The sequence below is a fragment of the Micromys minutus genome (assembly GCF_963924665.1).
Source record: "Micromys minutus genome assembly, chromosome: 11".
Classification (NCBI taxonomy): Eukaryota; Metazoa; Chordata; class Mammalia; order Rodentia; family Muridae; genus Micromys; species Micromys minutus.
Window position 1 is genome coordinate 33,878,444 of NC_137980.1, and position 72,089 is coordinate 33,950,532.

General features: G+C 38.9%; 1 protein-coding gene across 1 annotated transcript; it reads right to left on the reverse strand.

Annotated features, from left to right (window-relative positions):
- Positions 1-2,365: 2,365 nt before the first annotated feature.
- MRPL1 (mitochondrial ribosomal protein L1) lies at positions 2,366-54,199 on the reverse strand. Its single transcript, XM_080925070.1, has 9 exons — positions 54,147-54,199; positions 51,531-51,660; positions 39,873-40,134; positions 37,637-37,720; positions 36,444-36,515; positions 32,492-32,603; positions 26,242-26,348; positions 4,672-4,753; positions 2,366-2,559 (listed from the first exon to the last, which is right to left on the reverse strand). Exons 1-9 carry the CDS (start codon positions 54,175-54,177, stop codon positions 2,444-2,446), a joined length of 996 nt encoding a protein of 331 aa, XP_080781196.1. The 5' UTR covers positions 54,178-54,199; the 3' UTR covers positions 2,366-2,443.
- Positions 54,200-72,089: the final 17,890 nt, after the last annotated feature.

Genomic DNA, 72,089 nt, shown 5'->3' on the forward strand with positions numbered 1-72,089 from the left:
TTTATTACAATCAGAGTTGACATCATGAGTATCCACTAGTGTCCTCAAAGTTCTACAACATGGTAAGAAATGCTGGATTCCAAGATCAATCTCCTATTACTAGGTGATGACCAGCTACTTGTTCTATGTAAACCTTCTAAGTAGTTCCTATGTAAATCAGTGTTTGGGATTCATCGGTATTTACTATAAAACTTTAAACCCTTACTTAAATCAGTGGGAGGGGATCTTGAAACAATTTAAATGCCCAGCAATTGAGAGAATGCTGCAATAAAGCGGTAAAATGTTACTCATTTTCCATGAGGTTTGGATAAAAGAAGTGAGTGCGTTCAAACACATGCATGCAGGGCTAGAGACGGATTAGCAGTAGAGAACACTTGTTCTTTTTATTTTCTCCATCTCTTTCAAATGAACACGTCAAAGGAATATTCACTAAACAATTTTTTTTTCTGATTGTATCTGAGTATCGGGATTATGCGTGATTCCTTTTCCTATTTATGACTGTTCTAAATACTCCCATTCTAAGGTTAACATGTACTCCATTAATCAGGAGAAAATCTGACAAGTGGAATGATAGCTTTGGGCTCATAGCAGAGCCCTGGCCTAGCATGCACACGGCCTTACATCCAATCCCAAGATTAATGAAGATATAAAGTGGACTGGGAGAAGGCGCCATTGGTAAAGCTCCTGTTGCACAAGCACGAGGACATTGTCTTCATCCCAGCACCTACAGAGAAGGTGGCCAGCCAGGCTGACCGTCTGTAAACTAACTCCTGGTCGAGACCCTGTCTCAAAGACCAAGGTAGAGAGCTTCTGAAGAAGACGTGGTGCTGACCCCTGCCCGAGACACAAACACGGATACATGAGTTTAAAATATTTAAAAATCAAACCAACACAAACACATAAAAGCCCCAAATCTTGTCCTCTTTGTAAATTGAAGTTTCCAATAATGATGAATCTTTGTGTTTCAGAACCTGGCAAGTATGGGAAATGCCTTCTCCCACGCACTATTTCCACAACTTATTCTTTGTCTTTCTTTTAGCTTTCATATCAGTAGTGTCCCGGAATCAAGAAACTTAAGTACTGCCATTCAATACTTTAAAATTTTGAAATTATAGTGGTAAGTTTGGCTTTTCTTTGAACACATGAAAAGGCAGTGACTTAGCCAAATGGTTAAAACAATGGCTAAGAAAGCCCAAAGGCTGGGTGTGTGGCACACCCCTAGGTCTAGCTACTTGGAGCCTGAGCCGGAAAGATCTCCAGCTCAGCACACTGATCTCATTTGACACTTAATGGACCTCACACAAGTTTGGCCCCTTTTACAGGGAAGCTGAGCATCTAATTTCCAGTGTCTAGCAAGGGTGAAATGGGAAACATACCATACTCAATAAAAGACAACCACTGTTAGTCCTTGTCCTGCTGCTACTGTATTTGGTAAGTGGTATCTACACTTAAATTTTCCAGTGGGGAGAAAACTGTGAGTGTAGTAGTTGTTCCTGGTTATTTGAGCTTTCTAGGCCACTGAAATACTGAGGACTTAGAAGTTGGGGACAGATGGGTCTAGCCAAACTGGGGAACTACACATTTAGTGTCCAAAGTGGAGAGCAACTGAGAAAGATACCCAACTTCCAACTTTCCACATGCCCCTCAACCCCAGCGCCCCCCCCCCCCCCAAGAAGCCAACAGCCCTGCTGGTGATGTAGCCTGGTAGGAAAGAGGATGCTGCTGTTACTTCAATGGCCATGTCTCCCGAAACTAGAAACTGCTTCTAGACCTAGATTCTACCAGAATACAGAACACTGACACTAAGGAAGGACTGAGGGAACTGGAGGGGTCAAATATATCACAAGAAGACCTACAGTAAACTAACCTGCATCCATGGGGCTCACAGAGACTGAACCACCAACCGTATGGCTGCGATGTGGGTCCCCTAACAAGTAGAGTGGGGGTGACTCTGACTCTTATGCTTCCCTTTGAATCGGCCTCCCCTAACTGGGCTGCCTTATCTGGCCTCAGAGGGAGAAGTTATACCCAGTCCTGCTTCATCTTGTCTTGCCAGGGAGAATTGGTACCCATGGGGAGGCCTCCTCTTCTCAGAAGAGTCGCAACGGGGGAGTGTGAGGTGGGAGAAGCGGAAGGAAGGAGGGCTGTGATGGGAATGTACAGAGAATAAAGAAAAAAATAATAAAAAATAAAAATAAAAAGGGGATGTGGGGGAAATGTGACAGAATCCAAGTACAGAAAAATGTAAAAAACAATAAAAATTTAAAAAGGAAATGTAACAAGATTTTCAGTAACTGACATTTTTTTCTTATATGTTAAAAATTACTTCTAAATGTACTGATTAAGAAAACACGAGGAGCCAAACTAGAAACTATACAGTTTTATAGATGCCTTTGTTGTTTCTTGACACACACACACCCAATAGTTTCACAATATAACACTTCTAGGCAGCTTCTGCAGTTTCAGCTTCTTCGGTTTCAGCTTTGGTTAACGAGTCAGTCTTTAGTAGCAAACCTTCACTGGTTGAACTACGAAGGAAGGCACGTACCACAAACGGACCTACAACAAAGATAAGAGCCAGCTGTGACTGTCAGGAAAGCTGGCAGGACTCCAGTGTTGCTGTCCCGGACAGCTCACTGCCCTAAACAGTGCTCCTGGAAACACACACTCACTAGAGATCCTCTCCTCTCCTCTAGAAGACGATCAACACTGAAGGGAGTAGGTGGTGATGTTTATATCAGATGGAAATACTCTAAATATTTCTCTAAAGCAGTCAGTACAGACGATAATACTGAGTTACCAAACAGCTGAAACTCTCCACACATTAATACTCTTCCTAACAACAGTTAAGGGGCTGCATCTAAAATGGCAGAAAGAAAAAAAATAATTTTTAGAGAATTTATTGTTCACTAAATTACTCTTCTCTAGTTAACTCGGAAGATCAAAGTTCGCTGTGGAATAAAAGAATCTATATATACTCAATTTCTGTGGTGGTATTGTAGATGAAAGAATTAACAAATGGGATAGCCAATCACCAATGTGCTTAATTCTCCAGGATGGCTGCAATGGTTTGAATATGGTTGGCCATGGGGAGTGGCACTATTTGGAGCTGTGGCCTTATTGGAGTAGGTTAATCACTGTGGGAATGAATGGGCTTTAAGGTCCTATGCTCAAACTCTACCCAGTGTGGAAGACAGCCTCCTCATGGCTGCCTTCAGATCAAGATGTAGAACTCTCACCTCTACCAATACCATGTCTGCCTGGATGCTGCCATGTTTCCTACCATAATGATAATGAATTGAATTTCTGAAACTGTAAGCCAGCCCCAATTAAATGTTTGCCTTTAGCTCTGTGCCCCATATTTTAATTGGGTTATTTGGGTTGTTGGTGTTTAACTTCTTGAGCTCTTCATAAATTTTAGATATTAGTCCACTATCAGCTATAGGGTTGGTGAAGATCACTAGGCTGCCGTTTTGTCCTAATGATAGTGTCCTTTGCCTTACAGAAGCTATGCAGTTTTCATGGGGTCCCATTTATCAACTGTTGATCTTAGAGCCTGAGCCATTGGTCTGGCCTTATTGGGAGAGGATGCACCTAGCCTCATAGAGACTTAATGGTGGGGGAGGAGAGAAATACCCAGGGGTTCCCCACCCGTTCAGAGAAGGGGAGGGAAATGGGACAAAGGATGGTGGGAGGGAGTGAACAGGAGAAAGGGAGTTTGTGGGATGTAAAATAAGTAAGTAAAATAATAATAATAATAATAATAATAATAATAATAATAATAATGAAAAAAGAATAAATAAAAAGGAAAAAATTGTAAAAGAAAATAAAAAACGTCATACAATACATTAAAAAAAGTTTGCCTTTATAACAGTTGCCTTGGTCATGCTCTCTTCACAGCAATGAAACCCTAACTAAGACAACAGCAAACACGTGTTTTAATTAACTTATTAACTAAATCCTGTAAACTCCTAGCACCGCAACTATATGGGCAGTCAGTGCAGCCTGGCTGCTCCTATAGGGCACCCACAATTGTGGTTTGTGTGAGGAACACAGGCATGCTAAAGACATGGCCGTAGGCTGTGTTCTAGCTTCTACAGTACCCACGTTCTTCTCCCTATGGTAAGAGAATCAGCCAATTACAAGTCATAACTCTCCTCCCATGACAAAAATACCTCCTTTCTTTTATAAAATAAAGATTAAAAAGGCCAACTGGCTTCAAACTACCATTTATAAATGGTGTTCTTTCCTATTTTAACACCACTGTAACTTTAAAACAATTTGTTTTCTTTTAAACCTTAATACATTTAACAGTAGAAATATGAAGATGTACAAAGGTTTGGGAGTATATTCTTTGCTACTAATAAAGAAACCTTTATTTAAAACCTTATTTAAGGCTCTAAAACCTTATGATTCATGAATAAGATAATTAAAAATCGTTTGGAAAAAAATTGCATTTTGCATATCTATCTCTATCTATCTATCATCTATCTATCTATCATCTATCTATCATCTATCTATCTATCTATCTATCTATCTATCTATCTATCTATCTATCTATCTATCTATCTACCTATCATTGTGGTTCCCTGGAAGAACCGCAGCTATCGAGCTTGTATGTAAACTCTGTCTCAGTATTTCACAGTGTTGAAGTATCGCCCAGCTACTCACCCAGACTCAGCGGACTGTGCCTGCAGACCTCATTTATAACTGCCTGGAGATTGGCAGCTATCTGGTCACTTGGCATATCCAACTGAAAGAAACAAAGACATCGCAATCTGGTAACTGCAGCAGTATGCACTCTAGATGGTACGTTTTATGTCTTTACCTAATGCAATGACATATTTAAAAACTCCACCATAAAGGCAAACAAAAACTTTATTTACACATCTTTATATATATGTCAAGAGTTACTTTATAGAATATATCATAGTTTTTAAGTTTTTCTATTTGATGACCTGTAGTTTCCAAGTAATTTCCCGAAAGCATATCCCAAATACAAACACCATGCATTCATCCCCACATTAGGAACATTCTCTTTAACTTATGTGCTCATGTGTGGATAGAAGCCAGCCGTCAATGTTGGATGTCTCCCTTTATTGCGTTCCACCTTACTTTCTGATACAAGGTCTCTCGATGAACCTAAAGCTTACCAGTTTGTCTAGGCTGGCTGGTCAGTGAGCTCCAGGAGTCCTCCTGCCTCTGTGTTCCCAGTGCCAAAGTTAGACATGTGACACCAGGCTTGAGAAGTATACACTATATTTCATATTAGCAAAGTATACTCAAGAACATGTCTTAAACATTTTAGGTCACGAAAACTTGCTCAAGAAAAACGCCTACCAGCACACAAAAACAAAACCTCTGCTTTCAGGGTCTTCGGAGATTTCTGACTTAAAAGTGAAAAGAGGAGAAAGACTCCTGAAGAGACGGCACTCGTGGGCCAGTGTGAGAGCCGCTTGTGCTAATTTGTCTGAAGGTTTTGTGGGTCTATGGATTACAGTGGCAAAAATTATTTCTACCTTTGCAGAGATTAAAAATCAAAAAAGCAAGACACATATACACTCCTTCTGAAACAGCTAGCTTCCGTATTTTAAGTGTAATATGAGCAAACCAAAGACAGTCTGTTACTCAGTTTTGACATCTACACTGCTCTATAGGAACCACTCTCAGAGAGGACTTGTCTATTTCTAGTTTTTGATGTGGATCACTAGAAAATAGAAACTGACACCCCATTTTGCTCATCTGTTCAGTTTTCGATCTTTTTAAATTTGAGTATATAAAGCAAAGTCTCAGGGCTAAAAATAATCATAGACAAAAATTTAGCTGTTTCACTGCCACAAGACATGCATTATAAATAGTGTGTATCTTTATAAGAATAAAAACAAGTTTTCCAGAATTACAATTTTACACAAACACTTTTAAGTCAATGTATAGTATCACTCCTGATAAAGTGATTTATTTATATGTATCAAGTTTAGAGTAATATTTTTCTTTATGAAACACCTTAGAGGTTCACCCATTTTTAATGATTAGAGGTTGAATGAGTAGCTATAGTATAAATAAATTAAATACCTTAAATCCTGCAAAGATGAAAAAAATAACACATCAATCTGAAAAGCTCCCTAATACATTCTGATGCATTTCTGATCAACAGATATTGAGTAGTGTTTTTGTACTGTTGTCTAGAATTATTATTTCATGATATAACCATTAAAGTGAGGAATATGTAAATTCTACAGCAAAAGACGGTATAATTTTAAAACTAGTTTAATTTCCCATTTGAAAGTGTTACAATCAATTACTTATTGTTAGATTATTTCATAATATGTTATAGCCATATAGCCCTGTAGTTTCTTCCCCCCTCTTCTCTCACCCCTTCTCTCTCTCCCTCCCTTCCCCCCTCCTCCATGTATATTATAAATCTGGGTCAGTGAGGGGACTCAGCAGGTAGACACTTAATTCCCAGATATGATAACCTGAGTTCAGGCCTCAGAACCCACATGGTGGAAGAAGAGACTTTGACCTCCACAAGTGTGCTGTGGCATGTCTTATATGTACACATACACATAATGCATAAATAAATGTAATAAAATTTACAGATTTTTATTGCACTTTAAAAAAGGAAACATAGGTTTGACTACATGTTGAATTAAAAGTCGCTCAGCAGTGAAAGCACCAGCTGCTTTTCCGGAAGATCCAGGTCCAGCTCTCGGCGTCTATCTATCTATGACTCCGGTCCCAGGGGAGTCTGATGCCCTTCGGGCCCCAATGAGCACTGCACTCGTGTTCTATAGAGATGTACATACAAGCAAACCAAAAACCAAACAAAAACCCACCCACACATAAAGTACAAATAAATATTTTTACAGTGGCCAGCTTCTGCAACTAAATTTCTAATACAGTTCTGATAACATTCTATAATCTTCAGGTGACTGGTGACCTGTAACTGGGATCTGCAGAGGACTGTCACCTTGGGTAAGCACTTTATAACCATCTGACCTCCAAACCCCCTCCAAATGCAATATTCTAGAATTAAATCAAGTGTGGTGTAATAGAGCATTTCTTCCCATGACCCATAACAGTATAAACTGAGGAAAAGAAGGTTAACCACACGTCTCTACAGAACATTAAGTAAAGTTGTAAGAACAAGAATTGATTACATAATTCCATTTAATGGGATCTTGCTTTGGGTTAAGTGTTTAAGTATCTACACAGATTCACTCATTTCTCCAAGAACTCTATGAAGCAGACATTATTATTATCCCTCACTTAATATTAAAAGCTGAGAAGCAGAAAACAACACCAGTTTATTCAAGAGCATGTGCAAGTCAGGACTGGAGGCACATTATGTAATCCCACACTGAGGAGGCTGAGGCAACAGGATCATGAACTTGAGGCCAGCTTGTTCTACACAGCGAATTCCAGGCCACCGTAGACTACATAGTAAGGCACTGTTTCAACAATAAAGCAAAAGCAAACACCAAAAGCACAGGCATGTGAGAAGCAGCCCCGAAGCCACTGTCTAACCTACATGGCAGGTGAGTACAGAGGAACACGGCCTCCACTCCCACCACTGTTGGCTTGTGGTCCCAGTGGTTATAATGTGCAAGTGCTCGGTAAAGCATGTGAGAGGACAGGGAGGTGCAGTCTAGCCACGATGTGCCTCTCTAGTTTGATGAGTAAGTGCCAGGAGGGCAGAGAGGAAAAGGTGACTGACACAACTTCACCACAAACCTTAAAGGATGAAGTTTCCAAGGACAGAAGGGACACTCTAGGCAGAGGAACCAACAGGAGGTTGGATCAGGTGACAAGATGAGAGAACAGTGTGACTGAGGAGGGGGGCTGTGTGTGCTGACATTCATGCAGAGGTGGTAGACTGCCACTCTAAAGCGCTAACTAGCTCTTAACACACTGCCTCAGAACCAGTGCCAGTCCAAGCCTTCATTTGCCAACAAGGAGCAAACTGGACTTCCACATGATAGCTTTTCCAGCTTTAAAACACTAATTCCAGTTTAAAAAAAAAAAAAAATCAAACCACTATTTGGGCTCAACAAAATAAATCCAGGAACCAAAATTTTAAAATGCCTTTGCATTTTACCATGAAAAGGTTAGAAAATAGAGAATTTGATATTGATATAGTGCCTCGAGACTGGCTGCAATGAAAATTAAAACCAGAGACTTCAAGATTTATGTCACTAAGAGTGAGCGATGACTTAATGCCAAGCAGATGAACCACATATCTTATCTGCTTTAGAAACAATTCTGGAGAAAGTACATGAGAACAGGCCTTGGCACACTTTCTTTGTAAATGGTGACATAGTAAATATGAGTATGGCTTTGCAGGCCAAATGGGCTCTGTTACAACTGCTCAAGGCGACTACTGGGACAAAACAGAAGCTAAAACAATACATAAGTGAGTGCCCTATGCCCAACAAAACTTTCCTTACAGAACCAGACGGGCAGCTGGGCTTGCCCAGAGTCAAGCTTGCTGGTCTGAGGCACTGAATTACGAAGTAAATGAGCAAAAACAACCACTACTGTCTTCCAGAGCAAGAAACTGTTCTGTTTGTGCCATTTTACTTGCTATTTAAAAAAATTTTTTTAGAACACTAGGTTTTTTTTATCCAATAGACTTTTAGTTTGTTATTATGTGATATTATATATTATCTACTATGCAGATGAGGCAAAATATGTTTTGTTTGGCTCAGAATTGGATGGCAATTTAAAAATAAAGGCAGGAAAAATTCCTAGCAACAGTTTCAAACAGCGGTTGCAAATCTTATGTGTGCATTTAAAACAAGCTCTTTAGGGTTGATAACAGGGCTCAAATCTGGAAATAAAAATAGAAAAGTCCTATATCCTATATATAATAAGATACCAATAGTTGAGGTCACCTTACTTTCTTCTCTACCAATTCACGTAGAATCAAAAGTTAGGAGAGATGGTAAGGCTCCAGATACCTCACTTATAGAGATAGAGACTACCCCGCACCCCGCAAGTAGAATGTGATATGTGGAGTTCAAACCATCAGGAGATGGCTAGAAAACACCAACAATCCAAACACTGACTCTCAGATAAGCAGAAACATCCTGTGTCTCCCTCCAAACACTCTGCTAACCCTATGTATACCCGGAACCCGGAATGATCAGGCCTAAAAGAGATGCTGAAGGCAAAGGTAGCTTAGGTCCATGCACTCCAAAGTCTAGAGCAAGAAAAGGCTGAGAACCTAGTAACCTTCTCTATTTCAGGTCACTGAAGTCATACAAGCCACCTCTACATTGGACAAAGGATACGAGACTGGTATTAGAAACCAGACAAACTGCTCTTCAAATCACTAACAGCCATTACAGCCATGATATCTGCTAAACAGGCTTATGCCTAACAGACAGGGGAAGTTGTATTGGGTACAGCTGGAAGCAGTGAATGGGAAAAAAATTTCACGTTTTAATTTCAATAAATGCAGACTTCTTTTCAATAAACTACTCATTTATACACAGGCTTAAAATATATTCTGTGTGTACAAGAAATGAAAATTTATGTTAATTGAAGCAATTTAATAGCAGTGAGACATTAGCAGCAATCTAATGCCCAACAAAAAGAATAAGGGTGAATAAATCAATATATCTATCACAAGAGACTACAAAACAGCTATTAAAGTTCTTTGGAAGAATTTTTATGAGCTAGGAAGGCGTTTAAGATACTGTGTTAAGGATACCAAACTCAGTATGTAGCAGGAATATAGAAACCAGAAGAGCAGATGCTTGGAGAAAGGCAGAAAGGCAGTGTGGAGGTGATTGCAGTGGTTACAGGTCTTGAGTTATCGCAATTTTCTTACCTACACTATTTTTCAAGCACCCTTTGATGTACACATGTCCCCCAATAAAGTCTTTAAAATGACAGAGCACTTGTCTTTCAGAGGACCCTGGTTCTGTTCCAAGCATCCACATAGCAGCTTCCGTTCTCCCCGGCACTCATGCAGACACACTACCTCTGTTCTTCTCACTGCGTATGAAGAAGCAGAACTAAAATGAACATTCTATTTAGCTGCGCGGGGAAACAACATATTGTTTGATGGTGATAGAAGTTTTGCATGTTCTCACTAGCAATTTGTAAGAGCTCGTTTCTCCACATTTTCACCAACTTATTTTACACTTACACACACAACAGCTATCCTAAAAGGTATAAATTGGTGTCCCGCTGTGATTTTAACCAGTACTTTCCTGATGGCTTGCTGCTTATGTCTTCGCTTTAGGTCATTTGTATGTCTCCTTTGGAGGCAGATGTATTTGAAGGTTGGTTCACTTTAAAACAGTTATATTTTTATATATAACTAAGTTTTATATGCTGTATAGCATATAAAAAGGACACGAAGTATATAAAAAGTATAGAGGGCAAAATCCCCTCTACCCTTTTAAAAGACAAACACCGTGTACATGGAGACAGCAAATACTATCCCTTTGCACTAGACTGATAGTGTCGAGTTTTAATTGTTATGAAATTCAACTTGTCTTCTTTTTGTTGACTGTATTTTTCTATCTGTATGTAACCTTTTGAAGATTATCTTAATGTTTGTGTCTATCAAGAGCTTATAATTTTTATTGCTGAGTAGTGTCACAGTGTGTAAAAGTAGCAGAGATGGGTTAAGTCCATCTAAACAGGACATGCATGGGTTTATTTTTGCAGTTACTGGCTGAGCGCCACACAATGTAAAACGTGGAGCTGCACTTGCAGCGCAGTTGGTCCAGGGCTTGACTACCACACACAAGGCTGTGAATGTGACCGGAAGCCTAAGCCAGGCATGGCAGGCCACTCTGGCAGCCCTACACCCAGATGGTGGAGGCAGGAGAAAGAAACAGGAACTCATACACAATGTCAGATGAAATAGTCTTTTGAGGTCAATTTGGGCTACATAAAAAAAGACTCCGTCTCAAAACAGTAAATAAAATAAAAATAAATGCTGAAATGCCCCAAAATCTTTTTTCTTTTGAGACAGATGGACTCTCTTGGGGCAGGGACTCATCGTGGCCTAGGTTGTTCCTAGCCTCTCAAAGACTCTTTGACTGCACTGTCTCCTGAGTGCTAGGATCATAGGATGTACACAATGACACCCAACTAAAAAAGTCTGAAACTTTGGGCCATCAAAATGAAGATGCTTTAAATATTGCATTTGGAACTCTCTAGATTTTCAGGTTATGAAAACTCAGCTAGTAAAGTCTCCAAATAAACCAAACTTGTTTAAAAAAAACAAAACAAACAAAAATGGCTGGTCATCAAGTATTTCAGGTAAGGCCTACCTGACTGACATGTAAACATTTATGTTCAGTTTTCTGTGAATTTGAGATTTAATTTCATTTTAGGTTTGTTTCTGTAGGTAAACCCCTGGGTACAACAGCTGGCCAACACCATAGAGGCTAGTATATGGTTAGCTCTGTACCACAGTGGTGAGCTGTTTCCCACAGTGGCTGTCCTCTGCTGTGAACCTAGAAGACAGAAGTTCTTATCTCTCCACAATCCCATGTTAACTTCTATGCAAAGATTCCTCCTTTCCTTTGTCTTTCCTGGGGGGGAGGGTCTATTTTACAGACTGACTAATTTCTATGACCTATCCTCAAATTCTTTGACTCTTTGATCCCCATACTTATCTCAGGAGTTTCTCGGACATCCTGGGGCTGCACTCCTGTGCAGTGCCCGAATGCAGGCTCTTCGGAGACCTGGCCTGATACCAATGGCAGGAGACACGGAGGACACTCTGACAGCCTGGTGCTCCTTTTCACTCAGGTCTCCTCCAAACCGCTACTGCACACGCACCAACACTGTCCGGCTTTCCCTTGGCTACACTCTGGAAATGACAGAGTGTGCACTACAATTACCCCATCCCACCTGGAATGAGAACCTGCCGGACTTATGTGTGCATATCTAATATTTTAGGGTTGGCAAACATTTTCAGTAAAGAGCTGGATCATAATTTAGTATTCAGGCCTTCAGTTTTAAGGGTCATATATGTTATTGCTTTTGAATTTGTTAAAAGACCACTTTTAAATTTTTTATTTTTTTTTATTTTTTTTAATTATGTGTCAATTTGTGTGTTCATGTGGCTATATGCATGTGAGTATGGGTGCCCCTGGCAACCAGAGCCCCTGGAACTGGAATTACTGGAGGGTGCTGAGATCTTGGGTGAGCATGGTTTCTCCTCTGTCTTAGCACCTCACCCACACCCTTGAGGTTTCAGTTCTGCCAACAAGCTCTGTCACCTGTATACATCCTATGCTGAATTCTCTTATCTTTACAATCTCATTTATGACACATACACTATACTACACACACACACACACACACACACACACAATAATACAAGGAAAAGGGAATTATCTGGAAAGAATGAGGGGAAAGAAGATGTGGTGATGAGCCATGAACCGATGGCTGGCTCCCTTTCACAGAGACATTTGATGGTATCAGACAATGTTCCTTCCAATCCACTAATTTAATTTATGGACCTAGTTACTGTAAAACAAATTCCAAATTCCAAAACCTACAACACTCATTCACACCTTGTTTAAGCGATCTCCATCCAACATGTTCACTTTTCCTGTTATAACGTGTTCCTGTCCTGGGAGCTTCTGTTTCGACAGAAGACCTGACTGTGTTTATGTCCCTATCTTGCACTTGTTGATTTTGTTACATTACACTTCGGCTTTTATCAGATGCCAGGCTGAAAGCATTCTTGCCTCAGGACATCTCACTATTATATAAACAAGCAGAGTGATGCCCATGAACAGACCATGTCTACAACTTCAAACATGTCTTTTACTTTAAAAAGAAGGCAAAAATAGCACATCAAAGGTGCTACTGCTACACTACACAGTTCAAAGCTCCAAATATATGTGGAACCCAGACAAGACGTACTAGTTAAATTAAGGCTTGACATCCTGTGTGTAATTAGACTTCAGTTGTCTGCCCTCTTTCTTCTTTCACAGAAGAAAGCTTAGGTTTGATAATTTATAAATACATTAAAAGCATATTCTTTGTAATTTCACCCATTTCTATTAAAGTTTTTTGCAATTTATTTTTAAACATTCTGGAGTTTATGTATGAATTATGTATCAATAAATTAAATAAATCAAAAATTTTAAGCAAAAACACAATTGTATTCATATTTTGAAACTACACACTCTCTTTTTGTTTTTTTTTGTTTTTTAGACCAAGTTTCAATTCTGTAGCCTCGCCTGTGCAGAAACTTGTGACTCTCCTCCGTCAGCCACTAGGCTCTGGGATTACAGGCACGCACTAGCATGCCCAGCTCAGGTAATTTCTTAGTCATACTTACTTTTCTGTCACAGACTTGAGCATATGCAGGGGCATGTGTACATATGGGCCCTGCACGGAATGATGGGTGCTTCTTTTAATCATACTCCACCTCAGTTTTTTTGAAAGTCTCTTACTGAACCTGGAGCTCAACAATATGGTAAGAAAAGCAGCCACAGCCACAAGGATCCTCCAGTCTCCAGCTCTCTGACATGAGGACTGCAGGCAAGTACCACTATGTTGGGCTCTTTAAGGGGGAGTGGGGATCTGAACTCAGCTCTTCACCCTTGTACAGAAAACATTTACAAAATGAGTCATCTTCCAGACCCCTGACTTAAGTGGATTTTCTAGTCCACTGGTGGGACAATGTCTAGAGTTGTAAGAAAACTTTGGGAAAAGAGCAACTTGCTACAAGAGTAAACACACTTGTTTTACTTTTTATTGTAATCAAAGCTGATTAAACTGCATGTCAACAGAAGGCAAGATCTACTGCCAACTATAAAGTAATCCAAACTTTATACTAGTTCACATGCACTTCCCACAAATTCAATTCTCTTACATCTTTCTGACATGCTGTTGGACAACCAAAAAGGAGGAAACAGTAAGGGGGGGGGGGGAGTAGAGAAATAATAAGAAAACAAAAAATTCAAAAGGTTATTAAACTTAGAAAAAAACTGAGAGGAAGAAAACTAAATCTGAAAATAAATATAACAATTTATAAATTGTAACAATTATTTTGATGTCAAATAATTTTCAGAGCACCAGAGGTGAGTAACTATTTCTTCTCTGAACATGAAAAGAGGATAAAGTTACTACAAATGTTCAGAGTACAAAGAGAGCCAGTATAAAGCTGGTTTGGATGCTTTACTATACACTATTAACTTTGAAACCTCTGTCTCCTCAAAGCCAGAGGATGAGGCTTCCTTATCTATCCTGGGAACCAAAGACAAGGAACAGGGGTAGAGGGGAAAGGAAGAGACACCTCTCAGTGTCCCACATATGGGATATGCACTTGAGTGTTTTGGTGATGGTTCATATATTCCATATGCACAGAATATGCACATGAGGGCCACAGTCAGGGTTCATACATTACAAATGTATGGAGTATGAATGTGATGATTATGGATAGGATTCACACATTCCATAAAGACAGACATTTTAATCTATTTTGTTGATGAATTTACCTCTGTGTACACCTGATATACAGTAGGCATGCAATATGCAGTAAATTAATATGTCATGAATCTCTGAGTCACAACTAATACACAACCACTTAGTCAAGAGAAAAGTACAAATGTATACACAAATGCCCTGCATGCCATGTAAATTCCACTGTTGGTCCCAAAAGGGTTTCCTCTGAGGTCAGAAGCATATGGACAAAAGGCTGTCCTATTAAGAATGAAGGCCTTTTCAATGTATAAACTATTTGGTGACACATTCTAAAGATATTCACAGTCCTATGCACTGCTACATCAAAATAGCTCCTGACTTTGTATTTTAACATCTCAGAATGTTTGAGCACATCCTCCTTTATCCTGTCTTTTAACTTTTTCTAACATCCAGAAGAAACACTGTTTCTGTAACATCCCAAGCCTTTTCTTCCTTAGAGCTTTCACACCTCCTGGTCCCTCTCCCAAGAACACCTTCTTTTCTCATACCTTCATAAACTGATTTGTTTTAAATCAGGTGCCTTCCCTAACCAAACCCATGTAAATGGCACACCATGCACGTACCCATTTCACCACTACCACACTCTCCTCCTTTGCTGCTGCTGTTAGACACATACATGCATATATTCTTTGCAGTATGTACAGTCTCAGACACTTGCAGGCAAGCACTTTTGGGTTTATTCTCAGTACTGTACTCCAGTTAGGAAGTTGTTAAAACTTGGGAGATGTCAAGGATAGGTGTGTGTGCTTTGTGATGGAGAGAATAGTGAGGAAGAAGTGAACACTGAGGTGGCAGTGAATCATACGATGCCAGCCTATGACAGGGCATTAGGGAGATCTGTGGATGTGTACTAGTGTTGCTGCGTAACCTAAGTCACTCACCACGAGATGAATAGGACGATGCAAGACACAACAGAGGGAGAGAGACCAAGAACAGGGAGAAAACAGAGCTTAGTTTGGGCATGCCATAATACCTGCTAGTAAAAGAAGCCACACATTTCATGTTTACAGATCAACTTCTTGCTCAAAGCAACCCTAGGTAAAGAATTCTCTCTGCTCAGTATTCTCCTTTTGAGGAGTTAAAACATAAACTAATTTTAAGGTTTTATAAAGCAACAGAGTCCAAAAAATGTACAGAGTTTTGTTCTACCTTGTCATCTGAAATGCTGTGAGTAGGAATTAATTTCTAAGAATACAAGGAATACCCCAGTAGTATAAGATAAATGAAAAACATGAGTATTTCTGGTCTTAACTGTTAGAAATCAGTATAGTGAAAAAAACAATAAAAATTCCATTTGGGTGGAAATTCACATTTGTAAATAATTTAGAGGCTGATTGTAATAAAGACAATATGGCCTTGGCATATAAACAGTAATAATACAAAATTGAAGATCAAACCATGAGTATATATCTTCTGCCATTTAATACTCTACAAAGATGCCAAATACATAGACTGAAGAAAAGAAAGTATCTTCAACAAGTGGTGCTGGGGGAACTGGATATCCACATACAGAGGAATTAAATTAGACCTGTATCTACCACCTTATACAAAACTAACTCTACATGAATCACAGATCTGAAGCCCGAGACACTGAAATCACTGGAAGGAAATATAGGCAATCCCCTACATAATATAGGTACAGGAAAGGACTTTCTGAAGAGGACCATTTGTCAAAGAGCTAAGGCCTAACGAGTGACAAGCTGGACTTCATGAAACAAAACAGCTCCTGAAACAGCTTCTGAACAGCTTGAGAAACAACCAACCAGGAAAGAGAAAGCCAACAAAATAGGAGAGGATTTCTGCCAGTTATACATCTAATGAAGGATTACTATTCAGACTATATAAAACAAACAAAACAAAAAATCAAAAAACAAAATCAAATTACAGATTTTAAAAGGGGGCAGGAGTTTCTGGAGGCTGAACAGAGAGTTCTCAAATGAAGGGGAAAATGGCTAAGAAATCTCATTTAGAAATATCTCATTTTCCTTAGAAATCAGGAAAATGCAAATAAAAAGCCTTCAAGATTTCATGTTACCCTAATCTAAATAGCAAAAATCAACAGAACAGCCAGCAGTGGTGAAGGGATGTAGGGAAAAAAGACTCTCATTCAGTATTGGTGAAACTGCAAACTGGTAGTGACTCTGAGTGAGTGTGTAAAGTCCTCAAAAAGCTAAGCACAAATCTACTTACTGTATGATCCAGGTACACCACTCCTTCGCACAAACCCAAAGGACTCGCCATCCTGCTCTACAGCCACTTGCTCAGTCATGTTTATTGTTTCTCTATTCACAACAGCTATAAAATGGACACAACCTAAATACATTTCAACCCAACAAACAGCAAAAATATAGTATACATGCACCATAAAATCCTATATTCAGCTGTGACCTTTGCGCTGAGTATGGAACTAGAAAAGATCATACTGAGGGAGGGAACCCAGACCCAAAAAGGCAAAATGCCTCCAAATTTTCTTATGTGAGTACACACTCAGATGTGATTAACTCCAGAAAGGGCCGTTGTGGCGGGGAGAACAACTGAGAAGGGAAATGCTGTGCACAAGCAAGCTGGGTGGGGACATGGGGAGAAGGAAGGGAGGTAAGCACAGAAGACAGCTAATAACAGGAAGAGTGACTGAAGATATTTTAATGAGGCATAGTATTGACTATCTACCTAAATTCCCTATACTACATGTAAGTCAGCATATATGTATGTATGTTATATATATAAAATGTAAATGAAAACATTCCAGCAGGGCTGATAATCAAGAACCAAAGAACATTTAACAAAGCCCTTACACCAGGCATGAGTCTTCTTTTGAGTTGTTGGTCAAAATCGTGCAAGAGACTCCAAAAGCAATCTTTGCCCCCTGCCCAGATATGAAAGGTAAGTCACTATGGCTGAAGACCACACACTTTGCACACAGGGCCAAGGGATTGAAATGATCTGGATGGCTACTCCCTGAGAACTGGTTTTCACGGTATCACAAAGCACTTCCCAGGGAGGGGGGATACAACCAGTAGCCTCACCAAAGCTATTCCATCTCTGAGCTGCCACAACCCGAAGGGTGCAATAGTGGCACACATACCTTGGCAGTAACCAACAGCTCTCTAACTAACTGGTCCATTCAGCAAGAGGGAAATCGAGCTGGGTAATGGAAACCTAGCCAAGTATCCAGTGCTGGCAAAGTCATGGATCTTGGAAGAGAACATACAGACCAATTTACTAAACCAGCACATTCTCTAACGATATTCTAAATATTTGTTCTCACCCACAGACAAGCAGAATCTTCACCCCTTATCAAGGAAACTTCTCTTTGCAACAAGAGACCATTACAGAAAACCACAGCTGACCAAAAAATAAAGTTGCTATTTTTGTTGTTGCTGTTGCTGCAGCCCCTGCTGTTGTTTTAGAAACAAAGTCTTGCTACACAGCCCAGACTGGCCTCAAATCTACAATCCTGCTACCTCAGTTTCTCACTGCTAAGATTATAGTAAGGTTCACTATGTGAGATTCAACTGGATTAAAAAAAAACTTTATTAGTAGTCGTATGGTGGGGGCAGGGTGAGGGAGCTGTGTGCACACCACAGCTTACCTGTGGGCTCAGAGGACAACTTTGTAGTCAGTTCTCTCCTTCCACTTCCGGGGTTTTAATGACTAAACTCAGGTCACCAGGCTTGCATGTCAAGCGCCATTACCTAGAATCATCTTACTAAGTCCAAATAGATTTTTTAAGCTATTAAAAGTACACATGGGACTCTGAGTTATTTAAAAGGAAAATAAAAAAGAACAACGCATGAAGGTCAGAGGAGATGGTCTGGAGTGAGAAGGGGACGGATATTATTAACATGTCAAAAAATAAAGCACATTTTAAAAGTACATGTAAATATTTTACTTCTGTAACTGAATCTGGTATCTTCTAAGAAAGTAAAGAACTAGTTCCTGTTAATGATAAACCATCTACCCATTATGAATGCAAGGCTTAACAAGTAAGTAATGCATGGTACATTCATTCAAGTGTCTCTTTCCTTGTTACTTGTGGGAATATTGAATGCCTGGTCTATTTTCTACAATGATGTATAATAACTCTCTAAATAAATTTGAACTTTAATTGTATAGCAAATTAACATTTAAGTATGATTGAACTTAGTAGCTTTCTGACTGGGGAAGCAATAGCATGTAAATTTATTAAAAACATCTTTTATACAAGCTCTAGTTTTTTATAGGAAATACAGTTTTATTTATTCTAGAGAGGCTAGAAACCCATTTTTTGCCCTTGAGTTTGTGGGTGGGAGTTGTGATTTTATTTTTATTTTTTGAGATATATGATGTCATTCCTTGCATTCTTAAGAGAAAGGCACACATGAATTAATACCTACATCAATCATGCATAACTTAGCAAACTGAGAAAAATGTTTAAGTTTGTTAATATCTAAAGGCAGTGAGACTAAGAACTGTAAATTCATTCCTGTGTGGGTTGTAGATGAGTGTGCTCCTTCCAGAATGACTACTGTCTGGAATGATTAACATTTGCATGCACACTTGCTATACGTCAAGAAACTTACCTAAAGGTATGCCTGGGAAATGTTGACAACATTTGTTTGCAAGGATTTCATCATGGTGCCAGCCATATAGCAAAACCTGGATATACATACAAGCCTACTAACAGGCACTGGTTATGGTGTGTACTAGAATATAGCAATACTGGCATTGGAAGGTATATGGTAAGGGTGGTTCCAGCACCACTAAGAATGTGGCAAGTGTTATTTTCATCCACACCAAGAAAATTTACAGGGCAGTGTTGTCTGGCACAGTAGCATATATAAGTTAATTTTAAAGGGGTATTTATGTTTTATACCTAAATATTTCTAGAAGTGAAAAGATACATACATGTGTCTATGGTGTGGGTCAAATATTCCTGTTGTTTCCCCTTCAGCACACTCTCTAATGTTATGCTTTAAGACCTGCCCCTGAAATCTGATACTTGAATTTCCAACCAATTAGACTTCATGCCAAGACAGAAACAGATGATCACAGGATAGCAATGTGCATGATTAAAACACAATATTCCAACAATAGCTTGTTTTATCTCCATTACATTCAATAAATAAGTTGAGTGATATGTTTGCTGATATGAGGACTTGAGTTGATCCTATATACACACAACTGAATACAGGAATATATATGTTTTAGGTACAAATGATAGGAAAGATTCAGAAAGAAAACTGGCTAACTACAACACCATTCACATAGTTCAGGGAATAAAGGTTGAGTTTATTACACTAACCTATAAGAAAATAAAGACACAGAATTCAGCTGGTTATATTTATCACTTTGATACAGAAGAAAAACTAGTTTAAACTACTCAAACTACGCTCCATACTAAAGTACTAAACCTAGTACTTGGTTCATCAAACTAGCCAGCACAGAACTGAAGAGATGGGTGAGTAGCTGAGATCAGTTACTATTCTTGCAGAGGACCTATGTGAAAATGGTTCCCACACAGTGGGTCATAATTGCCTGTAACTCTAGTTCCAGGGCATATGGCATCTTCTTCGGATCCCTGCAAGTACTTTCACATAGTAAGTACACACACATACACTCAGGCACAAGCGTATACACATACAACAAGGTTCTTTAAAGATCTATTTATCTACATGGATGTGGGTGGATGTGTGTAGATACCCAAGGAGGCCAGAAGGGGCGCAATTCAGGGAGGAGGAGGCAAGTTGTGAGACTTCCTGAGTAGACTCTGGGCCTCAGACTTCAGCCTCAGAAAGGGCAGCAGGTGGCCTTAGTCACGGAGCCACCTCTCCAGCCTCATGACACATGTTCTTAAGTATACAATATAGTTTTGACATATTTACACTCATGGAACCACCACTAGTCAGGAAGATTAATCACATCTAAAATTCATTATGTTGCTTTATAATTCCTACTTCCTACTCCTCTTTGCCTTTGTCTTGCCCAAGATAACCACTATTTGTCTTTCTATCAATATAAATTAGCTAACATTTGCTAGAATTTAATATAAATACAATAGTACAATATATACCCACTTCCTGGCTTCTTTCACTCAGCACACATTAGCATGCTTATTTATTATTTTGTTTGTATGGGTACTGTGATGGATATTTAGAATGTTTCCAACTAGGGATTATTATAAATATCAAAACCTTTGTTTGAACATATGTTTTCATTTCTCCTGAATACATGGCTAAAACTGGAATAGCAGAACTGGGCAGAGAGAGGAAGTTCGGCTTCTTTACAAATTACCAAATTGCTTGTCAAGGATATTGCATCATTTAAAAAACTGAATTTTCCCACAGTGTGTGCATGTTCCAGTCCCCTACATCCTCACCAATCATTCCATAACCCAACTCTTTCTTCTAAGCAATTTTAGAATTCATATTTAAGGGTTTGCATATAGCTTTTTACACACATTGAGGTGTTATATGTGCCTTGACATGAGTGTTGGTGTTGATTTCTTGCAGATAAATATTGCATGTTTCTGGTGACTTTTCTTGGAGAAAGTGTGGTTTATCTGTGTTCTTAATTGACTAGAAGGCAGTTCTTCACATCTATCTTTTATAGCTCTCTATTCTTTCCATTGTTTTATCCTAATGTCAAGAGACCTTTATAAATATATTTTTGTTTATTACTTGAGACATTTTCATTCTGCAGTCTGCTGGTCTGAAATTCGCAGAGATCCATTAGCCTCTACCTCCTTAGCACTGGAATTAAGACACCATCATGACCAGCAAGTTTTATAAATCTTCAACTTTGCTCTTATTCCAAATTGTTCTATTTTAGGTCCTTTGTATTTCTGCATGTGCATGTGTGCCACGTGTGATATGTATGCACATGTGATACAAGCAGAATTCATGCACATGGAGCGCAGAGGTGAATGTTGGGTGGCTTCCTCAATCACTCTCCATCTGACATTTTGATTCAAGAGCTTTCACTGAAGCTAGAGCTCACCCATCTTCCTGTGCTTCCAAAGCACTGGGAGAACAGACGCATGCCCCCGCGCCCAACTTTCTGTGTGGATGCCAGGGATCCAAACTCAGGTCCTGTGCTATGCAGAAAGCACTCTCCCACCAGAGCCACCTCCCAATCTTAGTCTTTTGTATATCTACATGAGTTTTATAATTAGTTAACTAGCTTTTTCAAAAGCTGAGAGGGATTTTGAGAGTGCAACTAGTCAAGCAAGCTTCTCTTCAGTAGAACTGGTATTGCTAATTCATTCTACAATTTCAGAAAGTACACCGCAACATTTATTTCATCCTCAATTTCTCTCAACTATGTTTTGACATTTTCAGTATACTGGACTACTCACATCTTTAGATTTATTCCTAAGTATTTCTTTTGAAATTGTAAGTCAAATTCTACATTACATTTTTAAAAATTTAGAATGTTATTGTTATAAAGAAATACAGTTGAGTTTTATACCTTGAACTAGCATCACCAATAGTATATTAAGTACTTTCTTTTTTTACTAGCTAGGTTGTATCATCTGTAAATGAGTGACACTCTCTATTCTAGATGACTTTAACTCAGTTCCTCGCCTTACTGTACTGCCTACAATTGTTCAGCACTGGTGAATGTTGAACAAAAGCAGATCTCAGGAGGAAAGTAGGAGTCAGTTGCTTATTACAAAGCATGACATCAGCTTTTGGTTTTTCTGTGTATCCTTTGTGGAGTTAAGGAGACTAGGCTCAGCATTAGGACCTAAGTTTTGTTCTCAGCATCCACACTGGGCAGTTTACAACTGTCGGTAACACCAACTCCAGGGGGATCTGACGCCTCTACCTTCTGGAAGCACCTGAATTCATGTGCATATACCCCTTCACATATATACATATAATTAAGAATAAAAGCAAAATCATTTTAAAAACTTAAAGAAAATTAAGGGCACTGACATTTTAGTGGGGAGGTTGTGGGATTGAACACAGGATCTTCTAGATGGTAAGCATGTATTCTACCACTAACCAGCACACTGTACTCAGGGGGGGGGATTTCTATCCCCAGTGGGCTGAGACTGTTTAACCAGCATTTTCATTTTAGAGTCTATAAAAATGACTTTCGGGTTCCAACTCATTAATATAGTAATATAATAACTATTAAAAACTAATCCAACCTTGAATTCCTAAAATAACTAGACCAAACAGTTTAAACAGGGTTATTCCCTTCCAAAACTCACACTGAAATTTGATTGCCCCTGTGGCAGTGTTGGATGCTGGGTCCCATAAAGGTACTAGATTAAGAGAGGTAATTACAGGAGTGGATTCATTCCCCAGACAAGGCCCCTTCTCACGGCTTGCCTCTTCAGCACAGCTTGCATACCCTTCTATTCTTCTGATGGGACATGATATAGCACAAAGTTCTCGCCATAGACCAACACCATGCACTTGGACCTCCAGAAGAACCACATGCTGACAAAATAAATCTCTCCTTTTTATATATCACTCATCTCAAGCATTCTCAGCAATAAGTAGCCAAAATATTTGTTAGAAGTGTTGGGATTCTGTAAACCCACCCCTCAGTTACCTAGCAAAGGCCAGGTATACTCTGCCCCCGTGACCTGACACTATAAAAGGGGCTGCTTGCCCCCTGTTCTCTCTCTTGTTTTCTTGGTCTACCCCCCCCACCCTTCTTCTTCCCCTTCCCTCCCCCCCTCTCCACATGCTCATGGCCAGCCTCTACTCCTTTATTATTCCTCCTCTCTCTCTCTCTCTCTCTCTCTCTCTCTCTCTCTCTCTCCCTCTCTCTCTCTCTCTCTACCACCCTCTTAACCGCCCCCCATGACCTGAATAAACTCTACTTTGTACTATACCGTCGTGTGGCTGGTCCCTTAGGGGGAAGAAATTTCCAACATGGATCCCCCAGAGGCAGCTCCCTGGACTCCAGGCCGCACCACACCTCCATGGGCCATATCCACTCCCCCTGCCCCCCGCCTCACCCATCCTTTTCCTAACACTGGTGCCGAAACCCAGGACATCATCTTTTAACAACAGGTAGGTTAGATTTTTTTTACATCTATAGTCATAGATGACATTACACTATAGTTTTCTTTGTCTACATAGTTTTTTGTGTGGGTTTGATTTCTAGGTACTTTTCACTGTTTCAGATGGAAAAGAAAATCATATTTTTGTTACTCTATCTCAGCCAAAGTACCTGCCACAGAGCTACTGTCACTATCGACCCCTCCTACCCAAACAGCACCTACCATTGCTACCATTGCAGAGACTCTAGACAAACAGTTAACGGGGAGCAGAAGCCCAGGATGCAATAAGACTCAGTTCTTACTGTTTAGAAAGCATGAAATTAAATTTGAACCATGACAATAGGCAACTAAAATCTACTTCACTAATCTTCCACTGTAGGCAAGCATTTCAGTAGTGTTTAGCAGGTTTTCTTTAAACACATAAACATCTTTTTAAAAACATGACAAAAAGTCTACAGAAGAGCCGTACAGTATGATTGGGGTCTGTAATTAACTGTTAAAAAAAAGACACTGTGCTTTCTTACACTTTAGGACCCATTAACTGTCAACTACAGAACACACTGAAAATATACCTTAAGAAAAAGAAAATTTAATCCAGCTAGGAAGAGTATCATAAGGATATTTTATGATCCTCAAAGACAAAATAGTAACAGTGAAAACATTTTAAATTGTATCTTGTACACTATGTGTACACTATGAAATAGGCATTCCTGTTCTACACAGACACTGGGATTTAGACCACAACACCAATCCCTGCCTAAAGTCTGTGTCCCCTTGCACAAAATGGCAGGTATCAGACAAGCCTCTGAAGCTCTAGAGGAAGCACTGCAGTTTTGCATTTGGGCTTTTGTTTGTTTGGATTACAACACTGTCAACCTTAAGAAGCAAGAAACTCTGCCTACTCTGTTTGGAAGCAAAGGAAATTTCAACATCCGAGTCTAGCAGAGCTCAGGCCAAGAAAATGCAAGCTTATCCTTGATGATAATGTGACACGTGGGACTTACCAATGAGATCTGCTCTGCTTCCTTTCTAAGGCAAGGGTTCGCATCGATAAACTAGCACAGTATTTTGTCCAGATTTCTAATGATCTACAGTGGATGTGGTTCAGTAAGCTTGGGCTACTAACTATTGGCAATGGTGTGAAACTCCTCTTGAGAGTAAAATGAGAGGAAAGAAAAAAATCCTTACTGATATTCCAACCATTTAACTTTGTGAGAAGAGTAACTGAGCTTACCTAGTTAAGACATTGCTAATGATCAAATACCTACCCATTCCCCTCATTTTAGCTATGGGACCTTGAATGTTTGTAACCTTGTGAACTTTGACCTATAAAATGGAGGAGCTGGTTTCACCTCTTCAGTGCTTGAGTTCTACCTGATACATAGACAACACAATTCCTGTGCCTGAGGCTCAGGAATCATTGTGGAAGTTGGGATGGAAAGGTTATAAGAGGCAGAGGAGCAGGAAGTTTGCTGTGGAATCATGTCTCTTAGAAATGTCAGAGAAGCCACACCCAAAGTATCAGCAACAGAGCTGCCTAAATCTGACCTAAGGATGACATCAATAGACATGCTAGTGTGGACCAGGAAAAGATCATGAGGCTTCAACACTATAGAGAACTATAGACAACTTATGATAAGGGGGAGAGAAATAGTCTCCCCCAGAGAAGAGCATTCCAACCACTTAGTCAGTAACCAAATATTCAGCCCTAAACACATATACGTACTAGTAACTTTATATGAAGAGAAGATTGTATTTATGTATTTAGAAATATATATATACACTCATGTGAATGTGAACATGTAACACACACACACACAGACACATACACAGACACAAACACACAGACACACACACTCCAATTAAGGAAAAAGAGGCCATAAACTTAGAAAAGACCAGGGGAGCAATAGGGGCTTGAGGAAGGAAAATAATATAATTATAAAATAATCTTTAAAAATTGAAAAATTACTAGAAATAAAACACAACAAAGAGATTTAACAACAAAATCATTTACAATAGCACCAGACACTTGGACAACTTTAAGTTTTGTTCGCAATAAGTTACTACTATTCCTATAATTTATAAGTAGGGAAAATTACATAAATGTTTTTGGAGATTCTTCAGTACAAGGAATAATTACTACGCTTAATGTTCTCCAATGCTTATTTAGTTAAAAACATGGCTCTATACTTCTAACACACCTATACTAATGTCCTAAAAATTGTATTAGAAACTGACACCAAGCATCTTCTGTAAGTATGCAAATAACTGTAACACACCAACAAAAACAATGAGACACAATTTACTGAAATAAAGTAAATTAATCCATCATATAATACTAAGTATATACTATGTACTCAGTATATACAATGTTCTTTTCAAGATCCAAGCCTTATAACTCTTTAAAAACTTAAAATATTATATGATTAAAAATGCAAGTATATGCATATATATATATATATATATATATAAAACAGGAAGAAATTCTAAATGTTTTTTACATTTCTTGTGTATGTTTATGTATATAAACACGAACACATCTGTGCATGCATGCATCTGTGTTATAGCATGCTCTGGAGGTCAGAGGTGCTTACAGGTGATTCTCCCTGGAAGGAAGGAATTCTCAAATACCACTAAACTCCGTAAATTCCACTGACGGAGTAAGATTCTTTGTATGTATATTTGATGCTGGTTTCAAAGCAAAGTTCAAATGTCTGGTATGACACTTACGGGGCATCTGCACAAGAGATGCAGCCATAACTTACTGTTGCTATTTTGGTGCTGAGGAAGTTCTGCCTTTCTTCATCTGCCGTAATTTCATGTGCAATTTTAAATAAGTCAAGCATTTTGGGGATGTCACGGCCAATGGAATCTGGTTAGAAAAATCAGAAAAATCTAAACTTATTACATTATTGAAACAAGTAGCAAAAATTAATGACTGAAATAAACATGAATCCTGTGTGAAGAAACAGCGATAATAAATAAGCCATGGCAAATAGACATTAGAATGGTCACTATGGCCCCCAGTTCTAGTTCATGGCCTTGGCGTTCTCCTACTGGGTGTGGATGAGGTCTGCAACTTGCCTTCTAGTCAAGAGTCAGAATGATATACACGTAAGTTTGCATTATATAACCTTACAATACCTGTCCTGGAGGAGACTCTTCGTTATTGGCTTTGAAGAAGCTGTAAGGCTATGTGCTAACATATGGAGTGGACAACGGACCTAGAAACTTCAAACCCAGCAAGAATAATTGAAGCCACAGTCCAGCAACCTGCAAAGAACATACTTCTGCCAATAAGCATGTGAGTCTAGAAGTAGATTTTCAGTCAGACTGGAAGGAGAGAGCCAACTCTCTGACCTCCATGCATATACACGTGCCTTCCCTGTGACTTCTACTCATACAAACGGAGAGAGCCAACTCCAGAGTTCCCTCTGACCTCTATCCATACACATGTGCCTGCTATCATGCACCCATACACACAAACACAACTGTAAAAGAGTTTTAGAATGAGATGTTAATGTAAATGCATACAATAATTATCTTGGATTTTTAAAATTTTCTTACTGAAAAGTAAGGTAATTTTCATACAGCATATTTTAATCCACGTTTCCCTCCGTCAACTCTTCCCAGATCCTTCCCACCCCCCCACCTTTCCAACTCTACACCCTCTCTCCCTCTCCCTCCCTCAATATATCTCTTAATATATCTCTCAATATTTCTCTCTCTCAAATAAAACAAACAGGCAAATAAAAAAGGGCATATAATAATTAAAAACAAAAATAGCAACTAACAAACATATACCAAAACCAAAAAAAGAAAGAGCAGGAGAAATACACACTTGCAGACACACATACATACACACACACACACACACACACACACACACACACACACACTGACACACTGGGACCCTGTCTGGTTTGGACTTACACAAGCCCTGTGCATGCTGCCACACTATCTGTGAGCTGTGTATCAGTCCTTTCATGTCTAGAAGACACTGTTTTCTTGGTGTCATCCATCCCCTATGGCTCTGAAATTTTTTCTGCCCCCTCTTCTGCATAATAACCCAGAGTGGGGCATTTCACAGGCATCCCAGTTAGAACTGAGTGTTCTAAGGTCTCTCTCACTCTCTACACATTGTGCAGTTGTGGGTCTCTGTGTTACTTCCCATCTCCTGCTGGAGAAACCTTTGATGATGGCTGAATGAGACACTAATTTGTGGAGAGAACAGAATATTGTTAAGAGTCCTTTTAGTTCTCCTTCTAATTCTGATTGTTTCATTTATTTTGGGGCTCTATATGTAAACGAGTATGTCCTCTTATTATAGATTATCCAACTTTCTTTAGTTTCTGTTTTCATTTTAAAGATTTATTTTGTCTGGCATTAATTAAACCAATTGCATTCTCTTACTCTTACTTGTTTTCATGGCTCATAATTATTTAGTCTATCTGTGTATTCAAAGTGTTTCTTCTACAGACACTGTACAAATAGCCTGCTCTCTCCCTATCTCGTACATTGCGTTTTGGTTGGAGTGCAATCCTTTTCCAACTGACATGTGTTTTCTACTGTCTCATCATGTCTGATCCTCTACTCCTCATATACAGCCATTTTATTGTCTTAAACAAACAAAATTATGTCTCTTTTATCCCACTATTTAGATTTAAGCTATGTGCCTTTTAACCATTCACCTTGTTTGAAATCACAGACTACTTCATGTTAATATGAATATGTACCAGGTACTCTTTCCTCTTCTGCCATCTTTGTGATGAGTGTTATGCTAAAACCTGATTTTTTTTCCTGTGTATTTGTACTTAGAATAAAATCTACTATGCTACTTATGACCAAAACTAGAGAATCATTCCAGATTCCTTTACACTTCATGTTTAATCAGCAATTCTCATTGATTCTACCTCTCCAACATCCCTCAACAATCCTCTCCTGTCTTCACCACCACTGCTAATATATTCTTTCTTCTTTTATCTGGATTACTAGAATATCCTTCACAATATTCTCCACTTAAGTTTCTACAACCTTATGTGCATCCCATGCCTTACATGCTCCCAGAGTATTGATTCTAATAAGAAAACCATATCTCATGGTTCTGAACATAGTTTTCAATGATCCTCGTCTACACGGAGATTCAAATCTCTGTGGAATGGTACAGAAAGCCCACTGTCTCATGTCCAAATGACAGAAAGCAGCTTAGAACATCCTGAATACATTCATTCTTGCTTGATTTCTCTATATTAATGAAGCCATTGCTTCTGCCTAGAATGTAGTCCATACCTTAGGAAAGCAAACACCTATACATGATTAACCTCTCAAATACTATCTTCTCTACATAATTTGATTTTAAGTAGTTACTCATTCCCATAAATATGTTGTATATTTCCCAGCACACACAGCACTTTAGTGCTTAAGTTTATTCTTCTGCCGTTTCTGTCGATATGTATTTTCTTAAAAATGTAAACCGGCTTTTGATCTTTCAATTTTCAGAAGATAGTTGACAATAATTACACACCTATTTGACAAGTGTCCTATAATGACAGAACTGACATATAGAAGTATGTGTAAGTTCCCCTAAAGCAATAACCCCTTTTAGCAATCTTAGGAAATTGGTCTACACATAGTATAAATTTTTTGTATACCCTTGTACATGTGTGAAAAATGGCACAGCAGTCTCTAGGGCTAAAATAAAGAAAACAAACTTCACAGGAGTATTATCCACGACACTCATAATTAATCCACTATTATAACAGTACCTACTTGTTCATCGATTCTTTCACAGATGAATAGTTTTTAAACTAGTACAGGGGAGCGGGGAGTAGAAACTTGTTTTTGCACTTTTCCTCACATAACCTAAGAATTCAACTTCAGTAACAGAAGTAATACTTGGAAGCACAAAATGTTCTCTCAAGACCTGAAGAATTCATAAGTTTTTGTAATTTAGCATTTATGAGTCTTACCCATGATACAGCCACCTCTTTACAGAAAGCAGACACAGGAGGATCCCTGAAACTCACTGCCCCATCAGCCTGGCCAGGCTGAGAGACAGACCATGGCTCAAAACCTAGGGTGAAGAGTGACTGAGGAAGACACCAGACATCTCCCTCTGGCTTCCTCAGGCAAGCACACATATGTACTCACCCACCTCAATATATGTACCCATGAACACACACAACTCACATTAAAGAAAATGTGTCTCTAGAGAAAGGCGAAGGGCCAGTGAAACAAAGCCAGGTTCCTTTGAAGCTCATTTTAAATATTTTTCATGGGAACAAAAGGGGGGCAGGGAAGAAGTACTAAGAAACCAATCTTACTGGGAATCTGGAAAAGTGAAATTGCCTATAGTTATACAAGAAATTAAAATAAAATGTGCTGTGAAATGTGCACCTTGGATCTAGCCAAGATGACCACACCCACTCCTGTGAGAGGCACACTGGGAATGGGTGAGCTCAGCTTCAGTGCCTGGCTCTCACTGTAGCTTCGTAATTTTTATTTTACCTTAATGTGTTTTGTTGGATCTACGGGGAATCCAACAATCTGAGACAAGAATCAGAACTATCTCTAAAAATGCACAGTACAAGCTCCATCTGTTCTCATGCACATCTGGTGTGTTCTGTTTGAACATTCTGACAGCTGAGTTTGTTTTTTCATGCTTAAAGAATCACAAACGTCTGGTTCTAGTGAGCAAACCCTGTGGTTAGGGAAGGGGGTACTGTCATTCTTCTAGGTGCCTTGTTACAGCACCACTGGGGGAGGGTCACACACACCCCAAGACACCCACAGCAGGTAGAAGGTGTGGCTCAACAGGAAAGCAGAAATAGGTGGAGAGATGGTTGAGGGCACTGACTGCTCTTCTAGAGGTCCTGGGTTCAGGTCCTAGCAACCAACCACATGGTGGCTCACAGCCATCTGTGATGGGATCTGATGTCCTCTTCTGGTGTGTCTGAAGACAGCTACAGTGTACTTATTTATAATAAGTAAATCTTTTTTTTTTAATTGAGAGCAGAAAAAAAGTAAATCCCCCTGGAAAGAAGAAACACTTTAACAGGAAACTTGCCATTTGGAATAAAGTTATTTGAACACCTTAGACTTAACCACAACAGGAATGCTAATATAAAGAACAACAGAACTGGAACCCAGAGGCTTCCAGAGAAGAAAGCAGCAAAGGCAACAGACAGCTGAGGAGCACAGCAGTTGGTGCCTGACAGACAGCTGAGGGGAAGCAATAGCTAGTGGCCGAGCCGGTGCAGGCCGGCAATGGGCCTCAGCTCTCACTGTCTCCATTAGTACCGCTGGCTGAAACTTGAGCTTCATTAGATATCAAATATGTTTCTGGAAAATATTTTCTAAGTTGGACTGTAAATCTCCCTTTACCCCCAATGATACTCAATTTCAGGCCTGACTTAAAATGTGAATCTGATTCCATAACAACAAAGACAGCTGCGATAGAAATCTATCAAAAATGCCAAATCTCACCCACATCTAATGCCAGTATGACTTAATGCAGGCTACAAAATTAACAAAACTATAGTGCAATAAAAGAACTCAAGTCCATTTGAATCATTCATAGTTAGGCCATGGATAGATGATATCTTAATAGTTAATATGTATGAAGACTTTTAATTAATGTTTTTACTTTATCTCTACTAGAGTTAAATTTTGGAAAAAAAAATAACTAAAACAGATTTTACAATACTTGTTTATTTGCAGTACCTAATAGAAAACATACCAGACATCCAGGAGCACCTACAACAAGCGCACCTGTCCTGTGCATGTGCTTGTACACGTGCCCCGGCCTCACTGACGACACCACTTGTCAGGGAAACGAACACACAGGGCAAGCCTTTCCTTCCCTCTCAGCTACCCACTTCCTATTTAGTCATGTTTCATCTTTAACACGGTCTCTCCTGGTTCTCACCAGGCAGAACTGACTTCGAACACTGTCCCTATAGTTCCCTGTCCTTGCAGCCTAACTGGGCTCCCTACTCCAGTTCCAGTCCAAACCAGAATGTCTCCTGCCACTCTAGAGAACAGATGATGTAACATCACACTTTACAACACCTGAAAGACTCATGCTGAATAAATAGTAAGCCTGTGCTCATTAACTCCCAATTCAAAGACTTACTCTAAACATCGTCAATCCACCAACATCATTTCCCATCATTCACTTCCATATCAATGTGAGCCAAAAGGACCTAACTGACACTTCCTGGAGCCAGCCCATCCTTTCTAGCCTACTTCTGGGTCCATGGTTAATGTATTCTTTCTACATAGGTCTCAGTCAGTTCATCCGATTATACTGGACTACCTTAATGTCACCTCATTCATGATGCATTGCTGCCAAGGTCCCCACCTAGATTATAAGCAAACCCAAGTCAATATCCACAGTACCTTAAGAACTGATCAATTTGTATCTTTCTTTTTATCATTTATCACATTTACATAACAACATTACTACTCTCACTTTACTTCTTTTTTGTTGTTGGGTATTTCTTTGTTTTTTAGAGCCAGGGTTTCTCTGTGTTAACAGCTCTGGGTGTCCTGGAACTCACTTTGTAGACCAGGGTGACTTTAAAATCTGACTGCCTCTGCCTCCTAAGTGCTGGGATTAAAGGTATATACTACCATCACCCAGCTTCTCTTACTGTATTTATTAAAAAAGAAGTACCCATAAAAAATTCTACTAATTGGAAACACAAACACATATGTATTTACATACAAGCTGAATTCTTAAATGAGCATATACATTATATTGATAAAGAAATAGAAAAGTTAACAGAATGTCATGATGACAATGCTCTTTGCAGCTACTGTGTTCTAGTAATGTACAGCTGAATTACACTCCAACAATACCAATGCCAAAGAGGAAAATAAGATCTACACTCTTACATCAATCTCAAATATCAGGCATAACATTTAGTCTACAAACATATTAGCAGCTTTGGTTTTACAACCAAAAGTATAAAGAGAGTTGCTGACAACATTGAAAGAAAAACTCCCCCTTACTTCTAGTAGCCTTTGGAAATCTTTTTTTCAGCTTCTTCTTTAAAGGGTTAAGTTCACCCATTATTTCTGGGACAGCTACATAAAAGTCTGCAACAACCTCATCATCCAAGACCTAAAAACCAAAGGAAGAATACAAGAAAAAACTTTACCTTTTTGGACATAAGCAATTTCATCATGAGTCAAAAAAGAACTATTATGCATATTTTTCTTCAAACACAGAATTAAATAGTCACCAGTTTCGAAAAACATCAGAAGCAAAACACTTTGTTATATTTTAAAAATAGCTGCACGTATTTCTAAACAAAATTATTGGTTTTAATTCTGCTGTGAGATTATGCTGGCAAAATGCAATTATAAGCTAGAGCACATCAATATGTGTCCAATTCATACAAACCTACCAAAGCAGAATTCATGTCTATTAAAACTGTACACAGATAAACATTTCTCATTAGATCACAAGCAAAATAACTCCTAGCTGCCAAATTCACTATCAACCACTAACTCTCTAAACTTAGTGCATCAACAGAACTAAATATATCATTATTTTCACAAAGATCTGAGTTAAAGTTCTCCCTGTTACCAATAACTAAAACCAAAATGTGAAAGAACAAAGATAAGCCCACTTACAGCTTATCAAACACTATTCTTATTCTCAGAACAAAGGGATTGATAACCAGGCTTTACCGAATTTGTTGATAAATCCATGCTGGTGCCCAAAATAACTATTATGCCACCATACTCCACTTAAAAGTTTAATTGATGATAAAGTAAAATAACTTTTTAAAACAAAATATTACCAAGGTACAAATTTTTCATTGGTAGCAACTATTGTTTTACATGAAGCCTTATGTATCCAAAGTCTTGGTTGGGGTTAATAAATTCAGAAAAACTCAACTCTGAAAAAAATTAGGCTATATTCTGGGATTTTATCATCCAGTTACTAGTGTTTCTTTGAATAACATTCTGTGCCCCTCTTAAAAACAATGGCTTATTAAGTGAGAACTTTTGTGTTGTGAATTCTGCACATATTTTATACAGTTTAGTTCATTCAATCTTTCAAGGCAGGTATTAAAATAAACTAAATATTTCAGATAATATTTAGTTATTTATAATTAAATATTATAATTTTAATAATATTTTTTATAATATTTATAATATTTTTATAATATTCTCGGGGGCCTCCTGAGTAGGAACCAACATGTGTCTCCTAAGAGAAGTGTCAGCATTCAAACTTAGGCAGTAGGGATCTAGAACCAGGTGCCCATCCATAAGAACACAGAGAAAACAAAGACAACTGAAATGCCAAAGAATTGTGTGTAAGGCTTTCAAAACCCAACTTTACAACATGTTCCTTTAAGTTAAAAATCATCTGTGAATGTTGCACTACAATTCACCTTAGGAACAAATCTTAGACTAACGCAAATCAGTACATAGAAATTGTGCTTTTACAGACGAGAAAAACCATTACATTCAAATCGCTCTGAGCCAAATATATATGTGACATTTCAAAATGAAATGAATTTAATAACTAAATTAAGATCTTAGAAATGATTCAAAGTTTAGTAAGTATAGCCTACATTACGGTTTATTTCTTTTTAAAAAATATTTTATTTTTATTTGTTATGGTTATGAGTATTTTGCTTGCATATATGCCTATGCATTACTGGTACCCATGGAGACCAGAAGAGGTCATAGGATTCTCTAGAACTGAAGTTACAGAAGGTTATGTGGGTGCTGGGAACTGAACCTGGGTCTTCTACAAGAGCAGCCACTGCTCTTAGCTACTGAGCCATTTCTCTAGCTAAATGCTAAGAAGGAAAGCAGGAATAGGGGCTTGGAGTATTATTGGTCTTAAAACACTTGCCTACCTGGGAAAGGTCCCTGGGTTCAATCTCTAGTATTGCAATAAGTGAGTAAATATAAATGTATAGAAATGTGTTTGAAAATGGACAGCCATGACATTACCTGAAAGCCCTGTTTGAACTTACTTCATAACCTGAATGAAGACCTTCTAAAAAAATCCCCCAAAAGTTTTCTTCCATCTAATGGAAGAACCTCCTGGCTAAGACAACTTACCCAGACAGAAGTGTTTCTCTAGTGCATTCAGCACTGGAGCTCCTAAAGGAGAATCATGTACCTATGATATTTACATACCAAAAGTCATGATTAGATTTTATTTGGGTTTCTCTTTCCAGAGCTTCCTTTACAAACAATAGGGCTGTGCACCACATTCCTCACCCACCCACCAACCCCTTGTTTTTTCCTTGAGAAATGAGTAACTTCTGGCCACTGGTTGCAGGGCTGGCTGTGACAGCTGTGATACTCTCACAGGGTTGGGAGGAAGTTGGAGAAAGGCAACAGCACAGGCTTGCTGGGGTTATTTTTCTGGCTGCAGAGACCAAAGTCCCATGTTCCAAGCAATATATTTACTCTTTATCAACTAAAACACTGTTAGTACTTTGTAAAGAATTAAAATGATATGCCAGAAAGAACAAGATACTACACTTGGACTCAGCCAAACACCTGTTTTAAAGTAAAATTCATTCCAACTTTCCAGTAAGCACACTGAAAATTTATTTAAGGTTTTACAAAGGCCTGTGGGCCTTTCTTCCTGGCTGCTGGACTGCCTCAGCAAGTTGAAGGCCAGATCAGGGCATGCTTACACCACAGCCTTAAAATAAGGGAGGTAGATCTTCAAAGCAACCCTCAAGGAGAAGCTGGGCTTCAAGTTCCTGAGTTCCCACCTCTGCTACGTGGAAGGTCTTTCCCTCTGTATCGTGGGTGTATGTTTTCTCACCACAGAAAAGCCTTTCTTCAACTGCTCACTGTGTCTGCTGCTAACTGTTGCCCTTGAGAATTTTTCTGCCTTTTAATCCATTATCAGGCATAGAAAAAGAACGAACATCTAGCTGGTAACAAAACTACTTCCACATGGGAACATAAAATAGCAAATAAACAACTCTTGTGTTTCCTGGGCCTTGGTCACTCAAATTTGACTCCAAGATAAACTATCTCCAATTCCCTTTAAAAGGAAATTAAAATCGCCATCAGTGGGGGCCAAGTTCCCTAAAGGGCCAGCCCAGTAAGTCAAGCAAAAAAATGTATGTATTTAACAAAGTATATATTTTCAAGTCAGTTTTCTGAGCTCCCTGTTGCCCACCTCTATCCATAATATAATTTAAGAAAAAGAGGGACTCTTCTTTAAAATGTTAAGGAAAACCTTTTGTGATTCTTACAAATAGCTATGTGCTTCTTTCTACCTTCCTTTAAAAGGGCTCCCTAGGCTCTTCCTTCCTGAGGTGGGCTTCTTACTCACCCCTCAATGAGCATGCTAAGTCTGCCTCAAGTGGATAGGAAGTAAATGTTCAGAGAAAATACCATACTATGAAGTCTAAACATGTAAATGACACTTTCACTCCCAGAAAGAAAAAAAATCGTTTTAAAAACATGAATGATATTTGGATTTCATTTTAAGTTTCACCACATTCAAAACCTGAGTAATATTGGCCTGTATGTTTTATTCATAACAACAGTAAACTATAAACAAATCAAAGAATGAAGTAATCAATGATTAAGAGCTTCACTGTTTTTTTTTTTCCTTAGATTTGAAACTGAACAAAATACAAAACATTTCCTCTTTTTATAAAGCCTACTAACTGTTTTGAAAAATTAATGTAAAGGGTTGAGGGATGGCTCAGCAATTAAGAGAACTGGTTGCTCTTCTAGGGGACCTGGATTCAATTCCAAAATCCACATGGCAGCCAATTATATGTAACTATGGCCCATATAGTTGGGACCCCACACCTTCTTCTGGCCGCCAAGGACAGTAGGTAAACATATGAGGCACAGATATATGTGCAGACAAAACCCTATATACACAAAATAAGTGAATAAATAGTGGAAGTAGAGTTATCAGAACACTCTTTTAAGAAATGAACATAAAGCACACTACCTTCTTAACCAGATCTGTTCCTCCTGCAAACGCAGCTCCATTTTCTTCTGCTATTTTAATTTCTGATGCATTCTACCAAAACACAACAGTTTACACAATATTTTAAACATATCTGTTATACTGATAGTAGCTGTCAGAAATACTAATTAAAAGTAAAAATTGTTTTTAATTTTAATTAAAAATAGACCATTTTTTAAATTATATTTATTAGATACAATATAATCTGAAAATTTCAGTTTGTATAACCCTGGAGTATTTGACTGACAGCAGAAATACACCTTGATATCATATAAAGAACCTAGCAAGTGTCAAGAGGCAGAGGCAGGAGGATCCCTCTGAGTTCAAGGCCAGCCTGGTCTAAGCAGCAAATTCCAGGACAGCCAGGACTCTGTAGAGGGACTCTGTCTCAAACAAAAACCAAGCAAAAACCTAGCAAGTAACAAGTAGCTAGTCTACCAATATACACACCTCCCAAAAGAAAAAACTTAAATTCAGTTAATCTTACTAACTTACATCTTATAAAACTGATGAGGGGGGAAATTAACTCAAGAAATCAAAACACAAAATGTAGCTGCAGCTGCCAACTTCTACAGAAAAGCACATGTCCCATTTCTATCACTTTGTCTTCTGGGAATATATGTCACTCCCTTAATTCCCGCAGCACTGTGGCTCTCTGACAACTATAATCCCCACTCACTGGAAAGAACACACTGTCTTCCTCAGAAGAAAGCAGAGAAAATTTGTAAAATCTCAGTTATGAAATTCAGATGGCACAGACGGGAAAAGCTAAGCAACCACATTAGCACATCATAAACAAATGTCAGCAGCACAGAAGCCCACCAAGCCGACCCCTTGCCTGTCGTGCCGTGTCTGCTGGCACCATGAGCAGGCATCTGTTTAAATGGTGCTTTTGGAACGCACAGCACTGGACACTGTTGTGTGCTCTGAGGAGCCTGAGTGGGAGCCAGAGACAGCAGACAGAGCCCACAACTACTGTGACAGATGCTAATGACAGCAGCAGTGTCACATGCACCTCTCCCTGCTATAACCACAAAAAAGTAACCTGCTCTGAGCTTTAAAGACCTGATATGAATTTGCGATCTTTTTCTAATTACATTTCATTACTCTCTTTATTGACTAGTGTAATCTCTTAAAAATTAAATTATAGAATTGTTGACCAAAAAGTTACTTACCCCTGTAAACACAGCAACTTTGTTGACTTCTGATGAAAAAGGGTGAGGTAAAGCAATAACACTGGCAAATGATTCCACTTTTTTCTAAACATACACAGGGGAAATAATTATAAAATGTTTATCATCTCTATTATTTTCTGCATTCTATAAAAAACAGAACTGACTTTTTTTTTTTTTTTTTTTGAGGTTGTTTTGGTTGTTTGATTGATTTCTTCACTGAATAGATAGTTTTTCTTCTGGCCTTGAAATCAAGATCCCCCTGCCTCAGCTTCCTGAATGCCAAGAATGTAGAAATGCACCACCATTCCCAACTCTGGCTTTTAAATCTTTCAATCTATGACAGGTCTGCCCCTTTATTCCTTACTATTTTCTGATCGTAATTTAAAGCTCAAGAGATTATATATTTCCTTTTTAAAAAATAAGAATCTAACTCACGGAGCTGGAGAGACGGCTCAGCAGGTAAGAGCCCTGACTGCTCTTCCAGAGGTCCTGAGTTCAAATCCCAGTAACCACATGGTGGCTCACAACCACCTGTAATGGGATCCGATGCCCTCTCTGGTGTGTCTGAAGACAATGATAGTGTATTCATATCCATAAAGTAAATAAAAGAATCTAACTCACTCTTGTGTTCGTCACATCCCATTTCGTGAGGTTTCTATCCAACCCATTTATCGTAGGTTCTCAAATGTTGCAAGTGTATTCCTATCTGTGCCTCCCTAGCAACTAGTACAACAGTTTCCATTTTCTGGGTGTCAACGGAACCTTGAATCCAATTCAATTCAAATTAAGGTTTTGCTACCTTGAATTAAAATTTTAAATGTAGTTTTCAGGCACAAGGAAGATGATGAAAACAGCTAGCCACCCTGAACAAGGACAGTGTGCAACTGACCTGTTCAGTAGTTCACCTTTAGTGGACTCCTTGGCTCTGGACAATTATAAATAAAAACCCTTGATCTACAACAGCATGCCAAGACTGAAAGGGTCTTCTCAGTGGTCTACTTTAGTGTAGATCAGCTTCCCTTTCAGATACATTTAAGAAGTGAACTAAAAATTCCAAAATAATGCATCATTTGATATACATACAAGTACAAATCCAATAAGACCTCAGAATTCATATCTTCAGTCATTTTCGTGAAGAAAAACAAGCATAGACTGCTTGTCCAGTACTCAAGGCCCTGGTCTCAGTTCCCAGCACAGAGGTGACAAAACAGAGCAAACTTAAGACAGAGACCATATCATTAGTATCATGAGCCTATAAGTAGATTCCATATTCAAAACAATGTCTGAGGTCCTGAAAGGCATTGCTATGAACTACATGAATGACAGAACGTCCTGAGATTACTACAGATTTAAATGAAAACTGAATGTTTCCAGTATGTTCACTGTAATTATTAAGCGTTACTAAACTTTTATATGTATTATCGAATTCCATCATGAATGGAGTTGTAAGAACTAAATACTTTGTCTTTGCATGCTAAAATGTAAAAACAAGCAAATCGATGAATCCAAGAAAAGCAGCCCAGCACCCCCACATGCTTTTAACACATCTTATACTCGAGAAGTAATATCTTCATGCTAAAGTAGAGAGATCATTAGATTTTTTGAAAATTTTTCTAAAACTCTGATGGTGGCACATGCCTTTAATCCCAGCACTAGGGAGGCAGAAGCAGGCAGACCTCTATGAGTTCAAAGCTATCTAGAGAGAGAATTCCAGACAGCCAGGACTACAGAGAAACCCTGTCTTGAAAACCCAAACAGGGGTGGGGAAGTGATTTTAGGAAATTCTAAAATTGTACTTTTAAATAGTTTATGAAGTAGCTTTGCTCCATCCTTAGTTTTGGTTGCTCTTCTCCACTCACCCCTTCACAACCCTCATCTTTGTGTAAACTATTATTCTCAATCTTCCTAATGCTGTGACCCTTTAATACAGTTGTGATGAACCCTAACCATAAAATTATTTTTGTTGCTACTTCATAACTATAATTTTTTACTGTTATGAATCATAATGCAAATATCTGTGTTTTCTGATGGTCTTAGGTGACCCCTGTGAAAAGGTCAATTAACCCCAAAAGGATTTTGACCCACAGGTTGAGAACCTGGTATAAACCTTTCTACCCCTAGTATCTGCATTTCAACTTTCAAATCACATGTCCTCTACCCCCTTCTCCACCTAGAATTTTAAAAATTAAAAAGATCAATGTATGTATCTACTTTAATAAAACACAGGTCTACATACCTTTTTTCCCAATGCCATATCTAATGTTAAGTCAAGATAAACACCTTGCTTTGGATTGGTAAAGTCCAGAACTTGATACTTCTTGAGTAAGTGAATAGCTTTCTCTACTTCATAGAGCCGCCGTGGGTATAAGCGTTTTAAGTAGACATCATCTTCAGGATCACTTTCCATGTAGGTATATGACTTTATTTTCTCTATATCATCCACTGGTTTTTCATCTGATGCCTTTTTCTTGGCACCCTTTTTAATTTTTCTTGCAGGCCTTAAAGCAAGATAAATTAAGGTCAGTTATATCAGAATGTATTCAAGGAGACCTTTTCTCTAAAGTCGATTTATATAAAGACAGAAAAGGTCAAAAAGCACACAATGCTTTACAGTTTCCCTAACTCAATAAATACCAATGAATTTGTGCTATTTCCGATCAGCACAAGGTGAGCGAAACAGGGTTGCTATTCTCCAGAAGCTTACAAAGGAGCAAGGAGAGATACATGTAAAGAGTTCAATATATATTACATTATTATGGACATTTAGCAGGGTCTTATGGAGACCCTTCGCTTAGCCTAGGTGTTAGGGAAGAGCTGTGAGAGAGACAAGCTGTGAGAGGAAGACGGTCTTGATATACACCTAAAAGAACTGTTCATACAAGCTTGATGTGGCAGTACACATTTTTAGTCCCAGTACTTGGGAGGCAGAGGCAAGCTGATCTCGGTGAGTTCAAGGCCAGCCTGGCCAACAGAGCAAGTTTCAGGATAGCCAGGGCTACACAGAGAAACCCTGTCTCATAAAACAGAAAAAAGAAAATGTCCATAGCAGCACTATTCCTAACAGCCCAAGGGTAGAAATAATGAACTCATCTGCTGATGAGTGAAAACATGAAATATGGCACTTCACTATGATGGGATGCTTCTGTTCAGTGTTGATATCAATGTCATTGTCATACTGGTGTCACTGTGTTTTCTATTTAGTCATTACCTTCCTATACTCCTGTTACTCCTCTTTGCCCCTTTGCTGGTCCCCACTCCACCCCGCCAGAGGCCATCAATTTTCTGCTTTCCCATCACATGTGTTCCATTACCCTCTCTTTAACACAATGATCTCCAGTTCCATCATTTTACTGCAGATGTCATGATACCTTTCTTTTTTTTTTAAGTTTTCTTCACAGCTGAGTAAAATTTCCTTGTGCATACATCTTACATTTTCTTTTTTTTAATTAAATTTATTTTAAAAACAGAGATAAATGTACAGATTTTAAAAGAATTTTTGCATAAAACTAAATATTTTTGTCGGTACTTGATTTTTTTAAAGGTTTGATAGGATGCATTGAAAACTTACTAGTTACAATGAGCATAAAGTACATATAAAACAAAAATTTACATTTACATGGAAATAGTCAAAGTTTTCTTGGTGTGTAAAGATTAAACATAATGATTTTTAAATACCAAGGATACACAAGGCTGCATTCTTAGCTCTTTAAAATATTGATGATTTAAGGTCTAGGTGTACCACATTTGAGAGGGTGCTATATACTTTTTGTTTTTTTTTTTTTTCTAAGAAGGACTGAGGCTTCACATTTTGGTCTTCCTTCTTTTTGATCTTCATTTGGTCTGTGAATTGTTTCTTGGATATTCAGAGATTTCTGGGGCTAGTATCCAATTATCAGTAACTGCATATTATGTCTATTCTTTTGTGACTGGATTATCTCGCTCAGGACATTCTCTAGTTACATCCATTTGCCTAGGAATTTCGTAAAGTCATTGTTTCTAATAGCTGAGTAGTACTCCATTGTGTAAATGTGCCACAATTTTTGTATCCATTCATCTCCTGAAGGACATCTGGTTCTTTCCAGATTCTGACTATTATAAATAAGGCTGCTATGAACATGGTGGAGCATGTGTCCTTATTATATGTTGGAGCATCTTTGAGGTATATGCCCGGATGTGGAATAACTGGGTCTTCAGATACCTTTTTTTTAAAGGCTGGAAAAAAAAAAAATCCCATTGTGATATATGTCACATTTCTTTTATCCATTCGTCCATTCACAGACAAGGAGGCTGACGTTGTACCTTAACCACAGTGAATTAATATACCAATACCCACAGAGAAATGTGCACAAATCTCTAGAATATCTATTTAAAATTCCTTTGGGTAAAAACTCAGGAACAGTATACCTTTAAGTTTTGTATTATATTTTTATTCAGTGTGCATGTGCTGCTGTGCTTGCCCATATGTGAAGGTCAGAGGACAACTTCCAGTAGTTGGTTCTTTCCCCCATGTGAATTCCAGGAACTTGAGTTGTGAAAATTCACGGCAGAAACCTTACCCACTAAACCATCCTGACAACCCGAAAAGCAGTTTAATTTGCACTTTCCTGGTGGCTTAAAACATCTAACACTTCCTCAATTCGTTAGCCCACTTATTGACTGTATGATATTTTGTGCTTTTTAAAATTCTCTATAGATTCTAAATATTGATTCTTGTCTAATACATAGATGAAGAAGTTTTTTTTTTCCAATTCTATAGGTTGTCTTTTCACTCTGGTGACTGTTTTTTCCTTTGCAATATATATAGAATCTTAATTTCATGTAACCCAATTATGTCAACTGTTGAATGCTACTGAAGTCCTTTCCAAAAAATTCCTTGTCTACATGTTAACGTATATAACAGACCATTAATCAACAACAAAAAGAACCAAGTACTTGATTCAGGCTACAACATGCATTAACCTTAAAAACAGTATAACTACATCAATAATGTAGTTTCTATGTTATGTAGTGAGAGTAAAGTCACAAAATAACACAAATTATTCCATTTATACAAATCAAGATGAAGAGAAAATTAGTAAAGTACCTTCTGTACAAGCATGGGGACCTGGAGCACACATTACAAGGCTAGGGGTGGTGCCAAGCTCTTCTAATTCCAGTCCTGGGGAAGCAGGGACAAAAGGCTCCCTGGAGCTCAGTGACTAGCCAGCCTAGCCAGTCAGTTCATGCTAATCAGGGACCAATGAGACATTCTGTCTCCAAAACCAAGATGGATGGCTTCTCTCCTGAGGAGTGACAGATGACGGTGATCTTTGCCCTACATACAAAAACCTGATCACACACAAACATGATCATGCACATGAAAATATGATCACACACATACACATGATATCACACATACACATAATCACACATGCAAACATGATCTCTCACAAATTAAAATAGGTAAAATAAAAGATTCTTAGCTTCATAAACAAAATATGCAAAAGCAGATAGTAAACCAGCTCTGTCCCACTGACCACAGTTTCTTGACTCTGGAATTCAAAAGTTAAAACAGAAAGCAGGAAGATGGAAAGTAGGGTTGGAAATTCCACATCACAATGAGCAAAGAGGCAAAGGGGCAAAGTAAGGGAGAATGATATCTAAATTTCAAGTCATAGAATATTCCAGCTGTAATAGGAGACAGATCTGAAGGAAATGAGATAAGAAGCCAAAGCATATCCCCTCTTTTTAATCTCGAGGAGGGTGGCCAAGGCAGAACAAATACTGATAAGGCTGAAAAGATGACAGACTAGGAAAACATTTACATGGTAAATACAAAGGAAGGGAAACAGAAAGAACATCTGCAACACCGCCTGTGGTGTCGGCTTGGGGAACCAGGTGTGGAGGGAATAGTAGATCATTAACTAGAACCAGGAGGAAAAGTGAGACAGTTCTCTGGAGAAACCAGTAGCCAAAGAGATGAGCTCATGCCCAACAAGTTAAGTATTTCTTTATCAGGTCCTCTCTCTACTCAAGTCCCCAGGAAGCAGAATACATTCCCCAGTCCACTGATTTGCAATGTGACTAGTATTGGCTAACAGAATAAGGAAGTGACAGTTTCCCTGTTCTAAGTTTAAGCCAGAGAAGGTTTCATGTTTCCACATTAATGTTTTTCTTACTGTCCTTTTTCATAAACACAAGTCTAAGCTAAGAGCATGAGAGACACATGGACCAGACCTGGCCCCACAGAGCCCCAGGCTAAATTAGATGATGCTCAACTAATTTACAACTGGCCTGTAAACTTGACAACACAGCAAGTCTGGGTCACCACATTCCCAGCCTTGGTCAGAAACCACCTATGTGCATGCAGTGATAAGTAACTGTGGTGAGGTCTGTTGCATACAAAAACTAGTGAGTGCTTACAAAATACCAAAGACATAATGTCCAAAGGGGAAATGCAGGTAAGAATTTAAAACTAAGAAAACTAGGGGTGATATAATTGTTCAACATGTATTCAAATCACCAAAGTCTTCAATTAGTAAAACACGGTTTTATTTTAGAAAGGTATTTGGCTTCTGTGGTAAGCAGAACAGTGTCCACCAGTGTGGCTTGTGAGTTAAATGTCCCTATAGGCTCATGTGTTAAACTACTTGGTCCCCAGCTGCTGGCCCTGTTTGAAGACACTGGGAAAGCTTTAGGAGATAAATTAAACTGGATTAAGTGATCTCCACAGGACAGATCGTCAGGTTATAGCTCAGCCCTCCTTCTTGCTCTCTGGATGCTTTTTATCAGTCCAGATATAAGCAAGCAACCACATACTCCTCCAACCACAGTCAATGGCTACTCCTGCCACTACACATTCCCTGACAGGCTGAACTGTTCCTACAAACCATGAGCCAAAAGAAATCTATGACCCCTCCTTCTCAGGCTGCCATTTGGATGGTATTTTATAATTGATATGAGAAAAATAATACATTCCCAAAAGACAACCATGTCATGATATGTGACAAGAGATGCATGTGACCAAGGTTAAAGACCTTGGGATGGAGAGATTAGCCTAGACTATCATGTGAGTCCAATGACATGGGCCCTTAAGAGTGAAAACTTCCCCTTTCCCAGCTAGATGAGATGGAGCTGAGACACTGACAGCACAAGTTCAAGTGTGCAGGGACAACCTGCCACGACTCTAAGATGGAGGAGAGGCACACAGGGAAAGGTGAGCAGTGTCTCAAACATGGAAGTGACTAGGAAATGGATTTTCTTTACGGTCTCCAGAAAATAACTACCAATCGTTTCATTTTAGTCCAATGTACTCCATGTCAGACTCTGAATCTAGACAACTATAAAACAGAGGGTTATGTTATTTCAAGCCTCAAAGTTTGTTTAATCTGTTAGGGAAGTAACGAAATAAATATGAAGCCTCACAAAACATATGTGAAAGAACTAACAGTAAATTTTTTTTAAATCTCAAACCCAATCTAATATAAAATTCCATTCTTTTCTTAGCACTCAACAAATCCAATTATCACCACTAATAACAGTATCCTCAAATCGAATAAGCAGTTGAACACACTAGCAAATAGTGATAATCTTCATTGTAATGGTGCAGGCATTCTTTCAGACTGCTGACAGAAAGTCCCCAAGTAGAAGGATGTGCTCTCCTGGTACCTACAAAATTCTTAAGCCTCCCAAACTAGAGAAACCACATTTTAATCTCATATTTACTAATGAAGTAAACAAAACCAACAAAAGACCAGACAGCCTGTTTAGAAAGTGAGTGTTCTATTTAAAATTAAACAAAGGCTCTAGATATTGCCATCAATCTTACATTAAATAAAATCTTGATTTCATGGCTAATTTTTCAATCTTTTAATATTCTATTAATATAAAATCTCCAGATATCATTAAAAATTATATGTGTAATTATAAATATTTGTGAAGCTCAAAAATCTGATGAGGTTATGATGGTAAAGAGCAATGTACTTACCTATGATTGGCACTTAATTCATAAATATTTGAGTTGTTCAATAAAAACATTTTTAGGTTTCAAATGGAACAGTGCTTTAGGAGAAACTAAAGTCTAGAATGACATCATCATATCCTAGAACACATGGGACTCTCAGAAAAGCAGCACTGTCACATAAGCTTACAACCCCAGCCCACGGGAGGGAGACAGGGAAGATCTTGAGTCCACTCATTTGTTTTGAGTCCACTCATTTGTTCTGGGGAATAAAGTACTTAGTCACCCAAGGTCCTGAGCTTCATCTCTACCACAACGAGGGGAGGTGTTAGTGAAATTTATTAATCAAAAAAAAAAAAAAAAAAGTAAAACTGCAGTTAAACAAATTCCTGCAGTAACATGGTACAAACTAACCTCACAACGTCTAAAACCACCTACCTGCCTTTACTTAAGAGTCACATTAAGAAGTTTGCTGCTTATGCAATTAAGCAAGACTATCAGAAGGGCTTAAGAGCTGTGATTTTCAGATCGGTATTAAGTCATATTCAAAAGGTTTGGTGGAGAGGGAAGAGGAGGACACCTGGCAGGCTGCACCAGGAAAACAGAACTATCTGCAGTTACCTGGGTAACTAAACCACACAGATTAAATGAGTAACAGGAGACTATTCAGCTAATAGCTCTCACCCGGCCACATCTGTCCTCTCACTACAAAATCATAAAAGGAAAAATAATTCACGGTCAGATCCAATAAAACAAGACAAGAAAAACAATGTGAAAATGAAGTTCACTTCAGTACTCAAAGATCCGTGACCCCAAGAGACCAATCCAAGTATTTCAAAAGCAAAGAACCTTTTACACTGAGGTGGGGTTTTGAACTAAATAATGTTTCGGGCTAATATGAGAGAAACCCATTAACATCTCTGGCAGTAACTTTTCAACCCAAGCGCAGTAATGTTCCAGAAAAAGCACTGCAAGGGGGGAAGAAGGGGTGACAGCTTGCCAGCCTGCCTCGACCCACCACAGCTGAGAACACAGAGCTGAGGCTGCAGGTGCTCAAACGCCAAGAACAATCAGCCGCTCCTTACTCTCATCAAGTCTCCTAGGGACAGAATAAAAGAAAGGCAAGCAGGTAAGGAAAACTCAGAGGCTAGTATGGTGATGGAACTCCTCTGAAACACATGGAGTTCGTACCTTCACTGGCCTTTCCTCCACACACCTCCTCCACCTGGTGCTCCCAGGAAAGACTCCAGCAGGATGGAGACTACAGAGCCTCCTTAGATGATGCAGGAGGAAGAAAAGGCCCAAGCAAGCACCCACTGTTTCTAGTAGAAGGAAAGAAAACTATTACTAAAACTTCTACCATCAGAGTCAAGACAGGAAACAGTACAGGGCCCGACCTACTATCTATCCATAGGGAAGGTCGGAACTTCCTCAAACTGCAGTAGATACAGAACAGAGAGAAAGGACAAGTGTGCTCAAAGAGCTCCATAGCCCAGCCTCAGCAGCCTTCCAAGCCCTAAGTCTGCAGAGACTGCCTCTGGCCACCCATTTCCAACCAAGCATACACTGGTAGTAAGCATGGACAGCTATGCTAGGGGAAAGCAAGCCCCCACTGAGATGCAGGAAACAGCACCAAGCACAACACTAAGACAAACCCAACAACTCAGCCCTGTACTGAGCACAAAGAGTTCTGCTGGTGGTAACCATGGAAACCATAAAACCAAACCTAGCTCAGCCCCTGATTACACTGACTCAACATGACACATTAAAAGACAAACCTATTTACTTTCTTTCATCTTGTCCATTCTATGCAGAACATTTCAGCATTTAATTTAATAATGATAATAATACAGATACATGAAGAAGCAAGGAAAAAACCACATTGTCAAGACAGAAACAGAACCAGACTCAGATGACCAAGATGCAGAGGGAAAAAAAAAAAAAAAAAAAAAAAAAAAACAGAAGCAGGATCTGCTATAGGAAACAGATGTATCCTTCCACTTAGTGAGGTGGAGAGGTTCAGAACAACAGAGCACAGCCCATGGTACTTCAAGCATGTTAATCCCAGCATTCAGAAAACAGAAGCAAGCAGGCCTCTGTGAACTCAAGGCAAGCCTGGTCTACATAGCATGATCCAGACCATCTAGGACTAATAGAGACTCTGTCTCAAACCAAGACAAAACAATGAACTACACAGAGGGTAGTGGGGGATGCAGATGGGAACAGGAGGAATCAGGCATGGGGAGAATGGAGGGGGTGAAGTGGGAAAGACAACTGGAATGAGGAGCATCTCTGGGACAAGGTAGAAAGCAAGGGCAATGAAAACTCCCAGGGATCAATGAGGTGACCCTTGCTAAGATTCCTAGCAATGGGTGATACAGAGTCTGAACTAGCCATCTTCTGTAACCAGGTAAGACTTCCACTAGAGGGACTGGGACACCAACCTAGCCACAAAACATTCAACCTACAATTTGTTCTACCTACAAGATGTGCTGTGGTAAAGGTGCAACAGAAATTGTGAGGGTGGCCAACCAAGGACTGGTCCAGGTTAAGATCCATGCCATAAAAGGGAGACCACCCCTGATAAAATTAAACAAACAAATATATATATATATGAAAAAAACTGACAAAGAGAAGCAAAAACTACCATGCCTCAGATCTTGACTCCATGAACTATTTTTAGTGGATTCTGATGTCAATGCATTTAAAAATAAAGATTACAACTAAAATTATGAACACATCTCATTAAGTTACTAAATAATCTTATGACAGGTTTTTATAACTTTCTGAAGCGGGCATATGGTATGACTTTTAGGCCAGTAAAACACATCAAACTGTATACTACAGTAAAATTTGGGAATGATATAATAAGAATTTTCTAGAGGTAAAAATGTTTTTAAACGTTCTTTAAAATGTATAGCCTAATAAATAAATACTTGCAAATAGCAAACCAACAGAAGAATAGACAAGAAATTCAATACAGAAATGTAAAAACTGGTAACTTCTAATGTGGAGAACTAGCACTCTTCACTGCTGGGTAGTGTAAAAAAACAACCTGCACTCCCCACCTTCTCCACAACCAGTCAGAATATAGGTACCATTCACCAAAACAGGGTGCAGGGCCAGAGCCTGAGGAGAGAAGTTGTCTAGCCTGTGTGAGGTCCTAGATTCCACCTCTAGCTGCTCTAGCTTCTGTCACACCCAAAGAAAGCCTCCTTCCTAAGAATGTGTCTGCTAGCTCCACATGTGCCCACATAAAGCTATACTGCACCATTAAACTGCAGTAATAGTCACAGCATTTGCTTCTATGCCTTGGCACCACTAACATACATTTCCCCCAATTCTCCTGTAAAACTCTAACTTTCATGAAGACCCAGTCAAACACTGCTTGCCCTGCTAGCCACCAGCAGTTCCATCGCACTCGAGCCATTTCTCCAATATGATAAACACAACATTTAAGGGAAGTTAGAGCACAATCCTTATCTATGATAGAGTAAGAAGTCTTACTCATCAACCACTAAACCCATAAATAAAAAAGTGCTCGGTTAAAGGAAGAAAATAGAAATGGCTCATAAACACGTTAAAAAATCACAATTCCACTTATTACCTATAAAACTAAAAAAGATAATAGAGTTACCTATGCTAAATATAAACAAATACATTCTAACAGACTTGCTAGTAAGGATACAAACTGACAGGTTGTTTCTTTTCTTTTTTCTTTTGGTACTAGGGGGGTTGAATCTAGGGCCTTACACTTGCTAGACAAGAACTCTAGCCAATACAAGCTAACAGGTGAGTTTGGATTATCTACCAAAATTACAAATATATATATATATCTTCTGACTCAAGAATCCTACTTCTTAGAGCCTACACTTCATATACTTTCATTATATATGATAAGTACATGATTATTCAGTATAGGGTCATTTATATTATTGAAATATTAGAAAATTAAATTACATAAGTTATAGTACATTTATACAGCTAAATATTATATAGTTAAAATAACTGAACAGCACCATCAGAATCTATTTCCACAATATAGATACTTACTTTATGCACTACCATTTACACAAACAATAAGAAATACAGTTTAAAATGCATATACTGGTACAACAAAATGGCTAAAGAACAGGTACAGAAAAGCACCAACTTCTCACTAGCTAACCTTCATACACTTTTAATTGCCTATCATAAACCAATTCATTTAAAATAATTACTTTTAAAGATAAAAACCAACTATTTGTGTTGCTTCCAGTTCATTTTAAAATGCTCAAGGACAGAGGAACAAAACGGGTAGCTTGCACATCCTCACATGACCAAACATAATGCCTCACATAATTAGAACAGAGACTACAGTGGCTAAGTTTATAAAAGTAAGAATATGTTAAATAATCAGGAATTAACATATTCCCCAAATATTTCCCAGTTTTTATTTGGGATATCCCATAATCCAAGGGTTGTACTCCATGATTCTGCAGCTTGAACTCTAATAGACCCCACCCTCCAAAGCCATTGGCACTGATTTTAGACTAGATAATAGTTCTAAAGGCATAACCCTGAGTTACACTGTACTGAATTATCCCTAGATTATGTTGTTCATGTACTAAAATCTAGATTCCAAACACCCACATAAAATTTACTCTTTGTCTTTCTATTCCTCTATCTAAAAAACATTCACCATAGTATCCATACTTCATAGCTATTATGAAGATTAAGTGAACAAGCACATGAAGTGTGCTCAGTTATAATAATTATGTAACAAATGAGGATTCTGTAAATTCTAACTGTTAATGCTCTTTGGAATTTATTACTCCCTCAGCCATGTCTTTTAACTATAGAAATGGTGACATTAGGAAAAAAATATTCAGAAAAAGATTTTTAGAAAGTCTTTTACACTTCATTAACATTAATGTCCTCTGGGGAAATTAGCGCCATGCCCAACAACCAGATGGCATAAGCCTTAAGTCTAAGAGCCGACACTTGCCTTTTTGTCCCTTCCCTCATTCAGCTCAACGGCAGCAGCATTTATGGATAAAAACACTTGAGTTCTAACTCCTACAAAACCAAATTTACAAGTGTAACAAATTTCATTCCTTTCCATATGCTAAAAATCTACATAAAAAATTATGAATGTGTGAGTGTGTGTGTGTCTGCATAACACAATGAACATTGGAAATCTGAAATTCCAATAAATAATTCTAGTACTGGTAATCCTTTAACATCTAATCATAAAGAGCACCTTGAAGAAAAGAATACAATTTAAAGAACAGAACAAAACAGTTTCAGAACTAAATTCCCTGAGATCAAATCCTCATTCTGACATTACCAGTCCTCTGATCTGGACTGGTTCTATGCTCTCATCTTGATGGTTAGTTTCAATTGTCAACTGCAAACCACTGAAGATCACCTGGGCAACGTGAGTCTGGGTGAGGGCTGTGCTGGGCTGTGCTGGGCTGCGCTGGAGCAGTCTCTTCAGCGGTTAAGTGTGGTGGGCAGACTCACGAACTGCATGCTGGGAGACAGACTGAGTGAAAAGAGGCAGCACACAGGCACAAGAAGAAAGACACTCTCACTCTCGGCTCCAGTCAGTGGATGTGACTGGCTTCAAGTTCCTACCACCCCCGTTGCCCCAGGAGCATGGGCTGTAGCTTGGACCGGTCAGCCGAATAAACCCTTTCCTCCTGAGGTGCTCCTGCCAGGATGTTTTATAGCAATGAGGAAGAAACCTCGATTTTCTTCTCTAAACACGAACATACTATAACAGCTTGAAATGGCAGTGCTGAGTAATTAGCTCAAGGTGCTGGTAAGTCCTGCTATTAAGTCTCACCTTTCCTTCAGAACTCTGAAGTCAAAGGAGCACAGATAACAAGCTTTTATAACCATGACCTTTATAGAACTGTGCTTCTGAATCACAACTTTAAGAGTGAATGAGGTAACTAAAAGAACACTTACTTTGTAGCAGCAGCAGCAGCAGCAGCAGCAGCAAAATGTCTGCTGGGCAAGAGACTGTTTACAGAACAAGGGTAAAGAGATGTCTGGTAAACCATCTTGCAAAGACTATGCGTTTGATGATGTATCAAGACTTGGAAAGAAAAACAAAATAATATCATTAAATAATAATCAGTCATACATTTTTACATCCTAAAAACCAGTGTACATATTTTTAAAAGATTTATTTATTGGATATGGGTACACTGTACCCATCCTCAGAAACACCAGAAGAGGCATCGATCCCATTACAGATGGTTGTGAGCCACCATGTGGTTGCTGGGAAGTGACCTGAGGACCTCTGGAAGAGCAGTCCTTAGGTCTTAATCACTGAACCATCTCTTCAGTCCCCCAGTATTTTTTTCTAAAGCAACTAATGTTTTGTGATTCTTAACCACTTTTAAAAAGTGTAATAATAGGAACTAGGAATTTTCTTTTTCATATAATAATCAGGGCTGCTTCAGAAGCAAGAGAATCTGAGTTTGGATCTTCCCAGAATCCACATGAAAAGCTGGGTGTGGTGGCATATGCCTGTAATCCCGGGAATAGAGAGATGCCAGGTGGAGACAAACAGATCCCTGGAAGCTTCTGGACTAGGTAGTCTGACCTACATGGTGAAGTTCCAGGACAATAAGAGTTCAAAGGAAAGATGATAGGTGTCTGAGGATCTACCCTAGGTTGTCCTCTGATCTCTACACATGCACCCATCCCCCACATGAATGCAAACACAAAAACACAAGCAAACATACAAAATATCTAACACTAGGAATAGGGCGTAGTTTAATGACAGAGTTCCTCGCCTAGCACTTGTAAGGTCCTGTGTTCCATAGCAACATTACTAAAAAAGGAAAAACAAAATACAAAAAAAAAAAATCACACTTAGAGAGACTAAAAGCAAGGAAAGACATCTAATGTAGATCAGCCTGACCTGGAACTCACTAAGTAGCCCAGGCTGGACTGAAACATAGGCAGCATGTGATTACAGGCATTTGCCATTACAGTCTCTCCATCTATTCGTACCTTAATCTCATTTAAGCTCAATACATTATTTCATTTTTATTAATAGGAAATATTACATATGTACCCCTAGATTTTTAAAAATAGTTTCTATTTTATTTATTCATTTTTTAAAAAGACTTATTTATTATGTATAAGTACACTATAGCTGTCTCAGACACACAAGAAGCGGGCACCAGAATCCACTACAGGTGGTTGTGAGCCATCATGTGGTTGCTGGGAATTGAACTCAGGACCTCTGGAAGAGCAGTCAGTGCTCTGTTCAGTGCTCTTAACCACTGACCCATCTCTCCAGCCCCCAACTTTTGCTCTTCTTTTATCCTGCCATCCTTCTCCTTCCTCTATTTATTGTTCTTGTCTCCCCACTCACCAGAAACAGAAGATCCATAACCAAAGATTCCTTATTCTCATATTTGTAACAGTGATACTTAGATTATCCAGTTTACAATAAAATCAGACACTGCTTTCTTGATTAAGTTTCATTTAAAAAAAAAAACAATGAGACAAGGTCAGGCTCCCACATGTTGAGATATATAGGAGTTCTCCTATTATTAAAAGTATTGTCAGTTGCATTGAATAATATAATTTAGTGGTTTGTTTGTTTCACACGCTAGTGTAACTTTTATGTGGTTACAGACTATAATAGGTCTGCTGAGCACTCTAAGTAATTCTGATGTGGAATCTGTCCTATGCTTCCCTGCTTACTAATGGGGTAATTCTACTAGTGGACAGCTTTCACACCATTGGAACTGCCTTTGCGGTTTGAAGCCTTTTTATCCCCTCTGTTTATTTTTCAATTGTGCTGCTCTTTCACATTCAAGATATGACGCTTGTCAACTGAACGTGTTACAAATCACGACCTTCAGTTCTTCCCTGCCATTGAATAGGTGAATTTGGCCATGTGCCAAGTGAGATTGGTTTCTTCCTCTTAAAATAGAGAGGTGCAGGCTGTTTCGTGCATTTAAAGATCTGATTTCATTAAATAATGATATTTATAATCATTGTTCTTAAAAAATAAAATAAAAAGGCGTGGTACTAATGGGGCTGTAATACTAACCAATCGGACTTAACTTATTACTGAGAAAAAAAACTAAAGAATTAGTCTACAAATGATAAACATAATAACCTCTGTAAACTTAAGAACTGGAATCACCTTTATTCACAAGGCAACAATAAACACTCCAAGGTTCAGATGTTTACAGACGTAAACCACTTTATATACCACCTTTCCCTTCAGGATTCACTTACCAAACTTAACACACCCGCTATCACACACACAGGTCAGAACCCTGCCTCGTATTCCTCACCCCTGACTGAAAGGATTGTTAATATATCTTCCCATTTCATTCTCAGAGGGACCTACTCCAAGAAGAGAGAAACCTTGCATTAAGGGTCGCGTTTAAGCAGTTGACGGCCCTCTGGGCTGTGGAACCCAGAAGAACATGGAAGCATTTTCGAGTACCTAGAGCAAACTGGTGCCTACGAGATTCTGGCATGTACTCCGCTGCAACAAGAGAATCAGCTCTAGGTTTACTTTCCACGCAAGAACACTGCTTGTCTTACCTCTACGGAGGAACCTGACGGCCGCCGCCATGCTGGTTGCTCCGGATGGTGCTGACGAAATTGGTCCCGGTTTCAACTGCACCGAAACGGGAGAAAGATTCCGCTCGGAAGCCCGCAAAGGGGGAAGGTATTGATAGGAGCAGAGGAGCAGGGCGGGGACGACCTAGTTTAAGGGACTTCGTGGCGTGGTTCCTGTCAGTTCCTCTGCTGGGACTGCCTTTCGTGGTTCCGGTTCCAAGGCTTATCAACCTTCAGGAAAAAAAATGGCTTTGTTAAAAACGCTGTAATTAATCATGCCTTCCTACTTTTAAATTTTGATGTACTCAGAACGATCATTTAAATAGAGGTTAGCCTAGTTCTCTGCCCAAAGTCTGGAAAAACCTGGAGTGTCCCCAGCTTCCTTAAGATTCGGTGTTTTTTGTTTGTTTGTTTGTTTGTTTTTGTTTTTTCTTTAAATGAACATTGCTAGGCGACAGTGCGCCGAGCTAGCATGTGCGCGCCTCTGAGTTCAATCTTCTCGAAAGCAAAGAGAAAACAATCCAACAAACTTCACCACCACCCAAGGCAGGCCATGAGGTCCCGCTCACTCACTCCCCTTTCAGGCAAACTGTAATCTTTCATCGGTCTGCTTTTGGCTTCCAGCTGCTGGCAAGCTGTCAGGACCTAACAAGCAGTACAGTGCTTTAGAAACACGTCTAGAGTTTTGTTTTGGTTCTTGGTCTTTTTATTTGTCTATCTGATTTTGTTCTACATAGCTGTGTGGTTTCTCTAAACCAAATCTGATCACGAATTAAATCAATTCATAAGAATAAATCCCTCCAGTGATTGGCCATTTCTAAAGGCTCACTTATGGCCTCTGCCTACCTCCTCAACCAACAACCTTCCTAATACACATGCTAGTGTACACACACACACACACACACACACACACACACGGAGGGAGGGAGGAGAGGAGAAGACACACATTTCTCACCTCTGTTACATTTTTCCTCTGTGGCTACTGCTTGTATTATCATGTATCACATTCACATAATTTTTCCTGTCAGATTTAAATTCAGACTTCGCCCACTGCTGGCAATCTCCTTTCATACTTCTAGGACTGAATTATGGCCACTTCTTCCTGGTTTTGTATAATAAACAGAAGTGATAATTTTTATTTGAAACAATTCTGAGACCTATTTTCCTATACAATACAATTTACCAACCTAAGTGTACAATTTAGTGGGTTTTAGAGGACTACGAATCGTGCAGCCATCATGATGTATCTCCCTACCTCTTTGAGCTCTTTGTGGTCAGCCATCATTCTGTGGTTCATTTTTGTAACCTCAGCACATAAAGTCAGATAAAGCCCTATTTTTTTTTAAGTTGCCCAGCCTCTGACATTCTTCTATAGGACAGGAAAACAAAGTAAGGTACCACTGAACACAAGGAATGTCTGTTTATATTTGATCATAATTTGGCTTGAAGAAAGCAAACAGCAAAGACAAAAGCCCTGAACCAATCATTCCTCTCTTGATGCTGAGACTAACAGCTTGAGAGACTGAAATGTATAGGCAGGCAGATTTAAGCTGGTAAAGCCACAAAGAAGATTCACAGCAAGGGAAACATTGAAAGGCAAACGGAACCTGCCAGGGACTAGAATTGTCAAGCTTCTAGTTACATGAATCATTCACTTGCAAGAATAGAGCTGGTGTGGGAATGTTGGGGTGGGGGGAATAGAGACTGATAATGGGTGGAGAAAAGGGATAGCAGGCCTCAGACAGGAAGATCACAACTGCCTCAGCTCCTATTACAGTGACTATCAAGATGGTGTCCTTTTTCTTCCCCTCTGTTCTTGTGAGATCCTTTGTCTACCCTGTTGCTTCTACAGTAACTCTTTATCCCCTCAAATAGTACCCTTGAATTTTCATGTTTTCTAAAAATAAAAAAGCAGAAAACCTGTAGGAGTCCATGAGGTACAAAGGTGGAGTTCCAGGCCAGCCTGAGCTACAGAGTAAAGCTCCCCTAACCCTTCATGTGAGAGAGAGAGAGAGAGAGAGAGAGAGAGAGAGAGAGAGAGAGAGAGATTGAGGGGGGGGAGAGGGGGGAGGAGAAGGATGGGGGAAAAGCACATTCACACTCATTCAAACTCAAACACACACACACACACACACACACACACACACACACCTGTAGGAATCTTGTTGCTCTAGTAAAAAAAAAAAAAGTGTGAATTAGCAACTCTACTCCAGAATTAGTAACAAACTCCAGCCTTGAATCTCAGAATTTGAAAAGCTACTTCATTCACTGTAATGCTCAGATGAACTCTGGTGAGAAACTTAAGAATTCTGCGACATAGTTTGTCTCATTTGCAGTCAATTCTAGTTGCTAGAAGGTTCTTGTGTATACTAAATCGGAAATCTCACTATAATTTAAACTTGTTAGAATATGTCTGGTCAGTTCCATTTCCACCTAGGGAACTTTCTGGGACATGAGAACATCTATGTGCCTTCTTTCAAATCTACCCTTCACTTGACTGAATATGTTCCTAGCCCTAATTATCCAGTTTCTCCTTTGGGGGGGTTGGGTAGCAAGAAACTCTACTTTTCTAGGGCCTGACCGAGGACTCCAGTTTGCCTGTGGTTCCTAAAGTATAATCACAAACTGAACAAAACACCCCAAGGCAATAATATTGATTCAGGAAATATTGCTCTGACCTAAAATTGCATTAACTTTGTTGCAGTTCTAACAGCTTCATTTACCACTTTATAATTATCTTGTTTTTCTTCAATGTTCCTTCACTTATGATGAGAAGTTACCACAGACATCTTGAATTTTGAATTAAACTGAACGGAAGCTTTTTGATGAACTTTTTGCTTTACTATTTCTGTATTCTAAAAGAGCAGCACCAACACAAATATAATACTTGTCACATACGTTTAAGTTTTCTGGTAATGACAGCTAAAGAGTAATGAGGAATATACGGGACAGTTGAATGGCTCAATGGGTAGAAGCACTTGCTACAAAGTTTGATAGCTTTCGTTTAATCCCTGAAACCCATCATGGAAGGAGAACCAACTCCTGGATGTTGTTCTCTGACTTCCCCTTGTGTACCACCATGACAAATATTATGGCAGCAGGGACCATAGAATGTCTACACCAAGGCTTGTACCATTAGAGTGTGTGTGTGTGTGTGTGTGTGTGTGTGTGTGTGTGTGTGTGCAGTCACCCATGCAAATAAATACATGTTAAAAAACAAAAACTGATTTAATAAATTAACCTAATATGCCCATAAGTCTAACATATATTCAACACAAAAATTGCAATATTTTGCATTCTTTTTATATTAAGTATTTGTAATGTATGCATTTTTCGCTTGAAAGAAATTTTTATTTGAAGCACAGACTACATTTCAAATATTTATCTGTGCCTACTTTATTGACCAGCACAACTTCCAAATAATAGTAATCATTGTGGTAGCTGGTTCTTACTGAATACTTATTTACTGTATTGCAGTTACTGTTCCAAGTGAGTTACATCATTTAACTCCTTAGATCCTCACAACACCCTTCTGGGATGGGCACTGTAATTATTCTCACTTTACAGATGAGGGGAAGAGTCACTGAGAAGTTAAGTAACTGGTCTAACTGGTTGAGTTAGGACTCAAATCTACAATGACTGGCTCCAGGCTCACATAGTTACTGTGTATGTATCATACATATATGTCACATGGGTCCCTGTGCTAAGCGTTGTACATAAAGCATGATGGGTAATCCCCTTATACAAAGGAAGAAATTAGGACCCAGTATGTTAATTTCTTGCCCAGGATGACAAGCTGTTAGTAGACCCTGAGATCAGAGCTGGTGTATAACCTTTGAACTTTCCACCTCAGATGCACTGCTACCCCCAAACTCTGGTGTTTACACATATTGACACCCATGAGTCGATATGTTTGTTGTTGATATTTCAAATGAATGACCAGATAACATTATTGTGTGTGGGAGAAAGCAAGCAAGGCATGAGCACGCCAACACTGTGTTTTAATAGTCAAAGCAATGTTAAGTCGCAGGCACCAGCAAAACACTAGAGTCAACCATTTCTCTCCAACAGGTGAGGAATACTCAAAGGGGTAAAAGTTGTTTCAAATATTCATCTAAAATACAGAGACATGAGTTTAAAAGAAGTTTTACACAAGAACTGTAAGGATACCAACAAAGCAATTCTCTGAAAGACATCTTATTTTCACCACAGTTCTTGGAACTCACAGAAACAGGAGACAGCAGCGGCTGGAAGAATGTGCCGCCCCTCCCTTTTGTTCTTTGTGGCATTATTCTTTCTGTTGTTCTCCTCTGTCTAGACCTTGCTTTTCCTTTTAACGGTTAGGTCATTTTGAGGTTGAGTCCCTCACCAAATTCTAGCATTAGGGGCTTATAAGATCTTCCAAGTCTCTGGGAATTTTTTTTCTTCACTGCTTTGGAAGTTAGTCTAAGGTTTTTAGTGGACCTTGGGAAATACTTTTTAGTCGTTTTGTTTGTTTGTTTGTTTGTTTGTTTGTTTTAATGAGTCATTAGAAAATCAGGCTAAGGCCTGGAGAGATGGCTCAGTGGTTAAGAGCACTGACTGCTCTTTAAGAGGTTCTGAGTTCAATTCCCAGCAACCACATGGTGGCTCACAACCATCTGTAATGAGATCTGATGCCCTCTTCCAGTGTGTCTGAAGATAGCTATATATAATAAATAAATAAATAAATCTTAAAAAAGAAAAGAAAAGGAAAGGAAAGAAAATCAGGCTAACTTTGAACTTTACATCTTTCTGTCTCCGGGTTCCTGAGTGCTGGGGTTACAGGCTTGTGCTACCATGTCTGCCCACTGTGCGCAAGTGATCGTGGCTGTCAGAAAAGGCAGCTGAGCAAGCCATGGGGAACAAATCAGTAAGCAGCCTTCCACTGTGGTCTCTGGCTCAGTTCCTTTCTCCAGCTTCCTGCTTTGGAATCTTCCCCTAACTTCCCTTTCTTATGAACCTGGACATGTAAGAGGAAATAAACCTCTTCTTCTCCAAGTTGGTTTTGGTAAGTATTTTATCACAGCAGCAGACAGCAAAGCAGGACCTTGCCTATCATCATCATCATCATCATCATCATCATCATCATCATCATCATCATCATCATCGTCATCATCCATCTTAGAACATTGAGTTCAAGTACTTCAGCCTCATCTGAGCACAGTAGTATCATATTTTTGTCACAACTGTTTTATTAATTCATTTTTCTGTTGTTGCTCCTGAGTTAGCATTTCCCCCCCACCCTGTGGTATAGCTTAGATATGGAATATTTCCCAAAAGATTTATGTGCTAAAGGCTTGCTGTCCTATTTGTGGATTAAATAATTGGGTGGTGACTGGGTTATAGGAACTCTGACCTAATTAATAGGTTAATCTATTGATGGATTCAAACTTTGATAGCATAGTCAAAAATAGTGGGAGAAGGGATGTGGTTCAAGGAAGTAGGTCACAGGCGATGAGACTTCAAAGGCTGTTTGGTCCCTGCCAATCCCTCCTTGTCTTTCTCTTTTATCCTAGTTGCCAAGAGATAAGCATCTGTTTCACTACACCCTTTTCCATGGTATTCTCTCACTAGATCCAGAAATATAAGGCCAGCCTCACAATGACTTCCTAAAACTATGAGCCAAAACAAGTCTCTCTTCCCTGAAGTTGTTATCTTAGGTGTTTATCACAATGACAAAATGTCTGATAACCACACCCTGGTTATCAGGTGATAAAGACTGAGGGTAGAAGGCAATGGGAAAAATGAGTCTAGTAATTAATTTTCTCATCGCAGTGATCACAAGCCTGAGCAGAAGAAGCAACTTAAGGGAAGATGGTTTATTTTGGCTCTCAGTTCAGAAGACTACAGTCCATCATCACAGAAGAAATGGCAGCCCAGTAAATTTGGTCTGTAATTTCAATGAGGAAGCAGGAAAGGGGGATGCTAGTGCCCAGCTGGACCCCAGTCCAAGGGATGGTGGCACAATCAAGGTGGGCCATTTCTCTTTAGTCTTCTATAGCAACACTCTCAAAAAAAAAAAAATGCTCAGAGGTGTGTCTCCTAGGTGAGTCTAAATCTGGTTAAGTTGGACAATAAAAACTAACAATCACAAGAAAGAAATGGACTAAGAAGGTTCAACAATCAAGGAACCAGAGGTTCAAGATAAACTTTCCCAGCATGATCAGCTAAAAAGGCATGACCCCGTGTAACACCTTGATTTCTCTATCAGAAAACAGAGATGGCAATGTTTTTGTAACATGCTTTTTCCACTGCAATTCTCAAATTCAGTGACTACTCTGAATGACTGTGTACTTGCTCAATGTTTGTTTTTACTGTATAAATAAAAAAACCTTTGCTAGGAGCTGGGGAGATGGCTCTGTGATTAAGAGCAGTAACTTGTTCTAAAGAATCTGAGTCCGATTCTCACTACTCAAATGGCTAACAGCTAGCAACTGTCTGTATCTCTAGGTTCAGGGGAATCTAACTCCCTCTTTTGGCCTCTAAGTTCACACAGACACAAATGCAGGCAAAATACCCACACACATACGATACACGTACAATAGTTTTAAAGAAAAGATGTTTTCTGTCTTTTCTGGAAGATGGAACAAGTCCTAGCAAAGCAAGGACCCAGGGGATACACAAATGACCAGAAATAGGAAATACTCAGTGTAAGGAAAAGATGACGGGGCACCAATGAAAGGAAAAGTCACTGAAAGGAAAAGTCACGGGGCACCAATGTTGTGAAAAGATGAAGTCCCGGGTTTTGGCACCAATGTTAGGGGAAGGATGAAGAGAGTGGGGGGCATATGGCCCATGGAGGTGCGGCAAGGCCTGGGGGTAAGGGGGATGCCTCTGGGGGGTCCATGTTGGAAATTTCTTCCCCCTGAGGGACCAGCCACACAATGGTATATGGGAGAGTTAAGAGGGTGGTAGAGGCAGAGAGAGAGAGAGAGAGAGAGAGAGAGAGAGAGAGAGAGAGAGAGAGAGAGAGAGAGAGGAATAGAGGAGTAGTGGCCAGCCATGAGCACATGGAGAGAGAGGGGGGAAGGGAAGGGGAAGAGGAGGGATAGGGGTGGGAGCAAGAGAGCCAGGAGGCAAGAGAGGCCAAGAGAGAGAGGAGGGGGCAAGCAGCCCCTTTTATAGTATCAGGTCACTGGGTCGGAGCATCCCTGGCTACTGCCAGGTAATTGAGAGGTGGGTGGGGTTTACAGAATCCCAACACTCAGCATTCTTAGTCATCAGAAAAACTAGGTTTATTTAGAAAAAAATAATATTCAGTAGTCAAAAGAAAATAATCATCACTGGGACAGGTATATAAATAGAATATAATTTTTGTAAAACTTTAATAATGCTCTAATCCCTGTTATATAACTTCTTAGTTAGTATCAATACAGGTTCAAAGCATGTAACTCTTTAAAATAACATCCAAATATACTTCCCTGAAAATATACTAGAAGATTATCTATAGTAGACTAGAGAGAACAAGAGGACTTGGTTCTCAAGTCTGCCATAGGTAAAGGCCTTTATGATTAATAATGTGAATGGGGAGTATTCAGTGTAGCCATAGCTCACCATGTAAATGGCACACAGTGGATTCAGGAATCAATGGCTGTACAATGGGAACACACCACTTAATACAAGCCTTACCTATCCTGAGTCTCAATAGCCTGAGAACCAGATGCAAACACGCAAATGACCACCTGACATCCTCCAGAGGTCTTTGCATGGCTCTGGTAAAGGCCTACTGGATCTTGAGGTGAGTGAGAACACTTGAAAGCCATAGACCAGTAGAAAAGGGGAGGGCATTCTGAGTGTGTAACTCAGGGATCTGCCCTGCCCAGTGCTTCCCAAGGACCAGTGTTAGAACTCGGAAGGAGAAACACTATAAATACATGTAGGGCTGGGTGTATTGATGCACACAATTAATCCCAGCACTCATAATCTCCATGGCTCTGGTTCTTTCCCTTCAAAACATAACAAAACGCATAGCTTGGAGAAAAACAAAAAGACGGATGCCATGCAGTGCAACTTTAAGAGCAGGGCACTTACTCCCTCGGTACAGGCATCAGGGGCTTAAGAGCCTTTGAAGGTGTGGAATATGGAGTTAGTAATTACTGTGGGATCAGAAAGGCAGGGGAACCGTTTAGAAAACACCAGCTGCAAGAGTGTAGCCATCCTGTAATATAAGCAGGCACAATTATTACAATCACGTGGCATTTGGCAGGCTTTATTCACTGTTTCCTTTTTCTAAATTTTCTCCTATTGGGATAAGCCGTTTGTATCACTGCATCTTTTTATAAGAAATTTTAATTTTAGGTTAGGAATTAAAGTGACAGATTGTGCCCCGTACCTTAACTAATTATTAACGGAGTTAACAGTGAAAACCTTTCCTGCCATGTTAAATTGCATCCAGTAACCCACAGCTGTTGGCTGTTTACCCAGCCTCCACTGAACGAGAATTAAACGTGGTGTTTGCTTTTCACCTTCCCAGACAGGAATTCACTTTGTATTACGGGCTGGTCTGGAACTTAGTCCAGACTGGCCTCCAATTTATGTTAATCCCTGCCAGCCTCCCAAGATTAGAGGGCTAAACCGCCAACCTGGCTAGAATTAAGTCATTCTCATAGGCTACAAGAAGATATTATTAGGTTCATTGTAAACTCTGACTAAATTATATTCACAGAATAAGTCTCCTTTGTGTTTTATGCAACCTCTATCAGATAATTTAATAGGTCAAAGGTGACAATTTACTTTTTGTGTTCTGTCCTTACAGACAGCTATAAATTTCTCTGCTTCGCTATCTTTAATCATTTTTTTTCTAATAGTGACGAAGAACTGAATACGGTCTTCTGTCAAGTGTTCTCTCTGTTATCTTCTTTCTCCCTAGGAATTCCTTCTTATAATTAGTTCCCTAAGAGGGTTGGATTGGAGTGGGCAATCCTAGCTCCTCTCTTCCCTGTATGATGCCATGCCTTGGATAAGTCTAATTCGACTTCCACCAACTTTCATACCCCCAAGTTAGTTTTCAAGTGGTAAGTCCATAGACTCGGGTTTAAAAACACAAGACTCATGGAATAACCCCAGGGAATATAAGTATGCCAAACTAACCTTTAATTTTCTCCTGTAGTTGAAAACAATGAGTCTTGTAGTTATCTAGCAAATGACTATTGAAACAGACAGACATGCATATGCACACACACACATGCACACACAAATAATGCTCTTCTGTGAAAAGAAACAGGAATTACACAAATTCATTAGTTATGCTTTGCTGATCTAATATTTTGTAAAGTAATTAATTGATCTGATGGGCAATCAACTGGAAGATCTCGATTTGTATTCTTTACATAATAAATAGGCAGGAGACCCAGTCATGCTGAGCCTATTTTAGATGTTCTCAAAATGCACTGGAATGAGGTGAACGCTGCACTTTTGAATGAGGCACTAGCTCCTGAAGCACCATGTTCCTCCTATACTACAGGGCCTCTCCACAGTCTTCCTGCATAGCATCTGCCTGCACTTAGCAGACACTTAGCTTTGTCACCTCTCAGTCCTCTCCTTTTAGAATTCTGCTCAGACTGGATAATAAGAACTAGGCCCATTGCTTCAAAATAAGCCTTGTAATGGTCATTGCATTAGCCCAAACCAATGAGTCAAAGCTTTGAAATGACCACTTGTAAGGATCTTGTGGAACAAGGTCCGCTTCTTTTTATATTTTAAGCAATTCTAAGGGTTCTGGCATCTGAACATTATTTTTGGTTGTGAGCCTAGCCTTTAATGGCTGAGCCATCTCTCCAGCCTGAATCTGAACATTATATGTTTATGAATAGTGTGTATGCAATTTGATTCTGTGGTAACTAAGGGATAACTTTCAGCATCTCAATGAAATTCTTTTCTAGATTGTTCTATTCAAACTGCTCTGGGTAAAGGTTTTAGGAAATTAGTAAGAACTCACTAGTATCATGCCTTTTAGTGGAATAAGTTATTTGAATTCTATGGTGATCCATTTTGAGTTAGTTTTATATTCTATAGAATGTGATGTAGTTGCAACTGATACATCTTTTGTCTGCAGATCAGGATATTTGTTTGAAATCTATTTTCTTTCTCCTTTTTTTTTAGAAACCTATTTTTATCTAGTACATTATTTTAAAATTCTGTACCGTATATAAAGAAATATAATGCAATGTGTTGCTTAATTTATGAAATTGATACCATACTGTAGAAATTTCTAACTTGACTTGCTATTGGTGAAGAATTCATCTGAAAGTGCTGTCTTTTAAGACAATACCCATTTAACTTAGCCATGTTCTAATCTCCATTGAGTTAAAAAGAAAAAAAAATTCTACCTAATCAATTAGTTATACTCCCTCTCTATTGTAAACTCATAGACACACTCAACACTATGGAAATTTACCTGTGATCTCTCTCTAGTCTGTCCATCATTTCTCCAGCTAGCAGTTTTATTATATAGCATTTTTGTTGCAAATTTGTTTATGGTTATTGCCCAAGTATGTACACAAAAATATTTTTAAAATATAAAGTCCAATTTGAGCACTTTGGAAAGCCAAGATAAATACAAATAAGGTGCTGCATTACCACCGCTGCTGCCAGACTTTGCATAAGTAGACAATCGAGGTCATAACTGATAAAGCACTTGCCTAGAATGTGTGAGGCTGCAGGGTCCGTCTCTAGCAATCCCAATCCCTGCCTCACAGCTCCTGCAAAAGCGCTAGCTATCTGGGTGAATTCATCTTCATATTGCTTCAGAAGCACACTGCCTACTTTAATACAAATGTTTATTATGACTACTAGACGCCAGACAAAGGCTCCAAGAGCCTGACGTAAGTTAGCTGATGTTTAATCACCAATCAGATGAACACTGTTGTTTCTCTCATCTTCTAGTCCAGAGAATTAAAGCACAAAGAGGCTGGGTAGAAACATCTTGAGTTCGTGGTTTGGCACCTGGTTTTGAATATGAGCGGTTCAAGTTCTAGAGCTGAGCATCGCGAGTGTGTTGTGTGAGCAAACGTCCATAGCAGTCGACAGAGCCACAGTAAAAGAAAGATTTAGTAAAGTGCATACCTCAGACACTTTCCTAGCTTTTAAACTGTGTGCAAGTCGTTCATTTGCAAAACCACGGCTTCTAACTGAACTAAACAAGTTTTCTTTAATCAAGAGAATCATTTAACATCAACTCAGATTACAAAGAAGCTGTGACTTCTTATAGCATAAAATAGAGAATTTGATATTAAAGTTATGACCTGTCAGCAAGTAGTGCTGGGATAATCGCACACCTACAGTATTGGAAATGAACTCTCACACATACCACACACTTTAAAAATTAGTTAAAAATGGGTCATAGAAAGAGATAAGCAATCCTAATGGCTGAGACAGGAGAGACTGCACAGGGCTACTTTGTCACAAAGAAACAAAGAAGGATGGGGGTTCTCAGTGTAGCCCTGGCTCTCCTGGAACTCCCTATGTAGATCAGGCTGCCCTCAGACTTGGAGCTCTATCTCTGAGTGCTAGGATTAAAGGTGTGGGTCATTACCAGTTGCTTGACCAGGAGCTTAACCTTTGAAAAATGTGTACGCATGTGTTTTGCTGAGTGATTTTTGTTATTGTTGTTTTTCTTGAGTGATTTGCATGTATTTTGCTATCTCCCTAGCTCAAAGTATTGTAACTTAGAAGTTTTTGTATTGCATAGTATATGTATGTGTTAAGGTCAAAGGGCATATGAAAGTCTGTTTTCTCCTTTCATCTTGTAGGTGATTTGAACTCAGGTTGTTAGGCATCTCACTAGTCCACATATCTTGACATTCAAAAAGTGGCAATATTTTATTTTTGTGATAAAATTATTTTTATCAAATCAGGTGAAACAGGGGGAATTAAATCAGGAAAAAAAACACTGTAAAGGAAATGATGATACATACACAGATAATTGACAGAAAACAAAAACAGGATTTGTAAATTTTATTTATTTATTTATTTATTTATTTATTTATTTATTTATTTATTTATTTATTGCAGGATCTCACTGTGTAGCCCTGGCTAGCCTGAAACTTGCTATGTAGACCAGGCTATCCTTGAACTCACAGAGATCCTCCTGCCTCTGCTTTCCAAGTGCGGGGATTAAAAGCATGTACCATCTCGCTTGGCTAGGACTTAAAAATACATGGAAAGTAATAACTAACAGTGAAGTCTAGTACTCATATGTGTCTGAAGCAGCTTTAGCCATTTTACATACAAAGGCCACATGTTCATATAAACTGCGACATGAGTTCAGCAGTTTTACATACATCCTCTGAGTAAGGAGAAAGATGAGTTAAATGTTTTTGCTCAAAGCATCACAGTGTAAGCCTACGTGTAAGACATTTAAATAGCTTCCCATATTCTTACTATATTGCCTCTGAAAACACCAAGCATTCATCTAATAACTACTCAGTGAACATTGTGTAAGACACAGAAGAAAAAAAATACTATTTGATTTACAAGAACCTTATGCCGTTGCTGGGTGAGTCATCTTTTCAACACCCACCTTGTTTGTCAAGACAGGGTCTTTCCTTGCCTGGAACTCCCTGACTGATCTTGGCTAGCTAGCCAGGGACCTGGGGGATTGACCCATCTTTACTTGCCCAAATATGGAATTACAAGGGTGCACCACGTGCCCAGCACTGTTTTATGTGGGTTGTAGGCCTTCAACCTTGTATGGCAAGGATATTACCAACTGAGCTATCTCCCTAGTTCTCAGCAGATTTTCAACATTTTAACAATGTGCGTAAATCCAAAGAGTACGATTTTCATTACTTAGATTTACTCTCAGTAAATCAAATGTCAGGCCTGTGTAATGTTATCTAGAATTTGTTCCATGGATTAAAAGAATATCACAAATAAATGTTTGTAATGCCTGAAGTATATTCGTGTTTTTGTATGGAATTAAGATTGTAATAATAATATGCATCTATACGTGTTTTTTTATTAAAACACAATGCCAGCAAACACTTGTACAAAGAACTCAATAAAGCTAAGAATAAGAGTTAAGAATAGAAAAAAAAAAACAGAAATAATTCAAAGACCCTTCACTTACTACATACAACTATGAAACAAAAGAGATTTTGTGCCTTTTAGTCTAAAGCTATAATTCAACGTTGATGTCAGCCAAACTGCTCTATAGGTTGCTTGTACTAGGGAGGTGCCAGCGTAAGTGGCAGTCACTAGGAGTAGACTGTGTTCTAACAATTATAGACTAGAAAAGAAATTTGTATTTTTGAGAACAGTTAGCAATGTAAGAACCTAATTCATGTGAAGGAAAACTGCTTTTCAAATCACAAAGAAAGTGAGTATCTACAGCCAAATCAATATAAGAAGGGCTCAGGTGAATATCACACAAACTGTGTGTGGGGTGGGTGTGGGGCTCATTTTATCGCAGGCTTTCCCATACCAACTAGCTTAATTCTAACAACAACAAAAAAAAAAAAAAAAAAAAAAAAGAAAGAAAGAAAGAAAGAAAAAGAAAAACAAACAACCAGGGAATAACAAACTTGTAAGAAGACAAAGAAAAACTAAACCAAACTTTGGCAAATTGCCAAAACCCTAATTTTCATTTTTTTTTTTTCTTTCAAAGTATGTATCAATTTAAAAATGTGAAATTCAATAAAATATTTAAGCTGTATCGAAGTATTCCAGATCCATTTAAACTTTATTTTCTCTTTCTCAATCTTTTTAATCTCTCTCTTTTTCGTCTCTTGCTCTTTCCTGATACAGAACAGGGTGAGGGTGAAATTATCTCTTGGTATTAGAAAATAAATGTCAGTTTGTACTCTTAAGGTCTATGAAGCCACATTCACAGTAATCAAAACATTTACTACAGACAGCTATAGACTAAGATACTAACTCATACCTTCAGTATGCACCCACCACCACCACCTCTCCTTGAGGAGAAGGCTGTGTAGCTCTGGCTGGCAAGGGCCTCACTATGTTAGCCAGGCAACCAGGTTGGCCATGTGTAGATTGTCCTGAAGCTGTTTGTATTTTAATGCTAATTCCACTGTGGTAGCACTCCTAATGCAAAGGATTTGTCAACATAAAATCCCATGTTTAATCATTTCTTTGGAAACTGAAATTATTTAACTTACTTGTCTAATCATCTTATTATATAAACTGATCCTTGAATATAAGTGTGCTGGCTAGTTTTCTGTCAACTGATAAAACCTAGAGTCATTGGAAAGAAGAGAGGCTCAATTGAGAAAATGCCTTCTTAAGATTGGGCTGTGGGTAAGCCTGTCGTGCATTTTCTTAATTATCTATTGATGAAGTGCCATCCCTGAGCTGGTGGTCCTGGGTTCTGCAGAAAGCAGGCTAAGCAAGTCATGAGGGAGCCAGTAAGCAGCACCCTCCATGGCCTCTGCATCATGCTCCTGCCTCCAGGTTCCTGCCCTGTTTCAAGTTCCTGCCTTGGCTTCCCTTGATGGACTGTGTGTGATATGTAAGACGAACCCTTTCTTCCTCAAGTTGCTTCAGTCATGGTGTTTCCTCACAGCAGTAGAAAACCCTAAGAAAATGAGTAAGAAATTTTTTAAAATAAGATACTTCTTTGGATATGCCAATCACAAAGAAAAATAAAAATTATTTTCTCCCCGATGCTTATAAACATAAATCAAGTTGGAAAAACAACTTTAGAAAATGAGAAAAAAAAAGTTTCATGTCACTAGGGATGGAACCGGGGGTCTTGCTTATGCTGAGCACAAGCTCTATCAGTGAGCTACATTCCTAGGCCCCAAGAGAATTTTCTTTCACATCCTTGTCCAAATTATCTGGATAACTAGCTTATTCTCAATTTTGAATTTTAGATTTGCATAACAAACGTAACACTAGAAACTGTCGCAGTAAATATTAAAAATTAAAAACCGGTTTCTCTTTACCGGCCCTGAGGTCTCACTCCTCAGGCCTGACCCTGATATGGACACACGCACCTCTGGCACCCGGTCTGAGCCGCTACCACGGCCCAACTCGTCCACGCAACTCCCTTCCCTTGGCGGTTTTCTACCGCCTGTTCTCCGCTCTGTCCCCGGGGTATTTCTGTACCCCAAAATCCCACACAAACACAACTCTACAGCCCGATAGCTTTTCATATAGGTTTATATGTTCAATAAACATATCAATAAATGTTAATACTCATTTCACTGGCGATTGCTTTGGATATTTGCTTTGTAGAGATAATCTCTTATAAGCAACACCTATCAATAAAAAAGCCCATGGTCAACACACTTAGACAAGAAATAAGAGGTGGGACACTGGCAGGAAGAGACAGGAAGAGAAAGGATAGTGTCCCACCTCCTATTTCCTGCCTCAGCTCATTGGCCATAGTCTTTTTTATTGACAGGTATATCTTGTAACATATCATCTCTACCTTGCTTTATACTAAAAAACAAATGCCGTGAGAGGACACTGAAACTAAATTTTCCACTTTAAGCTTAGAGACACAATTTAGGTAAAGACAATCATGCAGGACCCCATCGGTCTGTGTCCAGGAAAATATATCTAGGGAAAAGATTTCTAAGAACAAGTATAATCTCTCCAAGAAAAAAAAAAGCAAAAACTTTAAAAGAAAATTTTAAGAAAAATTATTAAAGGTGGCATGATTAGATGCTTAATAATATTTTGTGGCTTCCAAGAAATTACTCCTGAGAGCAGAAAAGCAGAGTAATGAACAAGAAACATTAAAAGTAAGATGAACAATTACTCTCGTTTTTGAGAAAAACGTTCTTAATTCTCCATGAAAACTACTCCTAAGAGGTTTTTGCCTCAAAAGACTGTCTCACTTCCAGAAAGAAAACAGTAATAGCACGGAATTCTAGGAGCCCAAGAAGAGCCTGCTGCACTGTTTAAGCATCTTGGACCTTACAACCTGTTCTGGGAAGGGGACTGACATCCTTTGTTTGAATGGCCACACCACTCTGCAAGTTGATGCCGTAAAAATACAATTTAATAGAAATAGGAGCACATTGGAATTTTAATTCATATCTTCAAAAAATATTGTTTTTAATTTTAGATGCAGATGCCTGTGGAAGCCAGAGGCATTGGATTCCCTTGAAGTTGGAGTTCCAAGGGCTTATAAGCCGTGCCACTTGGATACCAGGGATCTAACTTAGGTTCTCTGGAAGAACAGTAAGTGTTCTGAATCACGAAATTATCTCTTCAGTCCCCTGGTTCCCATCTGAAGAGACTTGCTGACTTTTTAAATATGAATTTGACAATTTCATACTCTTGGAAGGACAAACAGTTCACAAGCACCTACGATGCAAAAATGAACAGTTATGCAAGCATCTCAAAATACAATCTAGAAGGGCTGGGAAGATAGCTCTGCAAATAAAGTGCTTATTCTGCAAATGTGAGGGCTGCAGTTCAGGTCCTGGATCGCACAAGAAAGCTGGAGAGATGTGACGAGCATTCAGGAGGCAGTGGTCCCTGGAGCAAGCCGGCCGGTTGAGCCAGCCACGTGCAGCTTGAGAGATCACACCTCAATAAATAAAGTGAAAAAGAATTCAAGAAAACACCAATGTCAACTCCAACTTCAGGCATTTATGTGCACTCAACACACACACACACCTGCACATGTATAGAACACTCATGCACTGGAATGTGCACACAGGCACTCAACTTTGGGCTTCCATTTGCACATGTGTATATATACATGTGTCCACATACATACAAACATGCTCTCACACATGCACATGCAAAAAAATAAAAAAAAAATAAAACAGGCGTGGTGGTGCATGCCAATAATCCAAACACTTGTGAAGCTGAGATACAAGGACTATGAGTTAATAATGACAGACTATGGTAAATAGTGAGACCCAGCCTAAAAAAACAAAACAAATAATAAATTTTTACTAAAAATATTTTTGGCTGAAGGCTGCTCTTATGTGAAAGTTATAGTAAAGAAAAGATGTTGTGTTTTTCTTTGCCTTAGCTGGTTTGTGGTTTATCAACACATCAAGGCAGCAAGAAGCATCTGAACATCAGCCACCTGTAACATAGACCTGTGTGCAGCTACTGAAGACATTCAAAAATAATGTCTTTCATTTTCATTTCGCTTGTGCTTTGTAACTTCTAACATTTCAGTTTGGAAACTAACGATTCATATTCACTTAGAGTTCAAGGAAGTTTTGAGGCATGGGACTGAAGCTCAGTGGGAGAGACATGTGTGAGATCCTGGGTTTAATCTCCAGCAGTACATCAAAAGAAAAAAGGAAGAAAGGAAGGGAGGAAAGAGAAAGAAAAAATTGACAAAGTGTCTGTCATATGTTATTCCACTGAGACAAATATCTTATCCCACAAACCATGACTGAGAAGGAAGAATCAGGTCAGCCAGGAATGGTGGTACATCCCCGTAATCCAGGTCCTTGGGAAGCTGATGCAGGAAGATCCTGCCCAGATACTTTAGTGAGGCCTGACTCAGAATTAGAAAGCTTAAAGATTTTAGGCACGTATTATAGCGGTGGAGTACTTGCCTAGCATATGCAGGGTCCTGGTATAGTGTGTGTGTGTGTGTGTGTGTGTGTGTGTGTGTGTGTGTGTGTATTACTGGTATATTCGCTTTACCTTCTAAGCTTTTGTTTTGATACTGGTGTTGGCATAGACAGTTTAAATGCTCACTAGCCCAGCCTTTGAAGCTAATGACGTTGGCTCTGATCCCGTTACTTAGATGTCACTTTTCAGTTCTCTCCAGTTCCTGTGCTTCATGTAGCACTGTCTGCAGTAAGAGAGTGAGGTGTGAATTCTACAGGATAAAAAGTTTAGGCTTTCTGATTATCATAGAAATCCTTAGTGCTAATTTTCTATACAATGGTTCAGTGAAACGTATCTCTACAGTAGGAATTGTGGTTTAAACATTTCAAACAAGTCCTTTTTATTTTACCT

Coding starts and splice junctions, on each gene's coding strand:
- MRPL1 (XM_080925070.1), bottom strand. CDS start 54,177: ATGGCGGCGGCCGTCAGGTTCCTCCGTAGAG. Junction 51,661..54,146: donor CGTCAGGTTCCTCCGTAGAG/GTAAGACAAGCA, acceptor TTTCTTTCCAAG/TCTTGATACATCATCAAACG. Junction 26,349..32,491: donor ATTTCCAAAGGCTACTAGAA/GTAAGGGGGAGT, acceptor TTTTCTAACCAG/ATTCCATTGGCCGTGACATC.